We start from the raw sequence: 72,089 nt of genomic DNA, 5'->3' as shown, positions 1-72,089 counted from the left end.
GCTGGATTCTGGTGCTCAAAAATAGCGCAACAGCAGTTTGCTTAGAAACAATGAGAGAGTATGGGTAGCTACACGGTCGATATATCATTTCTCAGTTGTTGTATCTGTAATGAGAATCTGTAGTAAACATGTTAGGCTGTTTTTGTTGCATTTAAGTTGACAATTGTGCGTTTTTTTTCTGTGCTGCATCTTATCTGTGATGATAAATTATGCATACACTCTTCTTTCACTCACATTAACTTGTCCTGCTGCATTCACTCAGTGAATAATTGAAAAAAATGATACGAGCTCTCCTATATGTAATAGCTCTGCTGCTGTAAATAAGTACAATGACTAATTGCTACACTTGTATCTAAACACTTATGTCTTCTACCAATTACAGTAGATTCATTTGAAGCTATTATGCATTACCAATCTTGTTTTGGAAGTGACTTGGGGGAACATAATTAATAATGCAAAGTTAGTGCATATGAATGTCATTTCCTAGAAATTATAATATGCCGCGAATGGATTCCTTTTTAGCAACAAGAAAATACCACGTTATTAATGAAGCTGTATTTAGCTGAAGTGTACTTTTGTCTTAGCCAAGGTCACAGGTTCAGTTTTGTCTCACTCCTAATATGCCATCTAAGATTTAGTTTCATGGCTCCAGTGTTGAATATGTGCAACATATGGACTGCTTGGTTTTAACACTGTGATACACACACATACAGTACAAATATGTCAAACACATGTGGGGCTACTGGCCTTCTGATTATCTGCTCTGGTGCCTGATAGATACAGAAAGCTATCCTTCCAAGTCATGACAATGGCAAGACCAATCTCATTCACCCTGTCACGGGGATTCCTATTCAGGACACCTTGGCATCACATTTCATCACAGTGGGCAGCTTTAAGCTTGGTTTTACAATATTTGGTAGCTAAACCTTTCCACACAGCGAGTAACAAAAAGTTCATTCAAAAGAAAAGAATCTGCAAGTGAAAAGAAATCACGAACTATAAAGCCTTAAAAAAGGATTAGACCTGGCATGCCTCTTTTGTTGTGTATGTATGCCTTCTTGCCCTGTGTCTTAAGGTCTATTAAGATACATTATGAAGCATAAAATTAGAAGCATACAATCAAAGGGACTATAATTACAACATAAGGCTTCCCTATTGTTTGAAATATCACATACAAAGTTCAATCAAGGTATACTGAACTATTATTCTCCACCATGTGATTACATATCTTTTTTGTATCCAAGCCCCCAGACCTTTGGAACATTACTAGGTACTGTATAAGGTTCAAAATTTTCCATTTGGCTAAATCTGTTGTTCAGATAACAGTAATCACCGTGGAGTCAGTATGCACATTTATTAGAAATCTCAAGATTTAATGAGCAGATGCTAAAATAAACAGTGAACCCATTCAGTCCTCAGAGGATGTAAATCTTTCTTCTATGTAATGCCTCCAGAATTTTAATGCTTGAGGAAATGTATTTCTGCATGATACGTTAGTTACTTGAACTATACAACATTTCCTTTTTGTAAGTTATTGCATCGTGTTATTTAATGAGTTTCTGCTTTGAGCTTTCCTTGCTCTTAGAGACCATCAAATCTGGCTCGAACAGTCCGGCAAACATGGTCTGTGTTGCCAGGCAATAGACAAATGTATTAATGGATTTAAGCATACCCAGACAGGCTGTAATAAATGGAAGGGCTTGCCTGGCATGACATCAGCTCAGTCTCTATGGTTCTCAGTGCTATATTCTTAAGTTCTTTCCTTAAGCCAGGCACACAGACCCAAAACGTATTGCAAATAGGGCGTTATGTAGTGTGCTCACATCTCTGTTTACACCTCAGGCAACACAACAAAAATGTTCAGCAGCTCAAGTTTTACAATCTGGTACACTTTAATAGATGTGCAAGGTAACATGAACACAACTGAAGGTGTGCTGAAAATATTTAAATGTGTTATAAATAGGTCTAGCAGCTTGGTGATCTCAGTCGAGGAATGGTGAGAGAGTGGTTTTGTCCTCTAAAGTAATGCACTGTGCTCTCATTAACTGCTTTTGTTCCTTTCTTAACTTGTCCTTGTAAATCTAATTTGACCAACTGTGACTGTTAGAGAGATGCGTTATTTATACTGGCATTTCCAACTCCAGAGACGTTCTGAATAACCAATTTCATTCAGAGGCTGTAAAATACTGGCTCTCCGTGACAGCTGTTGGCTATATGACAATAGATAGACAGGTCTATCACTCCCAGCTTGTCACATATGATGAAGACCTCTTAACATCACATTTAAATGCTCTCCTTTAAAGGTCAGTTTTCAATGTACAATTTTAATATTACGACGGTTTCTAAAATGTAACCATTTTTTTTTGTTCCATAACCTAATGAAAGAGTAAAAGTGGCAAGTGAACAAAAGATGCAACAAAATGTAAGACACAAAGCTCCAAAATACTGGAAAATTTATGACCGACTGTGCTGCCACCCCTCTGGACTCCTAATCTGGACTTTTAACACCTTAAAAGATGACAATTATTTCTTAGTGTTCAATCTTTCTTCAATACTGCTTCAGCTGGTGACAAAGTAGTGATGCTAAAGGACAAAGGATCTCTGAAAAGCCAGTAACATAAGACAGAATGACTGTATTTGACCTCCTGGGATGAGAATGGAATAACACAGTGATCCTCTTTGAGAAAAAGATTTAAAAAGCAGTGTCTTTTCCAAGATGTCCAGAGTCAAAGTATGACCGAGAAGGTGGAAACATGGTGCAGTGACTTTAAGCTGCTTATCCAGTTTAACAGCGCTGCAGAAAGCCAGTGAGGGCAACAATCAGAGAGATGCTCCTCATATAAATAAAAATGGCCACAATTTAGCTTTGTGATAGGAACATAAGATTGGACTGCTTGAGAAATAACACAAATTTTATCTGGAATGATGAATATCCACAAATAATCCAGTAATAAATGCTTTTTTGTGTAAATTTTGTACTTCTGTTGTCAGATTGAAATAACAATTTGACACAATCTAGCTGAAAATGGATTTCCAGGCAAGACAAATATCCTGTCTCCTGTGTAATTTAGTCACATTGTTCCACAAAAAAGGAAGTGGATAGAAAATAAAGTGCTATAATCTATATATTGTTACCACACGGTGTGGACAACAAATAGCAAGTACAGGAAGCTAAATAATTACAATATGGATGAAAACATGGAGGCATTTATGCTTCTAATCACAGAGGGAAATAATATATTACCAAGAATAGATGTGATGTGTGAAGCGTCTCGCTGTGCCAAAAGAAAATGTGCAGTGCGGAAAGTCATTTTTAGGAGTCAAAATGGTAAAACCAGTTTTCTTCCTAGCATATTTCACTTTATTTTGCTTTTCTTAAACACTCTGCTGACTACAGTTGTTCTGTGCTGACTAAGCTTGGACATTAAAGCTTAGTTTTAATACACAGTTTTAAAAAATCTAGCAAGATGTTCAAAGGTAATAATTTCTTGAAATTTTCCCCTTCTACTTGGTTTATATATCTTTTTTGTAAAAGCATCTGTATATTTATAGTGCAATAAGGGGAAACACTGGGACCAATAAAGCCAAAACTACTGATATCACGATGAGAGCAGAAGATACAACTCTTCGATATTTGGAATACACGCTCAATTAAAACATGAAAGGAGCAGATAATTACTTAGAGGAAGAAAAAAACCCAATGATGTCCCTTAGTGAGGCACGAATGCCTCAGGTCAGTTTTATATTTTTATAATAGGTCTAATTCTTCTCAAAATATGCTAATAAATTACAAATTCACTGAATGTTAACTCCACATATAAATAAACATGGTGTTGTAATCACACAGCAGCAGCGTAGCATCTCTTCATCTCCTCAGACTCCAAAAGCCAGTGTTTATAATCACATCAGATCCATAAATAAAAAAGGAGTTAAAGATCGTGTATTAACAAGTTTTCTCAAAAAGTAAGCTGCGAGCCACTTTATTCAACTTTAGAGGGGCCATCATTTTCTTACAGTGTCTATAGAAGAGATGTAAATGATAGCTTAAAAAGATGTATGATGTTTTGAATGTGCCCAAAGATCTGTCTATGTATATGACCAGAACACATGGGAGCTATAAAAGTCCAGTAGGATGCACCCCCAAAACAAAAGACATAAAAGTAGTCTGATTACACAAAGGATTTACTTTATTTGAACTTAAAAAGTTTGTCTTTACATATCTATCTCGCAGTTAACATCATCAAATGTTAACCAATAAGAGCACTTGGTTGTACAAGTGACTCTAAAGCATCCTGCACCCAGCTTCTTGAAAGCTATAATAACCTGTGCTTTCTGCAAAGTTCTGCCATTTCCCTACAGCAGATGGACAGTGAGCCCACAGAAAGCCAGTGAAGCATGCAGAAAGCAGGTCTCATGATACAATAGAACATGCAGCAGAGAAAAGGGGCAGCAGTGAGGGCTCAGGTTCAGCATGTGTTCAGCTATTCTCTGCTCCAGATGTGCAATCTTGCCCTTTCAGCATTTTACCTAAACCCCCTGTGTTAGAATAACAGAGCTTTCAGACCAGTGCTTGTTTATCGATACAGTCCAACACATAATAAAAATTCCCTTATAGGGGACTCTTTATCTTGTCTTTTTGCCTGTCTTTATTTTGCTAGGTTTGTCAGTGTAGTCTTGCACTGTGCAGGACAGGCTTTGTAGCGGTGCCTATTTTTGCTGGTTATTACATTTCAAAAGGACAGTTCCACCACTATGATAAATCTAAGCCTATACATTATAGTGCAATTTTTCAAGATGCATAAAATAGCAGGAAATTTGATTTAATGCTGCATGGCAAGCATTCAAGGTAATGCACCCATTTTAATACAGATAAATAGCAGTTTAAAATTATATTTTGTTGTTCTTTCTTAATTGAATGTATCTCTAAAAGCCCGCAGAGCTGCTCTCAGACGGAATCAAACTAGCCAGATCACAACAGAAAATTCTTACAAAGGATCAAGTGAGTGATGTAACATGACAGTAAAGACGTTGCCCATCCTTTGTTCTTCTAGCTGCCCTACTTTTGTCAAATGATACCAAGAGAGACTTCAGGTACTGCTGCAGTAATTCAAGCTTTTATCCACACATAAGAAGAGGAAAGGAAACACTTTGAACTCTGCATGAACAGCAAACAGATGCTAATGAACATGATGTTCTAGTACAGGCCTCTGGCAACAGGATTAAAACAATTTAAAGGGGAGTGGGGAAGAGAAGATATTCACACAAGCAAGGATGAACATTAAAAAACACTATTCTGATGATGATTCATACATGGCGTGGTTAGCAGAACCAAGAAAATGCTTTTCCTTATGAACTGTTCTCATGATAATTTGAGTTATTTTTATGTAAAAATGATTTATTTCAAATGTTACATTAGAGTTCTTTCTAAAATTGAGTTTGCAGAAAGCGTGGCACAGTTTTCCTGCAAGCAATTATTTTATGCTTTTGAGATAAATTATTGAATACATCAAAATTAAGGTTTAAGGTCTTTCCAACTTTAAAGTGCTTTGTCAGTTTCCTTTTGTCAACATTTTCCCATCAAGAGCATAATATGAGCTTTCAAATGTACCCCTGAGAATTAAATAGAAAACTCAAATTTGTTGCATCATCATGCTAGCTGTGGATGAGAACAGAATGTCCTTTAAATCTAAGCCCACCGCAAGGAGAGTTTCGTATTTATCCACCTTTTTTGCCGACATAATGTGAAGTGTCAGAGTTTTGTCTATTATTATAGCGAACTGAACATCACTGCCTCCCACCCTAGTCCCTGCATCAACAGATCCAACTGTAATTGGTTATTTAACTGGTGTAGTTTATGTGAGATGATGGATGCAATAGTGAAGGATGAGGCATAAAATTGCATATAGTGAGACAGCCAGCCAGCTAGTTCTGGTACGAAAGGTTGGAAAATGTCATAAGCTGCATCGTGGTGTAGCAATAACAAGCAGAAGCATAGTAACAAACAGACACATGAATAATGTATTTACATGTGCACACGTATGCCTCATGCACACACAAACACACACATACACTACAGTACACGCGTGCTTGTGCATGCACACAAAACAAATCTCGTCAAATAAATGCTTGATTATAATGTATGAAATGTTTCTGATCAGTCAGCTGAAAAACTAATTTCATTTTCTCATTAGGAGTTGCTGCCTGAGGCTCGTTCTCATGTCAATGTTTATTATTCTGAAAACAGAAAATTAAAATCATCAGCTTGGTCAGAATCAGAGCTGTGAATCACTATTTACGACTTAGGGAGAGAAAAAGAGGGAGAGAGTGAGAGGTGGGGGGGGGGGGGGGGGGGGGGGGGGGACGACATATGAAAGACTGGACAACAATTGAAGGAAGTCATTTCATTTTACTGAGCCAGTGGATTTATAGCCAACGTGACCTTTAGTTCTGCAGAAATTTGTTGCTTTTCAGACACTCATCATGTTTCTTATTTAACACAAGGTGCAGTGGGTTAGTGAATAGTTTCCATTTGATTAGTCAGTCGATCTTAACCAGTTAATGAATTGGTTTTAGAGCTAAAGTGATAACAGAGTAATTTTCAGTGGAGCTTTTTTTTTTCCTGTTTTCTTGAACAGCAAAAATATTCTAATTTTCAGAAAAGGCTAAAAGCATTATTTTTGTACACAATTTAACTCCAGAGAATATAGAAACAAACATGCAAGCACACATACCAAAGCAGTATGTTCAAGATACCTTATTAAACTAAACCATGAACTGTCAAGACTACAATGATAAATTAACTGCAAAGATTTTGCAGCGAAATACTGATATAATCACACATTTTCTAACTTGTTTGTAAGATTTTAATATTGATTACATCTAGATTGCAATAGACTGAATTAGGGATACAATGAGATAATGGTTGAGGCTGATATTGACTAGTTTACTAGTTTACTGCCATTAGCCTGTTTGCAAATAAAGCCTCCTTTATGCGTGCACTGCAGCCCTTAACTTTTCTAGACATTGCTTCCCTACAAAAAGCAAAAGGCAATCTGTCTTAGAGTTTATGGGAGATAAACAAGTGCAGGTATGTGGAGGAGGGTCACTGGCAAATGGGAAACAAATGAGACAAATATAACAAAGATGAAACTGATCAGAGTGGGGCCGACAATTACAAAACACAGGGACACGGAGACAAGAAATAAGACTGAAAACAGTGTAAGAGACTAATATATTAATCTGTGTGATGTCCAATATTGCAGTTTTGCACCAATGTGAGAACTGATGCAATACACAGCTGGCTTGTTGTCAGCTAACTTTGGACAACCTGATTGTTGTTGATTATGCTCGAAAACAGCTGCAAAGCACATTTATTCACACCAATGATAAACAGCTGTATCACATCAAGTTTTCATTAGCTAAATGGAAGCTAGAATAAAGCTGGACGATTTTAAAACTTTATTTTAAATGATGAAAAGTTTTTTGTTTACCTGCCACAAAAAGGGAAATGTATGTCAACAAAAATCACATAAATAAATAAAAACACAAACTTTGCTGCAGGATTTTTAAACATTTTTTTAATGAGACATGTATATCTTATGTAGAGGCTTCCTCATAGTGGGAAGATGATCACTTCCTGATAGCCTATTCAGCTTATTGCGGTGTTTTGTATCTTTTAGCGCATTGTTTTGGTTTTAGGGCTAACAGCGTCACTGTTTTGATTCATTCTCATACTTCTCATTGGATCCATATGCAGGAAGCAGCCTTTTCAGGCCTTGAAAAGCTTCTAAAAATCCACGCGCTCCTTGCCAAACAACAAATGCCAGAAAAATAAAGCTAGTGAGTAGCAAGTAGGTCTTTTAGCAGCTAAAATGACAGATATTCCCTTTAATTATATACCTAAAAAGCATAATTGGATTTAAACTCTATGTGAAAATAGTTACCATGTTAAAAATATATAAGTGCAGTTTTGGACCTCTAACATTTTGAAACTGCATATTTATAACTCCATGTTGGAGCCGTACTTCATGGATTCATACCTTCTAACCTTGGCTGGTATTTTGATCCCTTTCTTTGGATCGTCTGTACATGAAACAGGTTCCAATTTCCATTTGTGCCTAAAAGTCTGCCACAGTGATGTAAACTACTGCAATAGTTACAACATGGACCCACATTTGAAAGGCATATGGCCTCTTCTTTTCTGGATTTCAAGGTTATTTTGTCTGGGTAGAGTTAATGTGAGTGTAGGGTTATACTCCAGACACATCAAGCCTCCCAAATCCTTCTAAGTGTGAAAACATTTTGATATAATTAAAAAAAAGATCAAACAAGGTGTTTCCCCTATAGAGTTTGATTTATTTTTTATTTTTATGATTAATATGATCAAAGCACACAAACTCTATGTGCATTTTAAGCACTTTGATTACTGTTTAATTGTATAACTATGACTATGACTATTTACATGGGTGAACTGAAGGTTGTATGGCTGATACCAATTTCTACAACTATATCAGTGATATAATTGATATAGCTGACCAATTTCTAGTGTGTGGTGATTCAGGCCTGGTTGCTTAACCAATTAACCAATTCTAAATTGACTTCTTGCTGCCATTAAAAGAATCAGGCTTCTCTGCACTGTACTATCCTGCTCTGAATCTAGGTCTAGGGCCTTGTAGACTTCTTATTGATGCAAGCTCACGTCAGTCCATTACTGTGGCGTTCAGTTGTGCTTCAGGTAATAGTACATTACAATCTTACTGTAAAGATCTAGCCTTGAATAAATAATGGCATACTTGCTGTTATATTGGTTTGCTTGAAAATTGCAATATACTGTATGTACATAAAGTTTAAATATTGAATATAGTTATATAGTAATATTTTAACACCTAATTAATCAAAAAGGGCCAAAATGACTCAAATGATTCTCAAGAATTTAAAGGTTATAAGCTCTTGGCCAAATAATATTTCAAAAATAACTCTATATACCTTTGAACATCTTGCTAGATTTTTTATATAGGTTACAACAAACCTCAGATGTGAGAATGAATAATGAATAAATAAGAAATACTTTATTGATCTTGAGCAGATTTCTCTCTGCTACACAGACTCTTGTATTATATAGACTGATGGATGTCATATGAAAATTTTCTATATCTACCCTTTTCGCAATGGAGCTGAATCAGTTAGTTTGAGCTCCTCTGCCTACCCAGTAAGTGATGGTCAGGATTATTCACGGTGGATAACAGTTTGTTCGGTGACTTTGTCTACACTACAGCTTCAGAAATATTCAGTTCGCAGCCAGTCATAGACCCCAGTCTTCCTAATCAGTTTATTCAGTGTGTTGGTGTCACTAGAGCCAGTGCTGCTCCCCCGGGAGACCACAGTAAAGTTGTTACAGAATCTCAGCCTGGTCATCATTTTTGTTGGTCAAACAGTTGTTCAGTCTTTCAGCATTGTCACATGCTGCCATGTGAACACCCAGGAACTTATACTCCTCCACCCCACCAACATCCTGTCCCAAGACAGAGAGTCCTCTTTCTTCTGAAGTTGATTACCATCTCTCTGGCCTTATTCATATTCAGAACTCCACAAAATCATCCACTAGTGCTCTGTCCTCCTCTTGCCTATCACTAATATTACAGATTCAATCAGAGTTTTCCTGAAGGTGGCCTGACCTGGAGTTGTACCAGACTCCAATATGTACGGGGTGAACAGGAATAGAGATAGCATGGTCCCCTTTAGAGCTCCTGTACTGCACATTAACAAATTCAAAGGAGCGCTATCCAATTTCACATACTGTGGCATGTTTGGTATTTGGTAATCTATGAGATGGTGGAAGGGTTTACTGACATTTCCTGTGGCTTCTCTCTCCGTAACAGCAGCCGAATTGTGTTAAATACACCTGGGAAATCAAAGAAGGTAATATGTGTATTTTATCAGTAAAAAGAGAAATCTGACTCACAAGACCTCAGTTCAGATGTATCAACTGTTCTGACAATGTACCTGAGATCAGCCCAGAGACTAAAGTGCAAATCATCAGATATCTCTTTAATGTGTCTGGGTGGCAAGTGAAGAAAATTTGAAAGGGCTAGCAAAAAGCTTTGGATGTTTATGAGAGAGCAGGGTTGGGCACCACATAGGACAGTTGCTTGAGAGGACAGCTTGCTGGTTTGAAAGTCTAAGGCCAGCCTATTGTCAGAAGAACTGGACATCAGCAACACCTGTTTCAACGAGAATTCTTCAGCACATATTTGTCCACATATTTGTAAATATGGTCTTACTGCTGCCCAGAAACTAGTCCCAAACAAAGACAGCTTAAAAATGAGCTGAAAATACCAGACCACAAAAAATACCACATGTTTGCAACCATGTGGCACAGCAGAAAAACTGAGATGAACTGTTTTTTCCAATTAATAAAAAAATCTTAAGCATTGCCGGTATTGTTGATGAAGTACTGGAGCTCATCTGGATCCTCAGTTTACCCAAAAGGTAAAGATTATGGTTAAGTAACATTCGGTAAGGGGGTTTCAGAGGATTTATAAGGTAGATGGGAACATTATCTGTGCTTAATATAAAGAAATTCCCTCAAAAAAGCCAGTAAAGTCCTCCATAGCTGTCTCCTGATGTGACTGTTACGCAGCATATCAGATGCATATCAGATGAATGAAGGAGGAAGCTTGAAACCTGGAGCACCTTTGGGATGCCCTCAAGGCAGCCTTCTATTCCATATCTGATAACTCCATAAGCAAATTCTATGACTGTTTGCCAACTATTCTCCAGAGTAAAGGAAGCCATATTAACTTTTTATTTAAACTCTAATGAAAACAAATGGACAGATTTTTCATTTGTTAGTGTTTTTCTTGACTATATTTCTTGACTATAATTGTATTAATCATAATAAGTAACAAAACCTAGAAATTTAATTGTTAATGACTGGCAAAAATATATATAAATAATGAAAACATTTCAAAATCAATTCATATATTTCAGAAGCAGTTAGGTGAATGGCAGACCCTCATTGTTACCATGAGATTTTGTTGTTATAAATGTGAGGACTTTCCAACTTCATCACTTGATTCTGCCAGAGTAGCTTTACATGGTTTGCAGTTTAAAATAACCGTTAATCTTTGTTTGCATATATTTCTTATCTTTGTGCAGCTTCTCAGTGATTTTAGTTCCTTCCCCTTTTCATTTAAACTTACTTTTGTGTGATTGGCTGCCCTCTGCAAACAAAAGACTTAAAAGGTAGTTGAGTGAGGTCTGTATCTGTGTGCCTCGGATTATATTAAAAATCTTCATTCTCAATTCATTTCACTTCAGGGCAGCACGGTAGCACAGTGGTTAGCAGTGTTGCCTCACAACAAGAAGATCCTGAGTTTGATTCCACCATCTGAATGGGGCCGTTCTGTGTTAGCATGGATTCTCTCCGGGGACTCTGACTTCCTTCCACAGTCCAAAGACATGCAATTAGTGGGGTTGGGTTAATTGATGTATTCTAAATGGGCCAAAGGTGTCAGTGTGAGTGCTTTCTGTATTTGCCCTGCGTCAGATTGGCATGTTTTCCAGGGTATATACAGCACCTATGGTAGCTAATCAAATTGTATGTACACTGACTTATTATTTGAAACTTTAGCTATGTTTAACCTGAGCAACTACACTGTAACAGTATATAGCCGATAAAAAATAATGTATTTTAGATTCTCAGCCTGAACTTTTACCAATTCCTAAAATGTGGTTATATACTATGGTATATGCAGAGGGTATTTCACTAAAATTTGATTTGTAGAGGATTCTTTGTATTGAGGTGCAGCCAGCCATACCTTGCTATAAACAGACCTTATTCCATATCACAAAAACATGTGTCCTGACCTTTCCACCAGAACCTTTCATTTATTTTCTAATATAGTTCCCCCTGTGACTTACTCTGTTCTATAGTCATAGAAAAGGTCAAAGCAAGCACTCATGTCTGATGTCTCCCTGCAGAATTAGCTGTGTCACCTTTAATTTCTTCAAACTTTTTCATATAATAGTATATGTTCAATATTCACGGCGTATTAAGCATGGTGAATGTTCCATATTCTTTCTGTGAATGTGAAAATATGAAGCAAATAATAACTAAGCATCTTAATTTCGATGTTTCTCCCATCTGCTGAATCCAGCTGCTCAGTATAAAAGGAATTTCTTGAGGTTTAACTGCTATGCTGCTGTAAGATAATTGAAAAGCTTTAGCCTACAAATATGTAAAAACATACAAATATTGAGATCTGTAGCATTGTAGACTTTGAATGCAGCAAAGAAAAATCATTCTCTATTCCTAAAAACAGACACGAAAGAAGTCGAGAAGGGTGTATCTTTTATCCCAACCCCATTCATCCAAAACACAGACGTTTCTTTAATAACCAAAAAAAAAGGATGAAGGGATGTGATTTTCCATTAATCAACAATGGCAGAGCAAGCTCATTTGTATTGTTCCGGGGTGCAATTCTGAATTTAGGACATTGTGAAGAAATGACCCCCTTACGCCTGTGAACAGCTTTGAGAGGAAAGGAGGGGGAGGGGCTTGTCAAACCAATGTTGATTGATGATGCTGCCTGAGATTATGAACACAGAATTAGCACATTAGGACTTCTATGATAAATAGACGACCAAGACCAGCTAGTCCCCAAATCACCTCAAAGAGCAGTTTGACTAACTGACTGCACCACCAGTTTAAGCTGATTTCATTGGTCACTTTTGCGTTTGCACTGAAGCTCCTACTCAGCTGTCTGTCAACAATATGATCTGAATTACAAAATTACAAAATGTAGAGACACAATTTATCTGTTTCAGCTGAAGTAAAAATTTTGTTAGGAAGACGGTTCAGATTAGCGTCCAACTTAGCTGGTTACTAAGCTGGATGCAAAGACAGTAGATAGACAGCCACTGTAAAGTCACCCATTCATTTGTGAAGTACCACTACAAACACCTTGCATTGTGTGTTTTTGTCAACACCATCTTGGTGTATCAAAATCCGATGTGGTGAGCTTATCTGACACTATGTTCACTAGCTAAAGACTCGTGATTAACAAGTCATTTTTCAATGAGCATATCTGAAATAATCGTCTTTTCTGACTCTTGAAATGACCGTGATTTACAAAATGGACTTAACAAATTGGTTTTACCCAATAACCTGAAACCAGATAATTGTTTATTGAAGTTATAAAGCAAGGGTTTATGTTGCACTGATAGGCCCCTGCTGGCCACTAAAAGGAACCTATTTCTTGCCTTCATTTATCAGACCTGAAAGCTATGTCTACCATTTATAATTGTAATCTAATAGTATCAAGCATTAGCCAGTGAAGTGGTGAAACTCTTCTGGCTAGAAATGATCATAGGTCAAGGTTGGAGCCAAAACTAGGAACTACATTAAAAGGTCATTCAGTTCATGAGTGGGGTGGCTGTGACACAGGAGGTAGATCAGGTCATCTACTAACCAGAAGGTAGGTGGTCTGCATGCAAAGTATACTTTGGCAAGATACTTAACACTGAGTTGCTCCCGATGCATTCATCACAGAGTGTGTGGGTGTGTGTGTGTGTGAATGTTAAGAAATAGAAAGCACTCAGATGTAGAAAAATAGTATATGTAAAGTGCTTTGAGTGCTATAAGAATCAGCCCATTTACAATGAAGGGAGCTTTGGTGGATTTTAGCGATCAAAACCAATCATGATGTCTTTTCTCTCGCTAATCTTCGCTTGCCTCCGAACAAAAACCAATTGTTAGCCATTTTACAATGGGTCATATTGCATAGCTATGTTGGATGGCTTATCTTACATTTAACTTTATATTTATTTATTTTTACCTTTTCTTTTATAACTGTAACCCCTGATATCTGCTCATTTTCTCATCCACCTTCATGTCAGCTAAACTCCCAACTGCTATCTTTACTCTGATTATGATATGTACAAACATCTCTTTCTCTAATTCTATCGTCTGACAGGTTCTCATTTTCTCAATACTCAAGTATTTTTCTTCTTTAATGAGGCTACCGCAAAAACTGATGAATGTCTCCAGCTCCTCTGATGATGGTATTGGCGGTGAATGCATTAAACAACAGTAATGCTGTCTATACTACAGCGTGTACAATCACTGTGTACTATACAATCTACTGCTGTTTTCATACATATGGAGTGATGATCAACATTTTATTCACATCAAGTGGACTTTCTGACAGTAAAATTAGCTGAATTCTGTGTTTTTTCTGTGCTGTATTTTGTAATCTAACAGTTTCCACCTCGTGTTAGTTTGTTGTTGTGTTAGTATGCAGTCAAGCTTTTCAGCATTTCTACTGTCCCTTGGATTTTCTGTTTCTTTGTATCTTTGTGTTTCTTTGTTTCCTCATATGTCTAATTCTTTCCTTGTGCATGACCTAAAGCACACGTAAAGCTCTATAATAATAAACTGGTAGTAATAACATTTAGTTATGAGTATGATTGCACTTATTATTGATTATTTCAGCGATGTGTGGTTGGCTGCGAATATGAACTTTTTAAAGCATTTTTTGAGTGTGTTGGAATATTGGTTAAGATGGTTTTCTCTCCATCAGCTATATGATGAATATGGCTTTGTTTCTGTCTACTCTGCTGTCATCAATAGGCCTGCTGTAAACTTACCTGAAACACAGTCCAAAGCAAACACAGAAAAGGCTTTATGAGGGGAGAAGGAGCTATTTCAGTGTGCATAACTGGCTGCACACCTACACCTGATACCGCAGATATTAGGGTGGAAACCTTTCAAAGCATGAACTGGGTGTTTTTCAGCAGTTTCTTTTCGTCTGTGTTCAGCTGTAGATATGAATTTATTTGAAAATCTAAACAACCTACGACTTTCTTTTTGTAAATGTATAATCATAATCTCCTATTGACAGTATGTGAATAAAACCTTTGTCTAAACTAGAGGGTCTCTTTGTAAAATGAAGCTTAAAGTATTTCCATGGTAGATCTGCTTTCTTTGGCTGACTGCACTGTTGAATCACACAATACTAACCACACTGACTTCTATTACCATTCTCCAGCTTGCTTCTCTTTACTAATTTTGCCCTTTGTTGACAGCTTGAGTGCAGAAAAACCACAATGTTATACATTCACAAAAGGTGTGAAATCTGATATCAATAAAATTTCGACTACATGGATTTATCCGCCTTTTGATGTTTTCATAGGAGCTGATTCTGACATGGCAGAGGCGTAGAGGAAGAAGACTGAGGAGAGTTATTTAGTGCATGATGTGTTGAATCAGATAGAGAAACTTGTATGAAAAAGCCACTTAGACACCACTGAGCAAACACGCAGTGATCCAGTGTTTGAGCTTGTGGACTAAACGAGCAAACAAATACCATGTTAGCTGAAAACTTTCCAAAGCTACACAACATCACACAATTTTTCTTCATAGCAACAAAAATGCAACTCTTCATTTAGGCTCGCTGAAGATCCATGCAAACTGCTGCTCTTTTAAGACAGGGCAGCATTTTGGCCATAACTAAAAAAAGCCAAACAACTAAAATATTCATCGGTATCATCGTTCATGCATTCATTTATTCATAGAACTTTATTAATCCCGAAGGAAATTCATGCATTATGTAATATAATACATATCAAAACAACGACTCGCCTTGAATTTTAGTACAAGTGCCAATGTTTTCATAATAATTATTTTGATGAAATTTCCTTTACTTTGTATTCAGGTGGCTAATATTGTTGTTTCATGTAAAATATATGGATTGTCACAAGATTTGAGGGAGTTATTCATTAAACTGGTTTAGTCACTTTTAGATGTTATAAGAGTAGATTTTGATCTGAGGGATTTTCTTTCCTTTACTCCTCCACTCTGCCATATTACTGCCCATAGAATTTACTTGCAGGCTATGCTGGCATTAACATTAATATAATTTCCTTAAATAGAGAAAACAGCAATTCATATTGCCAGCCTGACACTAATAAAATATTTAGAAATTTTTTGAAAACATATTGAAAATCTAGAAAATGATCACCTGTAGTGTAAATCTGAAGCGCAGTGAGTTTTGCTGCATGTATGTGCAGCAAAACTCACGCTCATAATAAACAATAGGCAGCATGGCCTTTTAGGACTAAAATGACTGTAGGTAATAATGTGTTGAGGGTAAGTGAAGACCTCTGGCACCCAGCGAGACCCCCAGCTCTGCTTCTTCCCTCTCCTTTAGCTGGCCCCTTCTCTCTCTGCAGGCACTGAACAAAGAGAGGACCCAAACAATGGATCACTCTAAGAGTTGAATGGCTTTGCGGGTCAAGCACTAACCCCCTCCCTCTCCCTGTTTGACAGAAACACAACCCACACTTGTTCTGCTGAAGAGAGGCTGACCCTCCCGGCAAAGAAATAATGAACACTGTCTGGGCATTAAACTGATAAAACTACGGGGACTGGAATCAGTTTGGCAGACAAATCACCTCTAATGGCGTGAGGCTGGAGCCTGTCTTCTGTCCTGTCTCTCTCCTCTTCATTACAAGTCTACTGTACACTGTCCAGGCATCCATATAGTCATGTTAAGCTGCTCAACAGAGTTCATAGCTCAGGACGTGACCTTAAAGAGCAGCTGTCCACTCTTTTTCTTCAGGCATCACTCGTTTTTTACATTTACTTCATTTTCTGTTTTCAATCTTGGTTGCTTGTAATGGTGTTGCAAACAAAGAGGCCATCATATGCAGTCAACTGGAAATGTGTTTGGGGAGTTATTTGCTAGGCAAATTGACTGATCAACTGCCACAGAAGCCTCTGTTGATAAATAAAAGCTCCGCCTATCACATCTCTCGCAGCATCAGGGTTCAACCCAGACATTTGCATGTTTCATAGTCAAATTTGTTAAAAATACGTTTGCAAATCATTTCTAGAATTTATTGTGCACCTTCTTCCTGGAGTTTCACAGCAGCTGGCAGGTTGTAAATCACATCACAGAAAGATGAAGAATTTCTTTTCAACTGCCTTCCTGTGCATGTCTGAACCATCATGTTCAGTTGTTGTATGGATTCAAAAACACAGTCAGGCATCTGGTGCTGTAAGGTTAAGGAATTGTTTTAATGTTATAAATTATGTGCAAATGCAATTAGATCCAGGTCTGTTCATAGCCCCGGCAAGGTACGATAAGATAAAACTTAATTATCCCCATAGGGACGATGGGTAAGATCATCATCATTTACTGATGCCTCCCTCCTCCGCTTCTTCTTCCTACACTTTAACTTTGCTCCTTCTTAGCTCTAACGCCTGTATGGTGTATCAACTGCATTTGAGCTCCTGTCATATTTGTATATGGCAGCCATGACACTTCTGCGGAGCTCAAACGGTGGTTTTAAAGCTCCCTGTCTGCATGGGCAGCTGAGGTCTGGAGGCATCCAAGCTGTTCAGTCTTTCACCTTCGCTCGCGGCCCCTCCCCCAGGTCAGCGGCCATACATTAGATCAAGCTAGGCCTCAAAGGGTCAAGCAACCAGTGCCAATCATTCCACAGTGCACGATACGCAGGAGGGCAAAAAAAACTATAAGCCTTTATAAAAAATATTATCTCTTTATCATTTGGTAGTCAGTATGTTTTCCCTGATATAGTATTTATCCCTTATTTGCAATAATGTCACGAGTTGAGATGCCAAATTTAATCTGCCTTCAAAATCTACTACTAGTAAAGAACTGTGTTAGAATTTTAATGTTATATGTGCAATTTCCTGAAAAATCTCCCATATAAAAATAGAACTGTTTTTACATGCTGTACAGGTATTTCTGTTTAATGTAAGCAGTTTAAATAATTCATAATGGCTATTTTATACTATTTCCCAATTTAATGTAAATTAGCAGTCATTTAAAAGTGTTCAATAAAAATAAAAATAGTAATAGTAATATTAAAATGGCAACAACAGTGTGACAGACATGTATACACCCTTTTCTTTTTTAACCCTGTTCTTTCCAAGCTCCTTACAATAATAACAACATGGTGTTTCTGACTGCTCTCTGTGTATCTATGCCTGCATATACTCCAGACTGCACTGTAAGGAAACTCTATGGCTCATTTGCCTCTGCTCCTGCACCCTGAGAATTGACTGTGTAAAAGAATCATCCTCAGCTTGAATCTATTATCACCTGATCCTGTACTGTTGCAAGTCTGCCAGGTCCACGGATAGAACAGTCTCACGTTTAACCCTTTCCTCTCTGCTGGATGGCATTCTCTTTCCCTGACTATTACCAAGAGTAAATGTTTTTCTTCACCCTCTCCAATGAGTAATTTTTGGTGTCGAACTTGTCTCTAACCTTTTCCTACCCCCTTTTGTTTGGCTTTTGTTTGGCAACAGCTGTTATCATGGATTTCTTTTTCTTTTTTTTTTTTGGTCAGCTGTGATTGCTTCGGGCAAAACAGGAGCAGATGGTGTTTTGCTATGCATGAATGGAGCGTTAGAGGAGTTGGACTGAATAGGCCAAGTTTTGAATGGTGTCTACACAGCACCTGCCTCTTGTAGCAGCAGGGACATCCTAGTGGCATGATCTGTCTTGGCTTTGCTGCCATCGTAAGGGATGAAAGAAAGAAACAGAGGGGGAACCTTGTTGGGTACCGTCCATATTTATTGATTTTCCTGCAAGTCGTGGCATAATGTGGTGTACAGTCAGTTTGAGTTAATTGGATGTGACACAGCATGCACGTGTAATCTATCACTCTAGTCTCCTGGTACACTTTATCAGTTTTGTTGCCATAGAAACATGTTGGCTCTGTAATAGCCTATATTAACAGGCTAAGTAAGTTGCAATAAAAGGCAATTTCAGAGTTGGGATCCTCTGCTGAACACAAAGCCTATAAAATACTGATGAAATAAATCGGAAAGTGGCAGCAGGGGGAGAGCGAGCTGGATTTTTATATTCTTAAACTAAACAAAGTCCAAATAAAAAGAAACTGCTATCATTTCCATGCAATGCAGGGACATCTGTCAACCTCTGGGGCATGATGATCTGTCACAATAAAAAAAAAGAAGCTTTTTCAAATCACTGACAGCTTGCTGAGCTTTTTTTTTTAGAGCAACTGTATAATTCAACTGAGGATAAATGCTCCAGATGCATTTGGTCTGCAAAACACTGACAATGCACAATAACAAACTGAGCTAACCATAATAATCTGAAACAAACCAGTCCCTAACTCATATTTTCACTGATGTTACTGTTATAAACAGTTTTTCTTTGGACTTTCGATGTTTATTCCATGACCTTTATTACGTTGACTGTAAGGTAGTAGTGGCTTTCTTATCTGCTTTCCATTTCTGCTTAAGCTACACTCAAATACATGGTGTTTAAACATTGTTTAAACATTAGATAACAGCAGATTGTGATCTGTTTCAATATTCTATTTATTATGATCACATACAGTTAATCATTTACTGTTGTGGGGAAAGAGGATTATTCATTACTAGCACCAAGTCACCAGAGTACAGACCAGTGATGTGCGTTTTTCTTTTGGTGCATGCTAACATGGAGGTATCAGATCTGTGACAGCGTACCAGTGCACAAGCTGACAGAGGTCACAAGACTGGCAGATCAGACTTACCTTAACAGAATTCAACAAAAGCAGGGGATAAGCCTAATGGCTGAATCACTCGGTCTCCAAGGCAACATCATTGTGCTGAATTCCGTGGATGGAAAATGTGTGTACACATGCATGTTTCTTGTGCAAACGTGTTTGCGAAAGATCAGAAAGATGGAAAGGGAGCAAAAGAGTATAAATCTAAATATTTATGCATGGATCAAGTTTTCTGCAGCCTGATAAATTTATAATTGTTATATTTGTTATATTATATTTCCCCTAAAATTCATAAAAATAATATTTTAAAATTAAATCAAAGTGCTAAATTAACTGACTAAATCAGAAAGGTTGCAAAGGGTATCATAATATTTACACTAAGCCTATTGAATATTCTATTAACTTTGCTAAGAGTCTTTGTCTGTGGTGCTCCTTCAGTCTGGCAGGTCAAAAGTTCTCTAAACAAGCGTTACCATTGGTCAGGGATGTCAGCAGTCCGGCAGACTAACAGAGCAGCCAGCAGCCCCTTCCAAACAAAGTTCACTATTCATCTCAAAGGTCAATAGTTCTCTCTGTGAAGCTCATCAACGCAAGGTCAAGAATTCTTTAAATGTAGTCAGCCATTTCACTGGAGGTCTGATTCCTCCTAGTAAACAAAGCTTGACATTGGACTTGTAGAGGCAGATGTCTCTGCACTCTACTGGATCAGGTCTTATTAGGGAAAAAAAGGGTTGTTTTTCCTCCTTTTTCTTTAGGAGACAATGTTTAGGTTGCCGTATCATAGTGGCAGGTTCTGCATCTGCGACCAGACTGTGCGAGTGACTGCAGCGTGGGTCTTATGGTCAGATGGTCAGTGTCAGCAGGGCTTTTGTTAAGCTCATATTGTATCTGTGCAGTGAACGGGAAAATAACAAAAGAGCAAAATAAATCATTAAAATACAGAATCCCTTAGCTTCCACATCTGACTCCTTAGTCATCCTTGGCACTCTGCCCACCAACTGACCTCAGTGGGGAAGAAGGGGACAATTAGGTCACTTCATGACTGCATTACTCAAATGACATATTAATGTCATACTGCCCTTCATGCATTTCATCAGCCTTAGTTAATGATGAGGACAGGAAGAAAGAACTGCATAAGTTATTGACTGCTTCATTCTGTGATCATATCATATTGCACCGAGGAAACAAATGATCTTATGGATACAAGGCTGATGCATAAGGCAGGTGAATACATTTATTTATTCACCTATTCAGATGAAGCCAGCCTTCATGATCCGGGGATGTATAGCAGTGTATTATTCTTCTAAATTATGTGTGTGTGTATAATGGTGTTTTGAAAATATCTGTAACCTTTTTATTGCACAGTCCCATAACTCCAACCCTGGCTATGAGATATTTGTACACACAGTGACCGCAGTACTGAGGGGTTATGGAATAACAAGAAGCTCCATGCATTATTAATGGGCTCTGCTGTGAATCTGTTCAGAATAATAACAGCGATTTCCCAGAGCCTCATTACTGTGTGTTTTTAAAGCATGTGTTTGGTATCCATGGACACCCGCTCTCACATTCTCTTCTTCCCCCTGTATTGAGATTCAGGTCATGCACGGCACTTGCTGTTTTTAATTTTCATTTCATCATAAGCACTTTAAGACTGTTGCCAGTGCTTATTTGCAGTTTTCCTGCAGACCTCTTCACTCAGGCTTCTGACAGGACAGATGCTGCAATTAATCACGGCAGAGAAATGGGCATCACTTCCACACCGAGCTGAAGAACCAATCACCGCAGCAGCAGAGGCAGCAGAGGCAGGCCTCCGCTCCAAATTACAAATGCCTTCCTAAAACTAACTAATTGAAAACAAACCAAAATGTGAAAATTCTATCAAGCCGCTATCACAGAAGCGCAGGAGCGAATTCACTTTCCTAATTTGTAACTAACATTAACCCGTGTTTAAAATGTCTCAGCTGCCATTGGAAGAAATAAAGGCCCCTTCTCTGGGCCAGTGGATTCACAGCCTATTGTGAAGATATGATAATTATTGTTTGCCTGCCTTCCCTCCCCCGCTCACCATATTATTCAAGGGAGCACAGCAAACCCCTGGGGATGTCTTGGAAATGAAGTGATTTTAAAAGGGAGTAAGAAAGAGGCAGAATCCAGTGCACTGGTGTGTGAGAAGGGGACTGTTATTGAGACAAGTACCAGTTACATGCTGACCTCGTCCAGTATCAACACTGTTTTTACACACAGTAACAATGGACTTCCATTCAAATCACTGAGAAACAGCACACAGTATAATAAAGCCAACATGAATGCTCATATAACCTTGTAAAGTATTGTTCTCATAGATTTACTTCATAGAAAACATACAAATTTATCTTTTTATATCTGGTGAGCGCTATGAATATCTATAACTGCGGTTCTCTTCAATAACTAATAAGGAAATAAAGGAGTTACGAATAGAAATTATGATTAATATAAATTTTGAAAGAAAACAGTTCCTTCAAATAAATATTTGTGATTGAGAGTTTAATTTTCAACAGAGACACAAAGAAATATATAATACTTCATACAAAATTATGGCTACTATCATATTAGTGGTGGAATGTCTCTGGATTCGTCTTCATGGCTGAGCAAAAACTCCAACATTAATTTACTTTTTCTATCTTGAGCAGAAAACAACCTTTTCAGAACTCCATACGGATATGCATCGACTCTATGGACAGTTTTCAAATGCAGTTGGTTTTTAAGCAAAATACAAACAAAATTAATTGCTGCTATTGTAACTCATAAAAAAGTATAAAAGAGCAGAAATGCACTATGTGATATAGCAATCCACAGGTCGTTTAACAATGTTTTAATTAAAGCCTCACATATTAAAACTTTACAACAGGTGATATGAAAAATGTACAACATTTTCTTGTTTCTTTTTTTCCCCCGGGACTTCTGTACAGCTGGCAAAAATACCTCCGATGCCTTTTCAGTTGGCTTTGGCAGTGCAACAAACTGGCTCTGCTAGTTTTCTTTTTTCCATTTTTTTTTTTTAAACAATGACAGTATCAAGGAGCAGAGTAAAAATACATCAATCCCCAAACCATCTGCCTTGATCCAGAAATTTGTATTTACCATAAAATATCCCCTTTCTTACACAAAATAAAAACATAATTTAATTGTTAAACATCTGAAGTAAAAACAAATAGATTAAAGAAGACTTTTTTTGGGAGGGTGCCAGTTACACACTTTTCGGCAAATCATCTGGAGGGTAAATTACTGGATAAAGGAGGTCTCGTCTCTTCCCACTCTACGAAACATGTACAGCAGATTACAGCTAGAGTGATGATGGGATGAAATAAATGATTTATGGCAGTTTCTCTCTCTGTCTGTTCAGTCGTTCATCCACAAATCTGGATCCCAAGACAGTCTGCATTTGTGAAATGTTTTACATTTGTGTTCCAACACCACTGGGCCTCCAACATCCGATGATCTGTAGAGTTACGTCTGCAAGAATGATGGGTGAAAGAGAAAGGTTGGACTAAAGAAAGTTTGCTATATACCGGCCAGTGTGGGAGCAAAGACGGATGGTTACTGGTTTCCAGCAAGGATCCTGTGAGTCATTCAGTCCAGGCAAGAGCTGATAAAAATCCTTTTGATGAAACGCATTCAGAGCGTCCTCACACTGCGCTGAACTGACAACTCTGGCCTCATAAATAAAGCTTTATTGTTAAATAAAACAATGAAAGATTTGCTTCTTTCAACATACTGTGTGTCCAGTCAGTTCAAATTGAAAACTGAAAGACCTCACAAACAAATAAACAATCACTGGGTGCTCGCCCTAAAAGGCTTCTGTCATAGCTTAGCCTATTTTATAGACAAAAACCCAGTTAACATATTAATCCCCTGTACACGCATGTGCATATCTGTCTATAACAATGGACAAGTTCTTTGTATAACATTCTAAATCTTACACACACTTCTTAAGTGCAACTTAGAAAAGCAACATGTTTGATGCTTTTTATTCTATTCCTGTTCTTTTAGATAGGACTTCCATTTGGCTCAGTAAATGCTGACCTGGGATAGGACCTGGGCATGGGCCTGAATTTGGGAAGGATGCGGTTGCTGCTGTGAGGCTGGCTGCGGGCTGCCAAGTGATGCAGAGCCTCCCACTGAATGGGGTGTACCAGGAGAGTGTTGAGGTGGAGAACACTGGGCCTGGTGCTGCTGCTGCTGATGATGATGATGATGTTGCTGCTGTTGCTGTTGTTGCTGCTGCTGCTGTTGCTGCTGCTGCTGCTGGAGTTGTTGAATCTGCTGCTGATGCAGCTGATGCTGCATCTGCATGTGCTGCAGCTGCATCTGCTGCTGCTGTTGTTGCTGCTGTTGCTGCTGCATGTGGTGCTGCTGCAGCTGTTGCTGGAGATGATGTTGGAAATGCTGATGCTGCATCTGCTGCTGGATTTGCTGGTGATGCATCTGCTGCTGCTGCATCTGATGATGCTGGAGGTGCTGCTGCATCTGCTGCTGCTGTTGCTGCTGCTGGAGCTGCTGCATTGCATGCTGTTGCACCGGTTGCATGGGTGGGCTCATCTGAGAGACTGCTGTGGACTGGGCACCTGCCACCATGGACCCTCCAGCACCCATCTGGCCGAGCAGCTGCGGAGGCATCCCAGATGACATGTTCTGGTGGGAAACTGTAACAGAGGTCACGATTTGACTGCCCCCTAGTCTCATCTGCAGAGGCTTTGGGGCAATGGCCCGTGGCAGGGCTTGTTGGAGAGCCTGGGAAGCTGATGGCATGGAGGGGTGCTGGTTGAGGGGTGACGGCAGCACCAGGCCAGGGGACAGGCTTGTGGAGGCCAGGGTCTGCTGCACTGAGCGAATTGTCTGGGCTTCAGCTGATTCTGCTGCAGCCTGGATAAGTGAAAAACATAAAAACTTATTACGATTACAGATTTCACCCATTTAAAATCCCACTACCTCCCTTTAAATGACTAGCATATAGTATCTAGTAACTACTTCAGTCATTATAAGTCCTCTACAACTTCACAGTGCATAATATGACACAATGAACTCAATAATTCACATCACCTTTCGGATAAATTCACACATTTTAAAGGTGAGAAGAAGAAATGGTTTCTCACCTTGGAAACCAGGCTCGCACGGTATGCTGCTAGAGCTTTTAAATATTCTTTCTTGGCAGCTTCTGTTTTGCTTTTGTAAACCTGTGATGACACAAAAATGTGTGTGAACAGAAAATTACAGCTTTTAAAATGGCAAATAATAATAATTTAAGGTAGACTGCATACTACTTTAGAGTGGCGCTAAACTCTGTAGTACCTGCTTCTGTTCCTCTCCAAGACCATCCCACATAGATGCCACAATCTTTGACACTTCTCCAAAGGTGGCATTAGGATTCTGACCCTTGATAGCAGCCTGAGTGTCTCTAAAGAAAAGGGCATAAGCTGACACCGGCTTCTGGGGCTCATTGGGATCCTTCTTCTTCTTCTTTTTCGGGGTCTTAGATTTCTTTGTGGGATCAATGGGGGCTGGTCGTTTCTCCCCAATGACCTGAAATGATGGCAGAGTTGACATAAGGACAATAACAAAATTGCTCTTTAACAGAGTCTACTTTTTACTGCTACCTTTTAATACAGTAATCCAAATCATTAAAAGTTTGCTCACCCTGTTGGCTTCATCCTGCTCATCCTCATTGATGGAGCTGGAGGGTGAGGGTGTTGCAGACTTGCTGGCAGGAGGTGAGGGGGAAGTGTGGGTGATGTTGGGTCCTGCCATGTTTAAGGTTAGCTGTGTGTTGAGCTGGGATTGGTTGATGGTGGTCAGCTGATTTTGTGACATCATACCATTGGGGCTGTTCATGCTGATGATGGACTTCATCACCATGGCTGGGTTGGATGGATATTGACGTAGATGACCCGGGCCAATGTTCTGCAAACAAATTCACATAATGGCAAACACCACTGGTTAAAATAATTCAATAAAACTGTACTTTTTAAAAATTCATGTTTTTGTTGACTGAGGCCTTTTCTGTTTTTTTTTTTCCCTGTACAGACTTCATGCTGCACCTAATTTATTTCTGCTATCCAGCTTGAATAGCTGTACTCGCTGTGACACCATGCTGCCCAAAGCTTGAGAACCTGTATTCCTTTACCACAGCAGAAATGGGGTCATTGGATTCTGTGGGTTGTTATGTAGCAGATTACATGTCATGATGTCCTGGGTCTTAAATGTCTCTGTTACAAGACATGATAAATTATCTCAACACCCAAGGCGCCATCTTTATACGTCAGTAATAGATGACTACACAGCTTGGTTGATTCATTTCAAAACTCTATTGTATGGAAATCTGTGACACAGCTTTAGACTGCCCAGTCCCTGTAGGGGAACAGTGGACTTCAAATGCCACAGTAATATTACATGTGTGTGTGTGTGTCAGTTTGTATGCACTACTTTATTTAAGGTTATACAACTCCGAAGTAGGCACCTTTCAAAGATCATGCTTCACTGTTAAAGAGTGGGAAAAAAAATACTTGTACAGATCAACTCCATAAATCAGCCAGTTGAAGGAATGAAGCTTAAGAGGTTTGGACAGGTCCCATCCATTCTGCCATCCAGGGTATAATGTAATAACATTTTCTCTTTCACCTTTTCCTAGTAAAACATTCAGTTCTTGAAAGAGTCTTAAAGAAGGTACAGGCGAAGTGTTTGCATTGATTGTGGTGAGGAGGAAATTACGAAGCCTGCCAGCTCTCCAGAGGGAAGACTGATCAGACAGCCAACAGAGCTGACATGGAACAGAGAGGGGATGTGAACACAACAGAAAAGGTGATTTGTTCTCCCTGGGTACATCCATCTGGTATTCAGCAGCACAAACTCAATCTCTCCCAACATCAACACATCATAAACCCACGCACCTGGCTTTATTGAAAGAACCTTATGAATGCCCGTCTTCGAAAACAATATTGTAACACCATTCCAGACAGAAACATATTGGATCTACAATCCATTTCTTTCTCATATGCCATGTCTACTGCTTATCATAAATACAATCTATGAAATGAAAATGGATTTATATTTACATGAAAGAGCGGGTTTCAACAAAGAGATGAGGAAAAGTTGGGGAAAAAAATTTAAAAACATATTGTTATTGTTCTTCAAATATGGAAATCCTCACAAATAAAAGCTGCAATAAACAAGCCTGCAACCAAATGACTGTGATTTACATATCAGCAACCCACTATGTTCCAAGTGCTATTGTCATCTTCATTACTGGGAACACGATGGCTCACCGTTTGCTCTTTGCTCGCTACGAACATCAAAGATGCACACACTGAGCTCATTAGTCGTGGCCATCTGTATAATAACACTTTTGCCCAATCCTTATGGTGCAGTTTTGACTTAGAGCAGTGGCTCATTTTGCTGTTTGGGATGTGGTGAATCCTTTGAAATGGCTTCAAATTAAATATAGTGCATTAAAGAAACAAAGAAAAAAAAATGTTTTAGTGATCACCTTTAGACACATCATTATATCACATTCAACACCCTGCTAAATATCTGGTTTTACAACATATTTCTACAATAACCAGAGTACCAGCAATTTAGCACCTCACTCTACAAAAAAGCAACGGCAGTTGCGTCACTGAAATGCCAGCATTAGAACATCTGATTTGAATAAAAACATAACAGCTAATAAGTTAGTTGAAGAAATCATCTTAAGTAACAGTTGTCTTGATTGCGAATATGAATCTGATACTAGGGAGGTTTATTTATGTCCCTCTGGCTCCTCATTTGCATTTTGATTGCAGCATTGTCTGGAGTCACAGCAGACATCCAACCAGATAGTTTGATAGTCATCGTAAATCTGCAAATAATTCTTTATCTTGGGTACACAGTGGCCAGATGTGCCCTCCTCAATCAGATTTGTGCGTTTCTAGGTGTGCTCCTATCTGTGTGTTTGCACATCAAACACTAACAAGCTGAAATGTACTCTCTAATCAATAAAAGGTTTTTTGAATGTAAATTCAGTTTGTGCGATACCCCATTGTGTTGCTTTAAAATTGCAAAGCTGAAATGACTAACAACAAAATAATGATTTTTAGAATATTTCTTCTTTTTTTGCAGCATAGATTGTTTTGTTTTGTACATTATCACCAACTTTAACCACTCTGAACACAGCAGCAGCATAAAGTGTTCTGAAAGCTAGCACATGAGTGTAAAAAAATGTTTATTAAATTCATTTATTTATTTTTTGACAATGCATGAAACCCTTTCCACAATAAACGCAGGTCAATAAAACCAGCAGCGGAGCTGAAAAAACAACATTATGCATTCACCAAGTGATAGAAATCTCAACACCGATGTCAATGAAAACAGACTCTAGTCTGTTCTTAAAGATATTGAAAATCAGAATTTGGGAAGAATTTATGAACAGTGGCACCAAGCTGTAACAGGCTGAAAAGAATGTTAACAAGTTCAATTTCCATTCAATCAATGCCAGAGCTCTTGGAAATGTTCCGTGGCAGGAGAGGAGTAAAATCATCTATATGTTAATTATAAGGATGAATCCCCCAGTAACTTTCGCCAGCATGAAAGGTCAGTCCTATTAAAGATAGTTTATCAGTGCTCTGCACATATTCCTTTACTCTGCTTCTAAACGGGAACATCATTTTATTTTTTTTTCCCTTCCATTTTCTGCAACCTGCTGAAGTCTGTGCTTAAGCCAAATGAGAAAAATGGAATTTTGAATGCCGGTAAAGGCTATAATAGCACGAAGATAAATTGTTTTTCTTTCCTCTGCCCTGTCTCAGTCAAACACACTTCGCTCTCTTTCCCTCTCTGTGGTGTGCAAACTCACTCCATCCATCTCGCCAACCTCTAACCCCCACTTAAAAACAAATCTCTCTCCTTCTCTCCTCCCCCTTCAAACTGCAAGGCCAGCAGGTCCCCTCCCCCCTTTGTCTGGTGCAGCCACTGACCCATACCCCTTTCCACCATTTCTCCTAGTGCATTATGGGTATTTAAAACTTGTCCAACATGACATCATTTCAGTTTGTGAGCTGCCTGAGAAAAGTAAATTACAGAATCAATCATGCAGAAGGTCAAGCTGAGACTTCATTACAAGTATTGCATGCCTGCATGAATATCTTTCATTTCTGACTGACCCAATATGTCACAATAGCTGTCTGTCGGGAGAGGAAAGAAAAAAGAAGAAGAAGAAGAAAAAATCTCTTAAATTGATGTACAACTCATGTCAGTGCTTCTTGGCTTGGAAAGGAGATAAGAGGACCGTGTAGAAAAACATGCTTTCTGCAACACTGCTCACATTTTCCATTTGATTCAGGATATAGTGGTTTTTGACCAGTCAGAATTGTGGGTATTATACTCACTCACAATCTACACAGTATCGTGGCATATCAAATCATGTGAACGGCAAACTACAAACGGCTTTTTCAGACTTACTTTTATCTTGCATGATGGATGCCGTTCAAACGCTACCATCGCTTATTAGCATATCTTTGCGGCTGCAAAGCTAATGACATGTGAAACAGCTAGTTGGTAATGAAAAATATATAATGCATTACCACATAGTGGTAAATGTAATAAGACAGCAGGGCTCATATCTTCTAAATATTGATTTTAACATCTAATACAACCGGTTGACTAGTGTAGGTATCAAATCCAATCAGAGAGGACACAGAGCCCATTTCACTACATGCTTACACGTGTCAAGAAAACCCTCAAATGTGGTGAAGGCACCAGGTGTTTTTTGAAATAGAACCCAGAGACCCTTGCTGTGCAGCAGGGAGAAAATCGAGAAGAAATTGTGAATAAAGCAATACTGGCAGCTCTAACTCCAGTACTATTTGGCACTATTGAGACTCAATCACAAATCAGGAGGACACATGCTGGGAGACAAAAATGAGAGTCAGAAGCTTGTTAGGAGAGCAGATTAAATAAATAATGACTTCAGATTCAGGGCTTGCCAGGCACATTGCAGCTGAGAAAATGTATTTCTCTTTGTAGAAGCCCAGCATCTGTGGCCAATTTGCAAGACATACGCTGAACATTAAGGGGAGAGGAATTAGCAGAACACTTGGCAATGCAATGACATGGAAGAAGCTTTTTGAAAATAGCCCAGGTATATTTGCTGGTTGGGTTTCTCATTAAGTTCTGATAAGAGACAGGCTTTCACACAGGCTAAGTATTCTACATGAGTAAGCTAGCACAGAGGAAGGAAACCAAGACAAGAGTTTGGGAAATATGAGCATGGTGGCTTGATGAAAAATGTAATTGCAATAGTGCACGGTTTATTTGTTTGCCCCTGAAGCCATAACAAATAACACAGAATGTAATCATGTATATAAGGTTGTCATTCCTTTATCAGTGTGCTGACAAAATGACAAAATACCCCTGTTAGGGCCTTCGTAAATCATTGTCTCTATATATGGAATACAGTGAAAACAGTGCTGTTACTTATCTCATTTAGTTGCATTCTCTTCTCAAAGCAAAGATAAAACCACAGATGAATAGAATTTCTAAAGGCATTGTCACAAGACTTTTGGGGATCAATCCCATTTACAGGAAAAATGAGGGGCCACCACAAGTCTTCCTGCGGTACAATGTGCGATGACTGATAACGAGTGAGTAGTGTGCCGACGACAATGCCACGAGGCAAAGAGTAAAAACCCACATTCTCCCCTCAGTTTTTAATGGAGTCTCTGCACAATCAGAGACATGAGCCATGCAAATGGTGTTAAAGAGGAATAATGTTTGAGAATCAAATCTAATCCTCCAGCAAGTCATGAGAACAGTCAGGAATGTAATTGTGTCAAGGTTCCGTTTCTTCCAGATGCAGAAAGCTTAACTGACCATGAAATGAAAATTCTTTAGGCAAAAAGCCTTCAGGGGCTCACTTACTGTATGCAGCCGAGATATTTTAAAAGCTGCAATTATTTCACATGCCAGAAGCATGGGAGCAGGAAAAAGAGCTGTAAAAATGTTACAGTCCTTTCCCATATGGAATGTAAATAAATATACCTAATATCACTGTGATTCAACAAATGTGTTAGGGAGAAATGGGGACAGAGGGTCTAAAACACATTACATTTATTCACACACACTTCTAATAATAATAATGGCGCCTCATCTCAATGCAATCTGATTTGTGACTCACAAAGCAAATGCACCATCAATACCATCATCTTTTTGCTGATGCCTTTGTCCTTTCAATTCTTCTCTCCTAAATGAATCTTCCATTTTTGTAATGGCTCTGTAAGACAACTAGGCAGCCAGTGACATTTCCATTTTTCCTCCTCAGTGCTTCCATGATTGTGGCATTTGAAAATGCCTGTCCAACCTCAGACAACGATCTCACAATCTGTAGCACACAACAGTATCAACATAAAGAAAGTGATTATTTCACTCTACAGTTCTATGTTTAATCAAGTGCAATAATATTAACCAATTAAAATTATACGTGTCAACATTTTACTAGTGGGATAATTCTCCCCAGTCCTAAACTCTAAAAATAGCATGTGTCGTTACTGAAGACCTCATGTGACACTTTGCTGAAGCGCAGATCAGCATTTACAGCAGGAAAAAAAAGGTTTCAGGAGGTAACATGAATTAAATATGAGCATGTGAAACTGTGGCACGTTTGGGTCCCATTTTCACCGTCCTCCTGGGGATGAATGAGCATTGTACTCTAACACCTGTGATCTATTCACATCTGTTCACCTCATATAGAGAGGGATCATTCACATTCCTGTTTTGTTTTTTTGTTGTTTTTTTTAACAGATAAAAAATGCTCACAGTAAGTAACATAATATCATGACATTTACTCAATGTGATCATATACCTCCTGTGTTGTAAACAAGGCCAGATGCTGTGCCAGATGCACCGACAATAGGAGGCATGCAAAACTCTGAAGGTGACATTACGGTATGGTTCAGTAAAAGGGCCTTCTTATAAAGGTGGATTAGTGCAGCTCTCCAAATTCTGTCTTAAAGTCTTTCAGTTTGGATACATCATCAAAAAATAAATCTGGAGAGTAGGACACTTGCTGGAGAAGCACTGGTGCAAGATTTCTTATTCTAGATAAATGAGAGCAAGATAATGGTTTTTTTTCTTCACTTAGTTGTGAGATGGCAGTGCTCACCACAGACTGGCCGTTGTTGACAGACACCCCTTCTTGGTCCATCATGTTGCGTGAGATGGTAATCGAGGGCAGATCCAGACTCTGTGGGGGAAACTGGGGGATTAAGGGACCCCTGTGTGGAGCTGGGGGCTCAGGCATTGCTGGGAATGGCGAGTCCACTTCTGACAGACCCAGACCGGACTCCGTCTCAGGTGGAGGTGTAATGGGAGGAATCTCAAACTCCTCATCTCCCAAGCTGGGTGTATGAAAAGTCTGCAAGAAAGAGGAACAAAGAAGAAAATTATGAAATCCACCAACACAAAAGAGGCAGGAAGCATTTGTTGAGGTGGGCCTTATCTAACAGGCTGGAAGGAAACCTTCAGGGATTAAATCAGATGACTTTGTTTAAGAGATGGAGTGTTTTAGTGGAGTGGTAACACACGTTTCTGTAAGTGCACTAAGATGTAACATTTCCTAAACCTATTAAAGTCCACTTTAAGGAAAAAGAAGGAAGAAGGCGAGTGTGGAGAAAGACGTCAAAAGCAAAAATATCAAGCAGCAATCATGGGAGAGAGAGGATACATGATAAAAGCCCTTAATCTTGGGGATGTTGGGTTGAAGTGCAGTGAAAATACACGTCACAGGGAGATGGGTTTAAAGAACATTTTCAAAGATTATAACGCTTGGCCAGAAGTGTTTCTTTTTGTTCCCCTTGCCTGCACCCTTAAATCTGCTCATCAAACAGCCTAATCCTTCTGCCTTTCGAATTAAAGCTTTTGGTCACACTTAATTTGCTTATGTGCCTTCTTGGAGATGGAACTGTTCACCTACTTGGGTCTTGTTTTCATCTATGCATTGCATTAAGCTACTCTCTGCAAAGCCAAAATATTCATACCCTCACAATGACCACACTGTTGGTTACTTGGAAGCACAGCAAGCCTAGCACCTAAGATAGCAGGCCCTGCATTTATGTGAACCTGCAACCTCTTTAAAGCACAGTTCACTTACTGAAAGTAACATGGTTTAAAATGCTCACACTGAGTAAAACAAAACTCATGTTAAACTCCAAGAATTCTTGGAAATGTTAGGGTATGTGGACAAAGAGAAGCTACCGGTAGTTCTGCATCAAGAATCTGCTTGAGGTTGATCACAAACACCACTTTCTTGGCCCTGCGTCACTTTTATAGCAGCGGTTGCTTGTTAAGCCTCCTCCCAAATCCTCATCTAGTTCCTGAAATTTCTCAGACAATCATGGCATGAAAATAATTGGCAAAAAAACAGAAGGAAGCAGGCACTTATGCCAATTCGAACAGCCACAGATGAGTTTCCCCCATGCCGATTCACCTTTTCACACACCTGCCTGTAATTCTCAGAGGGATTGAGAGTCCTAGAGATGTTCATGCATTGCTTTTTGAGATAAGCTCCTTTGAAAAGGGTCCCGTTTTTCCCCTTACTCTTACCACTTACTCACATGTAAAGCATCATTCAACACCCTGTAGTTCTGGCATGGTGTAAAAACAGGAATGGGGACCTTAACCTCAGCAGAGGTGAAGATGTGTTATCTAAAACACCTATAAACCTGATATTAACAACCCTGTCTTCCTCTGCTCTGCCTCTGGTAGGTAGGGGATAGAATAACAGAATAGAGACAAGGGAGGGAATATGCCAACACAGACCTTGATTAGGGAGTATTAATGTTCCCCTTGCTTGCTTTAGCACACAGACACTTGAAACTAATTCATTGCCTACTCAGGGCAGCTGTCTTGACAAGCACTGATGAATTCCAGTGGCGGGAGAAGCTAATAGAGTTTTTATTCTCCCATTTTCTTTCTCTCTTCCTGCTCCCTACCACTGCTTCACTTTTCAGTGCTTGTTTCATAGCTAGAGAATCCGTTCTCCTTTCGGAAGGAGCTAAGGTCATATTCAGGGCCTCTGGCTCTCAAAGTGTGAAATAAATCACAAGCACCTTAGGAACATTTACTAACAGTCCACTGCTGTCATATTATGCTCCAGTCCACTCAAAAAACCACTGAAAGTTAGTTCACAATAATGCCTGTTCAGCAGCATGTGAATGAAAACCCAGTGTACGTTTATAAGGTTAATAAAACAAAACTGTCATGAGTCATGGACAAAATGTTCCAGTAGCACATGGAAAAGATCAGAGATCGTCTATCATCACAGCCGTCATTCAACTTTTTCAACTTCCCCCGTGGAGCAGGGTCAATCCCCATACCAGCCTTCAGATCTATTGCCCCAGTCTCACCTGGATCACATCATGCAACAATCTGAAGACATTGGCACTCTATCATAATCTCTCTAACAGGAGAGTTTCATCCTGTCTTGTCCACTACAGCCAGATACACTGCTTAGGCTGTGATTCTATGGCCACATTCATCCACGTAAGCCCTGCGGGGATGTTTTTGAGGGGGGAAAAAAAAACAAAAACAAAAAAAAAAACATCACTAGCATTTTTTTGCTCTACTCGACTATGAATACTATTTGCTGATCTAAGTAGGTTTCCTGTGGCGTTACTCTGTGTAAGGTAAATCAGGGCAGAACTATATAGGGCACTGGCTCCTATATTCTGGTGCATTGTGGCCTGAATTACAAAGCCAACCTAGAGATTTGAGACAAATGTCAAAGAGGAAGGTTGGCTGAGGTCAGCTACACTTTTGTAAGGGAGCAGTACAAGCATGACTGTGACCTTTAAGTGAAACACAGACATGTACTTGGTGGAAAGGAATGCTGGTGTTTAGTATCTGCTAAACAGCATGGAAGTGGAGGATAGCGAAAGCAAAAATCACAGTGGATGTGGGAAGATGGAGCAAGATCAGTATCACAGTCTGCGCCTGTATGCTTTGCCTCACTCTGTTAATGATGATACAAATTAACATCAACACCAGGGGCACTGATAATGGAGACATGGAGTTTTTGCCTCATATAGGGGGGAGGTTATGGAAGATGTCAGCTGTCTGTGTAGAAAAGGCCCTCTCCCTAGGGAAGAGGTGCCAGATTTTACTGGATCCCACAGAGTGTTACAGTGTTGCGCACTGTCTGGTGTCATTTCACATAAAGCCAGTTTAATTCTTCACCAGGAGCAGCTTAGGGGGCTCTGATCGGAGATTAAGAGATGCACAATCCACTTTCTTCGCATCACCAGCCTGATTATCCATTTAAATTGTTCTGAAAGGCTCAGCAGAGCCAAGTGCCAAGCCAGATGCTGGCTTGGGAAGTGCAGGCATGTACATGTTAAGGGGTGGGCAAAGCAGAACACAACAGACAGAAAGAGAGAAGGTTTGTGTGTGTATGTGTGTGTGTGTGTGTGTGTGTGTGTGTGTTTTTCCATTGGCAGACACATGGTTCAGTGGTCTGAGGACAGACAAGGGCTTGTAACAGAGAGGCCTGATGTACCCAGCATGAGCATCCTAAGCAGGTGTGTGGGAAATCCCCCAGTTCTTAGAACCCATTGGAGGTGGATCAGCCCAAATTGTACCAAGAGAAATTCTCAACAGTTGTTATATTGTGCTGGGTCAATTTTCAGTGTAGGATCTATGTGATTTTAGATAATCAATCAATCACAGGAAAATTTACAAAAATGTCAAGCTTAACTCAAAGTCTTGTTGAACAGCATCCTAAATGCTTGCACTGACAATGCAAATGATTTAAATATCCCTTTTGCCATTTTTACTTGTGTCATAGTAAAAACACAAGTAAAAATGGTGCCATAGATAAACTTGTTTCATAGATAAACTTCAAAAAGTTAAGAGAAATGACAAATGTAACTTCAGTTTGTTAACTCGAATTATGTTTCATTTCGTTGCACTTGACTTTAACAACAAATGTTTAGCTTATGTTGCTACAAGAGGAGCTCTGAGCAGAGCAAAAAGTAGAATGATACTAGAAAGTTGTGCATATCTAGGAACTATGACTTGATTCTCTTCGCATGTGTTTTTTATAGTTAGTTTATTTTTGTCTAAATTACTTTGTCTAGTAAAGATATTCCATAGTTTAGGCAGAACCTGCTTGAACATCTTTTCTGAAATATGTGGAACTGAATGTTTCAGCGTCAGTCCCCTTAGTTTCACAATAAATATATGTACCAAATCTCTTGGCAGCCCATGCTTTCCTTTTCATTTTCAAGATGTCACTGAAAGCCAAAAGTGTCAACCTTATTATGGTGCTCAAGGACAAGTTATCCCCAAGAGTCCTGTTGCTAGCATGCAGTGGAAAAGAATGAAAGCACAAGACTTTAGTGCAAACACAAAATGTTGTCATAAACAGTATAACATTGGTTTATAGAGAATGTATGAACTACAGAAATATAAAAGGGATGTGACTGGGATGGGAATCACTGAATTTTCCCTTCCAGTGGATTATCCCTGCGGTGCCTTGGAGCTCTTTCAATATCAGAACAAGAGGAAGAAAAAGCTTTTCAGGCAATATTTCCAGTCGTTCAATAAATGTAGTAATGCAATTCACAGATGTAATAACCAAGAGTTATTAAAGGCAGCAGCATGCAATTACTGCATATAATAGGCCTCAGAATCAATAGAGGCTGGACTGAGGATCCAGTTTCAAATATCTAGACAGGCAGAGTGCAGCTACTCAAATGACAACATCAACCATGGCACCCCTAATCGGCACTATTTCAAATTTGGATCATTTGTAGTCCATTTCTACATATTTATAGTTCATTACATGATGCTAATTTGATTGGGAAAGTAAAGTGATACATCTGAGTGGAACACAATCTCAGTGTACAGTATCCTTTTCACTTAGGAAAGCAGTCAACCTTTCTCTCCTAGGATGTATGCTTTACCAGGCACACCAAGGTCATCTTATCTCATTCTCTAAGTGCATAAGGTAAATGATACAACAGCCATCCAAACAGCAATGCGAGTCTGTCGCTCTGAAGCAGAAGCAATCTCACACACTGTGTGCAGTTTTAAATATACAGTATCCACTGTGTAAATAAAGAGTAGCTGGATGTAAACAGGTTTGCATTTTTTTGCTTTAAGTCATTTGTGGTAAAGCAAAACATCTGTATATATAGTAACTTTGAAGCAAGGAATAACCCATGCTTATTCTTACACATGAAAGAGTAGGCAAAGTATCCCTATGGCTCGATTTGAAAACAATAACTAACCAAACGTGGGGGCATAAATTTAACTTTGCCATGTTTATCATGGAGCCTTCATAAAGGAGACTTCCTTTCTTCTCCTGTAGCCACAACACAAACCAGACACAATCGGTACATTTAACCAGTGCTATTGTACATATGGTGTGAAACCTCGCAACTCAAAGTGGAAATCACTTTAATCTCACTTTAGCTCAGATTGCAACAAACAATACTTTGGACACTCCAAATCTTGACAAGAAAACCCTATGCTTAAGGCTTCTTCTTGCTCTTTCTTTCCTTCAAAGCACAATACCATCTGTGCCCTAACACTGGAAACAGTTGTTCCTTTTGATAAAATGCAAATGAGCTGGGCTGTTTTTATTAAGGAGTGCACCCCCAGCCCATTCCCCCCGCTTTCACTTACTGCCACAGTGGGCCCTCACAGCTGGGGGCTGAACGCTCTCCAAGCAGCCTGTGTCGGCATGGTCCCTGCTGCAGTGGGCCTCAGCAGCCCGTGGATACAGAGGATGCGCCCACTCAGCGTAAATGTGGGGGAAACTTAGACTTCTTCCATAATACTCTGCGGCTTTGTGAAGCAGCCACTTTATGAACATGAGGTCATGCGCTCCAGACACTTCTGTGTAGCTGCCCGAGTTTGAATGTCACAGTTGCATCCCTGCTGCCCAACTGACATGAATGAAAACAATACGGTTAACAATGACATCTATTTCAGTATTTTGGAGCTACTATGTAATGATGCTTTGCTTTGGGTTTTGAAGCCAGATCAATCTCCCCTGCTAAACTGGATGAGATTAGACAGTTTGAACCACAGAGGATGATGGGTATTTTTGGTGCACTTGTCTCTAATGACAGGGCAGCCGAGTGGGTGGAGGGGGAATAAAATGGATAAATTTAGCACACTGTTAGGACTGCTATGGCTCACAGAGTCCGTTATATACCTCCAGAAGAACAACTGCTCCCTTATTCTTTTCAATGTGACAGTATAGTACACAGTTTTTGCAGCAGCTCCTCAGCCAAAGATTGCTGGTGACATTTCACTTTCTGTAAGTGCCAGGAGATAGCACAGCTCAAAGAGTGACACAGCTATGGAGTTTGTTTATGCTTCTTTATTACATCTTTGAAAAGAGAAGGAAAACAGGTGTTTTTATCCTCAGCTTTCTGAGATATCACTTCATCTTACAAAGCATAGTTGAAGCAGTCACATCACATTAGCGTCCGCTCTCACAAGTTACAACCAAGCCTGAAGAGGTTTTAAGGAGAGGAGGAACAAATTGGATGGTAAAAATTTATTTCCTGATTGAGATGGCAAAACAGTCATTTATTTCCAGGAATATTTCCTATCAGATATGCAGCTTATTCTGACAGTTATTCATGGCACTTCTACTGCATCCCATTATTTTCAAAGAATTATTCAAACGCCAAAACCAGAGACTGCTTTATTCCATAACATGTATAAAAAGGTGTAAATTATCATTTTATTTAGTCATGTTTAAAAAACAAAAAACAAAAAAAAAAGACAAACAAAGACTCATTTTCACACCCAAATTTGTTTACATTCATGGAAAACAGAGTATACTTACATCCCCAGCAGCGAGCAGGGCACCATTCGCCTCAGCCATGTTCATGTAGTTGTTATTATTCTGGAACTGGAAATGAAAACAAAGAGAAAAAAAAACCACAATCAGCCGAGTGGTGTCCAGATAACATCCAGTGTAAATCAACTCACTTCCCTCTCATAACCAACACCTGTCACTCAAACAGATTGTCATACATGGCTCTGAATATTTGCACACTGGGTTAACCCCTGTCTCTACATGCATAAGCACATTCTGCCACTCTGCCATTATTGTGACATGATGAGAGGCATTTGAGAGGCCCTGGCCAATTCAAACCAGGGTAATGAGAATCTGGTCCAGCTATTCAGCTCTTATGGGATAGCAATTAAGGATATGTTTGCATCACAAAGCCAAGTATCAAGATGCAGTGGCAGGTTATTAACTTAAAATAACCTATGGGAGAGGAGTGATACTGGGGGGAAATAAGGAGGTAGAGGGTGTTTTTATTATGGCTGCTGTACGTTTTAGGTCAACGGGAACATTTGACTAAGTCCATGTTCATGAAGAAACTAATTTCCCCCTGATCCGTTACAAAAATATGTTTCTACTTCAGCATTTACATATTAATAGATACAGTCTTTAGTGGTGAGTTGGAGCCATACTGTAAAGACACATTAGTGATTAAGGGAGTTGATAAGCTATCAAAACCCTGTACTTTGGAAAGAAATAACATGTTTTTACAACATCCCCCCCGCCCCTACCAACCCACACATGGCCTGTTGGCAAAATGGCAGCCACTTCCTTTCTTCATAGACACAACCATGCTGACAGGTAGGAACAATGGGACATAGAATGAAGAATTATGGGCTAGCAGCTGGGCCCACGAGCACAATGCACCTCTCTGTGAGTGAGGAGAGCAAACCCCAGCCTACACAGCTCAGAGGAGAAAGAAACGCAGCACGTTTGCGTCTTCATGAGAACATTTTACCTGTTTTTAACAAAGCTCTGAAGTCATCTCTTTTGTATGTTTATTACAAAGTCACTCTCTTAAAACATCATGAGTGAAAAAACTAATAGACGGGGGGGAGGGGGGGAGAGGGAACAGAAAGAGAGCGAGGCAGAGAGCAAAATGCTTCTTATCAGAGCAGAAGCCAAACAATAGTGGAAACAAATTAAGATCAGAGCAAACTGAGAAGTGCATTAATATATTTTCGAGCCCTTTGTGGTTTTCTTTCTATACTCTTTTTCTTCTGAGTGGTTAGTATGCGAATGTAATTACCGAAAGAACTGCTGCTAATCAACTGCGAATGGTATCCATTAATTAGGCTATGCCCTGGAGAGAGAGTTGAGAGTCAGCAGCAATGTTAACAGTGTTGCGCACCAATGAGAACAGGGAGCCACAAGCTCCACTAGCAGTTGCTGAAGCAGGTGGTATGAGCCACCTAGGCTTCCAGTGCCATCTTACCTGGAGCTGTCCTACTAAACTATATCCGACTCAATTGAGTTTACATATTTGAACAAACGTATAAAGACACACACACACACACACACACACACACACACGAGCCTCTGCTGGAAAAGTAACTGTCAATTGCTGGCACTGCTTCGCTTCCCAGCTGTGTGGAACTTTGAGTCATGACATGGCTAGGTTACGTCAGCTACTCAGCTTGTAATTAACCTTATGCTGGGCTTATCTTGGAAGTGTTACTCCGTTCCCCGTCTTCTTTTAGATAATAAATTGAAGTCTCAAAGATATCCTTCTCTATTCAAGCACTAGAACATTGTTCTGATTGTGGGGGAGATACGGCTTCATGCAGGGCTGCTTCCGCCTCTTCTTGCCCTGTGCCTGAACGAAAGATTTTTTTTATTTATTTATTTTAAATCCGGGGGGGGGGGGGGGGGGGGAGCACCAGTTGCTCTCAAATGCAAATAGTTGCCTGAGAATTTAGAGGGAAAAATGTACAGTGAAAAAGAAGGAACTTTTGATTTTTACTTTGTTGCCTTGAAATAAAGAAAAAAAATTTGCCCTAGATTCCAAGGAAACTTCCTGCTCTTATTAATAGCCATTTTCAACTCAATTACTTGAAATGTTACACCATTTTGTAATGCAGAAAACACAAGAAAAGTGAAAAAAGTGTGAGTGTTTGTGTCTGTCTGTGTGTTTGTCTGTGTTTGTCCAATAAAACAAATATCACACAAAGGCATCCCTGAATTGTAAACTGTAAAACAAAGATATTGATCCAAATCACTTCAGCTTCATTACAGAAAACATGATCAAGTCAAGTCCATGTGCCAATTAGCAGTGTTAAACTCCCTGGGCTCTGTCTCTCTGACTCATGTTTTTACTGTGTTTCCAGGCCCCTTTAAGAGCAGTTCAGAATCTCCTCAGAGAACTGTGCCTAACATCCCAAGAAATGTCCCCAGTTACCAGTATCAATCTTCACCATTAAAAGCTGTACCATGTCGGGCCGGAGGCCTCGGCGGACAAGCAGAGCAGGGAGTGGAGATTGTTATTTTTATTCCCAATTCATTTCTGGGGTAGGGGCCATTTTGGGCCCATGTTTGCGGCATTGCCGATTGAGTCAAATGCCAGATTAAATTAAGTGTGATTGGAGGGACCGCGCAGTTGACGGTAAGGGACCGTGCTAAAATGGGTCAGCGTAGACAATGAAGGCCCTGTAATTAAAATGATGTGATGAGCTAGAGGAGAGCTGTGGCTGCCATGTGAAGAGTCAAACAACTGTGTGCCTGCCCATATGCAGACCTAAATGAAAAGTTTGGGAAATCTGAAGGATGGGATCACTTGATTTTTGGAAGATAAAGGCTCCTAAAATACAACAAAATGACTGTAAATGTCTAGCACTGCAGTCACAGCCCAGACAGGTTTGCTATTTGCAAGAAACCAGGCTCCTCAGTCTTCCCAGTTCCAAAAAAAGTCAGTTATGTACTTGGGCTTTGCTTCTTTCAGCGGTGGGGAATCATGAGGAAGCCATAGAAAATGGTGCTTTAAAATAGCTTTGGGGTAGAAGGCTTTTACTAACAGAGTGAATTCACAGATAAAGGTGCTCTGTAATATGAACTGTGCTAAGAGTCAGACATGGCTACATGGCAGCATAAAATGCTGGGTTCCCAGTGTTTTTATTTCGCCTTCTGCACCACCAGCACATTTCTTCAATAACTGTTTAACAGGAGAGAATTAAGAGCTTACATGGACCCTGATCCTGAAGTGAAAAGACTCCAATGTCTGAATAATCACAGGCATTTAGAAAAGCCAAGCAACCTTGCAGCAAATAGGATACGTGTGAATTTCTAGATTTTTCTACAAATGCAAAGTATTGCTTTTCTTATTAGTCTTCTGACTAGATTTCAGAGATTTTTTTTATTTTTATTTTTTTTTAAATCGCAGTGAATGTTTCAGTTATTCATTATCAGAGACAGTAGTACTAATCACAATTTAAACATGTTTTTTTTCCTGACTAAAGCCAGTGTAATTTTGCTTGATTTTTTTCCAGCTATCTTTTAAATCCCACTGCAAGAACATTTGTATGAAAGAATGTCCAGTGGGAAATAAGGTGTTTTACAGCTATTACAGCAAACAAAATTATTTCAACCTCAGGGTGAACACAATATTGCACCAACATGACCCCCTCTCACTCCCAATATGATGGAGTAACCACACAGATCCTATCAGTAAACATGAACTGGACAACGAAGAATCCACAGAATACAAGCCTGAAGAGCCTTTGATAGCACAGCTGCCTTCTCTTCATGCATACAAATGAAATGTGCATATGTTTTAGTGCAAACATCAAATATTGCTTTATCAATGGCAATTAAATGATAAAGCATGACTGGGAAAATCCAAGGTGACAGTTTTCACCAGAAAAGGGAGAAACATAAAAGAGTGTTTTCTTTTATTTTCAAATCAGCTTCAAAAGACTGCTACTTGGTTTTACTGTACAATCATAAAGTTATAATATCATAGCTGTCTGTCAGCAGGTAACCAAATTGGACACATTCTTGCTCCGTACTGAAAACCGCCAAACTAATTCAATCAAGAGCCTGGGCTTTTCCAGAAGCAAATCAACTGCTGACAAACGATTTTACAGTTCAGCTTGAGCTCAGTAATCACAGCCTAGCATGTGTTCTCTGGAACATGACACTTGCGCTAATATGTTCTCCAGTGGTCTCCATAAAAGACAGTGAAAACACCACAGTTAAAACGCAATCTTCGATCCCAAGTAGCCCACTGTAATTTTCGATCTATTATTTTATGCAATTTCCTTTAAGGCCCTGCCCATAACCAGGTTTAGCTAACTCTCACACTGAGTGCAGGAGGCTGGAGATTCAAAAGAGCAGCACTGTTTCCTTCCCTGCAATACTGGTCGGACTGTGTTGTAGCCTCTGGGAAAGTTATCTTCCAGAGGTACTGCTCACCAAATACATGCTCATTTACAACCCAATTCAGCATAAACACTCTGCAGCTGCGTCTCTGGTGATCACAAGGCCTATTCATGCACAGCAGGCCACTGTGCATGCAGAGGCAAGCTGACATATATAGATATATTTCCTCCTATGTGTGCAGCAGTCAATTTGTAAAGCAACTCCACAACACAGCATGTCCACACAGTCAGCTAGCAAGCTGTGTTCTGATCTGCGGGCCGAATCGATTGGTAATTCAGTTTAAAGCTAAAATCATTACTCCCCCCAGCCCAGCACTGTCTTCCACTATTAAGACTGCTAGTCCTTAACTACATAAGGTAGCATTGAGGGGAAGTTCATTGAAAGCATCTCAGTCTTCCTTTGCCTCTCAGTGGTAGTACCCCTACAACAGTGCAGAGAAGCTGGTGTGAGAAAAAGTGGGATCTGAACTAAGCTGATGACAGTGTTGTTCAGGCTGTGTGGTGATTACCCTCCCTTCACACCACACAGACCACTATAGTCTCAGCTAGAGGTATCACAGCTTGCTTTAGTTTAGTAAACACTGACCTGGAGGAACAGTTTTCAACCCCTGCACAGATATCAAACCTCTCACAAAAAGACTGTTTCCTGGCCACAGAATGGTAGGGATTCTGCTCCGACGGGGAGACACGTTTATTTAACATTCGATCAGAGAAGGTTAAACAAGGATCTTTAACTTTTGGACCGTGTAATCATTAAAGTCTCTAAAATAAGAAACTTTAGGGCATCACAGATGGGGTTGTTATAAGCAAACCCAAAAGCAGAGCCTCTGTTCTTTACATTACTCCAAACGGCAAAGGAACACTATAATTCCGTCACAGCGCATAAAAACAAGTTTGCATGTCCAACCAAAATGACAAGCTTAACTATCAAAATAAAGGAAAAAGTTACAAGTGATTTCACAGCTCAGCAAATATATATTATATTTTTTCAAGCTTCCCAGTCATTATGGCTGTGTTAAAAGACAGTAAAAGGAGAACTATAGTTTGTGTATTCAGCATGTTCCTTTGGGCAAAATTTATATTCAGCGCAGACACGGTGTATGAGAGCGATAACACGGAGACACAAAAAGACCAGAGTGAAACAGCATTTGTAAAGTCAGGCAGAAAAGTTGTCAATGACTAAAAGTAAACATCTGGCATATACTGCATCTGTTTATTTTTATTTTTTTTATTTTTTTTAAGAACACATTTGACCTCAACCACATTTTTATAATGGCTAACAGATCAAGTGACAATGTGAATTACCGATTTCATATTGAAATTTACATTTTTCCAAATAAAATAACTGCTACTAAATACAGATTCCACAAAAAGACTTTACAGTGTGTTTGTCGTTCACCTATGCTCTCTCTCCCTCTCTCAGACACACGAACAACAAATCAAAGGCAGTGCAGCTGCCATGCATACCTACTATTAGAAGGAACTGGGTGCTCAGTGTCCTGCACTTGGTCATGTAAGGAGACCAAGGATCAAATCTCCAACCCTGCAATTAGTGGACAATCCACTCTACCTTGAATTATGGGCTCACTAAATTAATAGGATTTGGTAACCGCTATGCTAAGAGTACAGTGCTTTATTAGATAGTAGATCTGTCAGGTTGTATTTATGCACAGTTGCTTTGAGATGTCAGGCATCAACACATCTTTAGCAGGTAATGTAAAATAATTATAGAAAATGTCATCTCAGTTTAGTGTGTTAGGATGCTAACATTTGCTAATGAGTACTATACACATAGTTGTCACGGCTAATAGAAATGGGATCAGAAATGGGTCATAAAACAAAGGAAAATCTGGTGCAAAACTGTTGTTACTATTGGGAATCATGAATCTATGGATGTATGTAGGATACAAAATTTAACAGTACTCCGTCCCGCATCCTGTTGAGCTAATCTAGTCTGGACTAAAGGGTAGACTGACTGAAATGGCCTATGTTAGAGCAGCAATGCCTACATGACTAAAATTAGTCCTTGTTACTCTTATTTTATATTATAAACGTAGCCAGTCGCTTTAAAATATAAACTTCTAAGACTTCTGCTTTCTTGTGTAAATGTGGACTTTTAAGTGTAATTTACAGCAAATGTAGCTGGACTAATTTTATAGCATAGTCGCTGCTAATATCACTGCACTAGTTACACAGTAGACCTAAAAGCACACAGAGGTTCTCCATGGCTACTGTTTTCTCTGAGGCCTAAGACTTGCAAATGTTGCCAAAACAAAGATGGTCTCAGGATTTGTCATAATGGACCAATAGCCTGAGCTCAGCAGCCTCAATAGTATGCAGGTCAACATCCAACATCCCATTTTTTCCCTGGCTGTTGAGTCTGCTATGTACTCTCAAGAGCAAATCCTAAAAGAAAGCGCGAGCTAAATGGGGTTCCATCTTTGATTTGGCGGGGTGCAAAGCCATTGGCCCACAGCCACAAAGGAGCTTAGGCAATGGAGAGGGCCTCAGAAACATGGTGTAGCTTTCTCACAATTGCTGCTGTTGCATGGACACACCGCTCTTGAGGAAGTAACATGAGAGAGGCTTGTCTTGTTGGTGTTGTCTTGCTTTTACTCCTAAGCCATGTCTCAAGGCTGTTTACTTTCAGCAGCTTTGATGCAACTCCAACTCAAGATGGTATCAGGGTGTGGATTTTAACCTAAGCTTGTCCTGTTCTGCTTGCCATTCTTCTACTTCAGAGCACAAGAGTGCTATCAGGTTAAAGAAGCTAATAGTATTTTTTTTTTTTTTTTTTTTTTTAAATGGTCAAATGTCAAAAAGTAGAAGAACAGTTTTGTGCCAGTGGAAACAGGTTTGCTTCTGATGGCACTAATGGTTGTACTTTTTGTCAAATGGCTTTGTCACTAGGACTTCACATAAAGATCCACTGAAAGCTGCAGGGAGTGGAGCACAGACACTTTTTTCCCTTTCTTTTTTTTTTTTTTAAATTCCCTGTGTGCTGTTACTGACTAATACAATCATTATGAATGGCTCTGGGAATGTGCACAGTCAAGAGCTTTTAGTGCTGGACTCAAAACAATCCTCTATTTCTTATCTGCTAATGTTGGATATAAAATGATGTAAAAGCCTAAAGTGGTGAGAGCATTAACATCAAACTATTCAGTCCATTAAAAGCCTAATGTATTCTATAGCGTGTTTTTGAGCAATGTTATCAAGTAATTAGCCCAGTTTAACAGTATTTAAAGCTATCAAATATAAAATCTATTTCTTTCTTTTGAGAAATGTTTACAAAAAGGCATTAACAGCAAATAGTAAACTGGAGGGTTAGTCCCATTTTTCATCATAATTCTCAAGCCCATTAAAATCTTCATGTATGCAACCTGTGTCTTTTCTGTTATTCTTAGCAGAAGACCAGTATGCACAAACCAGCCAGTTGTTCAATCTCTATAAATCTGAAAAGCACAAACTGCTGAGCAGTGACTCGTATATCAGTCTATTATATACTACAGGGCTGACTGTATTAAACAAATGGCTAGGCCTGCAGCTGGAAAAGAGAGGCAATATAGAGAGAGCAGAGGTTATTGTCTAATTTAAATCTTGGCTGCTTTCCCAGAACTATACCACATTCCAATTTGTGGCTGTGTTGCTTGGCGCTACTGACAGAGGTCCGGCTGCAAATACTCTCGGGCTCCTCTCCAGAAATGCGTCTCCAAACTGACAATCAACAAGTTGGCAGAGATTAACGGAATGATGGGAGCAAATTAGGTAAAATAATGAAAATGCACTAATATAGATGCCGTGCTCTGTTATTTTCTTCCACCTGTGGTTGCAATAATGTATCTATAATCATTAAGACTTGATGTGCAACAACACAGGCTCATAAAGAAAGCCAGTACATTGCTTCTGTAATGTCTTTGAGTTCCATAATGAAATAGCAGCTGGAAAAGACATCTGTGAACACATAGTAGTTACAGAATGGTTGAGTGAGCTCTTAGAAGCAATTAGCTGTTTCAAGCATTTTCTCCTTGGCATACTATTGTCCGTTCATCTGCTAGATTGACAGCACACCAGGACATCATTAGCAAACCTGACAGCTGTTGAGTCGCAGACATTGTTTTTCTTGTGACAGCCACCATCAGGCTAAGTGCTTCACTAGTGTTTTTAACAGTATTTAAACTCAAAATGTCACTTTAACATTTCCTACTTCAAAAGCAGCGTGAGATTAAGATACCAGCTTTGAATAATTACAAACACTAAGCCTCAACTTTGATTCCGTATCATTGCACTGACATTTAAAAAGATTCGGAACAAAGACACATTACACATCTTTTAGTCATAATGCAAAAGTTATTCCTCTCCTCGGTGTAAAAAGACAGGTTGGAGATCAAAGGCGTATGAAAAACCTAGAGGTCTGCTTTGTGTGGAAGTGGCATTTTTTTATTTTTTATTTTTAAATGGAGAAGATAAGTTAGGAAAGTGTTTACACATTTTTTTTTAAACAAAAACTAATGCAAAAGCATTTGTTTAATAAGACTTGTCAGTCTGTGGCCAATCAAAAGCAACCATATCTGGACTTAATTTCCCTAACGATGGTATCACACAAGAGAAAATAATCATATACATTATACCTGTAAAAATCCTCCCTGTACAGGTATGCTTATTTTCTGCTTTGACAACAACTCCCTTTGAGCTATTTTTATCTAATTTCAGTGCAGGCGGCTAAGGGGGGGAAAAAAAAAAAAAAAAAAAAAGGGGGGGGGGGTTACTGACATTTTCTGTATTTGAGCCTTGCCCTCTATTTTAGGACCATGCTGAGTTCTTCCACTAAAATAAATGACAGCACGACAATCTACTCTGAACTCGCACCTTTCCGCGCACATGTTCTCCCATCACTCTTCATTTATCTTCATTAGGTTTGTTTGACCCATCACCAATCCTCTGCCAGTGTAAATGTAAACACTACAGTCCATAGAGATCATCTCTATATGTGATATCTTGCAGAGGTGAAGAGCAGCTAAATGTAAATGGCCGACATGTATATGAAAACCCACTCTGGAGTAGTCGTGTAACAAACCTAGAAAGATAAATTCCACCGATCCAATTAATCAATATATAAACAAAGCCTGTGATGAGAAAAATCAGTGATTTCAACAGGGGGCGCCATGCTGTAAACTACCGACTACAGGTTTAAGCAGGAGTGCGGAACAGAAATCCCACTGTCAACTTGTCATCGGCTAATTTACCTGGAGCCAGAGGGGGAGATTCACTGGACACATAGGGAGAGTTAATCTCTTCATTCATCTTTCGCTAAAGAGATCGACCCAATTAGCTTGCCACATTGACTGACAGCCCTTGTGTCTGCTTTTCTCCCTTGACTTTTCCCTTGCTTTTTAAAAAAAAGAAAAGAAAAAATCAGGAGTTATGCAGTTTATGCTGGCCCCAGCTGAAGGCTGTGAAAATTATTCGAGAGTACTGTACAACAGTGAAATAATCATGATGGCTTTATTCAAATATGTCGAGTCTGAAATATTCACCACTACAATTTGCTGTGACTGATTAGCCAATGGAAGGGCTGCTTGGGGATAGCTCTCCAGAGCTCTGTAATTGAGCGGATTTGACTTGGGAGAGTTTTTCTTCTCCTGATAACTACACATTCCCTTTTGAAATGTACTTTTCCTTTTTTAGCCTTTCCTGGGAGCCAGTGAACATCAGAGTTATAACGCTTGCAGAAACAGCATGTATGTAGGACAGTTTATATTCTGATCGTCATCTGTTTAAAATGTGACTCCACATTGTGTGGATTTAATCATTTCCCACTGTATCACTGGTTGAAGGGCAGAGAGTGCAGAAACATCAGATCTGTAACCTCAAAGATCAGGGACAACAATAGCCTGAAGGTCTGCCACTGTGACCATCCATTTGACATAAATCTCTATGTTCCAATACAGATATTGTAGTGACAATTTCCCAAGTGCACCTTTATATTCTGCAGTTGGTTTATACATGTGAGGACTCGCAAACCAAAATCAGGAATAGGAAACAGTGCGCAGAAAGAAAGAACATCAAATGTGTAACAATGAGCCGTTTCATTTTAATTCTGTATGCTTAATTATAACATTAATATGTCAATCCTGATTTTGTCCGGTTCTGGAGACAAGGCTACATTTACAAATATCCGTGTGCCAAAACGTACTGAAAACAGCTTTCTTCTTTCACATTAAATCTCATTTATTTTCTACAGGGGGAAAAAAGAAAAAGATGTTGTTATTCTTTTTCAAAAACACACCACTAATGCTCTGGGGCATGGTTTGTCATTGTTATTCAGTGCTCGCTCACCTACACTTAAAACATGATCCTTCTGGATTTTAATTAAGCACCAAGGTACCTCCCAGGGGGTTCTGGCTTGGCAAAGGAAACTACTTTGATTTATGTACTACTTTGTTGTTCCTGCTTGAAGCTTGCATGTTATGAGAGACTGTGGTGATGAATGAAAGAACTGGGCAATTATTCTTATTTGTTAATTAGTTCCTGTTGGGAATGCATTATTGTGGATTCCAACACTTTACCTGTCAACAGCTATGTTAGGACTGACTAAACCGAGTATCATGCTACAAGCTGGGTGCATGTTCGTACATGTTTGATTGAAATTGAATGTTAAATCAACTAAAGCTGTTAGGAATTTGCCTGATTGTCAAGCATGCCAGCAGAATAATGCAGCAATTTACATGCATCCCACTCTACCCACCCCACCCACACAGCAGAAAATGGTACAAATCAGCAAAAATACTTATTTGCAGAACCCGATGCAATGCTATTTCAACAGCAACACTATTCAAACAGAATTTACTGGCTGTTAAACAAGCAATTAACAACAGCTCGAGAACATTTAGTAGAAGTGCCAATTACTGATAAACCTCTCAGACTTGGGGATATAGGAGAATTTGACACCATAGTCTTATGCATTAATGCACAAGGCAAAACAATAAACCCATAAAATATTAACAGCCGCATTCAAATCAAAGTGGGAGCTGACGACAAATCTCTCGGTGTCACTTGAAAGGGAAGTTGGCCAGGCACCTCAGTGACACAAGGATGGTTTAAGAGGAAGACCTTGTGCAAGCTCTGCTCTCCTGGATGCATATCAGAAGCTAATGGACTCTCAAAACTACAGGGGTGCTGCGGGATTGCCACGATTAGCTCGTGGAACTGCTGAAGGTCACCACTGCTGAGCTGAGCAGCCACAAGCCTTCATAAAACCATGCAGCGTATCATTATTTTCAAAGTGTTTCATTATGGACGGTTAACCTTGGCTAACTCCAACCTAACACTTTAATCAGATGCCTGTAATGCTTTGGAAACATTGTAATCATTCAGTTTCTCTTCTTGTTTATCAGCGGGGGAGAAAAATAATATTGGAACTCCTTAAAAAAATGTTTTCCAAGGTTGTGCAGGTATTTGAAAAGTTACACTATTGAGTCAGAACCACCACAGATTAGAAACTCGATCAGTTTCCTTGGAAGGAATGTCATTTAAATGAATTGTCAGTGGCTGTCCGCAGAAGGAAAGCCCTGGCCAATGTAAAGGCCTCACAGACCTTGATCTTGTTTCTACTTCTGCCATCCCACACTACGACCACATGCAAGAGCTCACAAGCCAGCAGAAACATACATGCACATGACAGTAAACAAGGACATACTGTGAATGAGCCTCAATTTCACCTCAGAAATATCAGAAGTTGACTCAAGAATTTCATGGCCTCCATTCATAATCCCGCAATTGAGGTTTCTGGAGAATGGACCTTTATTATGTGGTTGGAGCTTTTACTGAGGCTGTGTCCATTGTTCCTTTTTATTGTGGAACTGAATAAAAACTAGATAGATTCATGAATACTGCATGATTTTCATCAAATAGAAAATCTCTTGGAAGAATTCTCAAAGCAGTGTTATTTCAGTAACATGTTGAGAGCTGTTTATTCAAATGAGGACAGCTGATGGGCAATTATAACCAAAAGAATAATGTCAGACGGAAGACAAGAGGTTTTTTTTCCTATTTTGTTTTTTATTTTTAAATGCTGAATATTTTTAATTTGAGTTCCCCACAGGATTTACTCCTGACAAATAGAGATTAAAATCTTTCTGGATTTATGGGAGCCATAAAAAAAGCTGTTGGTTGAGGGCGAGGAAAAGATTATCATCTTAGATCAATATTGAAAAAGTTCAGTGTGCCGTGTCTCATTCTTCAGGTCGGGTCTGCGCAGAAATAAAGAGAGTGATGGCAAAACAGACAGCTGAAATACAAGTTATTGTTGTTGAATTCCTGTGGCCTTGTTAAAGAAATGGATACAAAGACATTTCTGACAAACCAAGGTATGAAAGAGATATTAAAGGGCAAACATTTAAGAAGAGCTGTTTCACTCCCCTTAGGGACTAAAAAGAAAAAGACAATCCTCGAGCAATCAGCGCTGTGTAACAAGAGCTTGATTCACTGCAACTGAATAACGATGACAAAAAAAACCCCCACAGTAGTCATATCAGAGGACTCCTATCAGTCTTAAGTATGTTTATAGAAGATTGAATCAAGGTGCTGCAGGTTGAGATAGCAGATTTTTTTTTAACTCTGGGGACTATTAAAACTCTTGTTCAAGGGGTAACGCAGGTCTGTAGGCAGCAGTATTCCTGCTATGGTAGTTATTATATGAAAAGAAAATATCATCTAACTGACTCACACTTTGTTTGAGACATCGTGTAAACAGGGGACAAAACGGTAATCAAGGTTATAAATTTTACCAGAAAGTGTCAAATACATCTAATTTTTTATTTTTAAAGGAGTGCTTTCATCGTTTCCTGCATGATAAACAGGTTTTCTTTCAAGTTAGTCTTCCTTGAACTCTGATGCAGTTCTGCTTGAAAACATGCCATCCATTTCGCCATTCAAACAAAAGTTTTATTTACCTACATTATTTAAGCTCTTTGTCCAACGGGTCTAAGGGATATTTGCACACCTGCTACTATTGTCAGTCCTTTTAGTGCAACCTGGTAACAAGCTGCATTATGGGAATGTGTGATGTAGGAGGGGGGCAGCAGAAAAAAGGGAGGATTAATCACACTGTGTAACAAGTAATACTACACACCTGCAGCTCATAGCCCTGTAATGAGAGAGAAATTCACACTCAACCTGATATATGAGCAAAGGTTGGGATCATGAATAATAATACCTATGACGAGGCTGGTTTCGGTTTAACGGTTAAAGCAAACTGAAGCATATAACAAATTCAACCCCCAACCAGCGTTTATGCCTTTCAGTAAAATATCTCAATTTTGAATAGTTTTCAGTATTTATCTAACTCAAAGGTCATTTAGATGCAGAAATTAGGAAAAGCTGAAAGAATAAAGTCTAAATGTGAAAACAGAAGCGATAAATTCAACCTGCACTGCTAAGAAAATATTACCCATAACTGTATGAGACATCCATCAGTGGCCTGTGCACTTGACAAAGAGCCAAAGGCTTAAGTCAAGCAAGTCAAGTTAAAAGGAAAACTGCAGAATGTTTTGATACAGTCTGTGAGCCCATTAAGAGAATTGGACATTAGATCTATGAAACATGGAATGGCTGCCTCTCTGGAAAGCTTTAAAAATGAATGCGTCTTAACAGCGAGGCTAACCACTAAAGGGACACAACACTTATTGAATCAGCCAACCAGAAGTGATTGACTGGTCCTTTTGAAACTGCTTAATTCATGGTTAGAAACTGTTTTCTGGAGCACAGGGGGTTCTTCTTCCTCCTTTTAATAAGTCAACAAGGTTGAAGCTGTCAAAAATGTAGTGAGCCAAAACCAGATTAAAACAGTTGATCATAGTGGAAAAATCTCTCTTAAGGGGCTCTGTCTTGAACAAAAATGGGCACAGCATTGACTCATTCAATAGAACTTCTGAAGGTTAATGATATCTTTGGCCTTACATAACTTAAAGGTGCATTACACTAGAAGAGGTTGGTGTCGTTTAAGAATTGTACACAACAACATGTGTGCAAGGAACCATGCTATTGGTAACATATGCTAACACAAAACCTCTTAGTTAATCCTTCTTTTCAAAAACCATTTACCATTTCATTAATTTCCTGTCATATGATCAACAAGAATCATAGACACCATTCAATAAAAAATATGATCTTGTAGTGCTGTACCTCGGGATTACAGACTACAATCCCATGAGGATTTGGGTGAGTGCTACTTTGCGCTTCAGACAACCTCTGCAATGACACAGACACCTTTGACATAACCTCACAACCATTAATTTTTCCACACTGTCAATCATTTAACTTATTGTTTTAAAACTAAAAAAAAATCGTACATATTGCGTACCTCCTCATGTCACAGCTTAACAAACCTCTTGTACGCCAACTCTGTTTGGTATTTGAGTAAACTCTCAGTCTTATCTTAAGACATCAAACCCTAAAGCTAAATCTCAACCCCCTCGCTGACCTGGACAATGTCATCTTCTCCACTTTTATAGGGAACTCTGTGGTCTAGATGAGTTCCATCTTTTGGTGTATCTCTTGAGTTATGGGTGCTTTTTAAGTGAGCTCAGCTCATGCTAATGCTTTGCCATACAATTTCAACATATGTTTTAATGAAGTCAGCAGTGAAATTATTACTGTCATTTTTTCATTTGAACTTTAATGATGCATTAACTAATTAGATATTTGAGAAAAGTCATAACACGGCTCCACATGTAACTAAGAACTTAAAGATCTAAATGATGTTAATTTACTTTTTTTAAAGCTATCCAAATGAGAACAAGTGTTGATTTATCCAGAAAGTCCTTAAAACACTGAAAAGAAAAACAACAACTCTTCTGTAATAACTTACCATAATCTTTTGTTATGATTCATGATTTGAACGGTGTAGTGATGTTGTTTACATGACAACACTGTGCATCTGTTCTCTTTATACCACTGGAAGAGATGTTTTTGAAACAGCCACATAGCTACACATAGTCAAAAGGGAGAATTTGTCATTTTATTAAGCAGGGCGAGGACAGACAACAGTGGAGTGGATCCTTGAGGTGAAACTATACGCACAAGGAAAGCCTACAGCACTAAGACACTCCATATCCAAGCATGATTTCTTTTTTGCTTTTAATGTGGTTTCCCCTATTTTTCATTGGACATGAGATTACATCAAGACCAAATCAGCACAGCAAGATGGTTCTTGTCTATAGAATGGTGCCTTATGGTTTGCAAATCGACCAGTTGGGAAATAACTTCATGGTGTGAGGTCTGCCTAAATGAACCACACTGAGTAATGCACAAGGAGATGTAATGAAGTGGATTTATGAGCAGTGATGGCAAGATTACAGAAGGTCTTTACGAGTGCTGATCTGGGTAATGGTCTATGTCTGTTGAAGATTTCAGAGCTGGAGGATTTGTCACATCCACCTCATAAACAAAGTGGACAACCTGATGTTATGTTTTCCACTCTGTTGGATCAGATTGTCATACGGTTGCAGAATGCTTGTGGGATCAAAGCAACAACCATTAATGTTGCTCAGAAGAAATGGCATGCAGAAAATGGAGCTGGGCATTTACAAAATACGTGTAGTGCCGTCTGCCACATATAGCAGTCATTCTTACAGACAGGAGCTCCAAGTGCACAGTGCGTCTTCGTGTAGAACAAACTAAAAATAACACTCTCTTGTCTCACTGGGAAAATTAGGTGTTTAATAAATCTGCTGAACTACATCTCCTGACAAGCTACAATTAAAGGACTCAGCAAAACACATCAGCTATTCACTTCTTGGACATTTAAACATTTAACATGCACCTTGGAGTCATATCCATCAAGTGTTGAGTTTGACAAAGCAGACAGCCTCCCTGCCCCTCCCCAAGACACGCACACACGGCATTACCGCACACACACATTTAAAGTTGTGTTTGGATATGTTTAGAATGTGTGTGATGAAATGGCACCAGCTGTGTACACTGGAGAGATGCACAAGGCCCCCTGGTTAAGAGAGTTAACCCCTTCCCTCCCGCTGGAGCTTAAGTGACAGCAGAGACAAAAGAAACCTGACGTACTATGCTTTGGACAAAAGAGGTTATTGCCCAGGGGTTAGCTAATGTGAAGCTACATTAATTCACTTCCTCCAGACCTTAAAATCTGTGTTGTTCCTGGTTTCCTTACATATGCATGTGTCAGTAGAGCTCATATAAACTAAGTAGTTCATGGCCTACGGCCCATTTCCCCCGCTCAGTAAAATCCTTTAAGAAGTCCATCATTTTGGGTCTTGAAGAACTTTCTAATCAGGGAATAACAGCAGAGCTAGTCTGTCATATTATAGCTTATGGATGATAAAATACAAAGCCGACAATAAACAAATTATCCAGAGTCCTTTATCAATATGTGGTCGAAAAACAACAAAATAAAGCATGTGTAGCTAAAGAGGATTTGTCATCAAGATCATTTCTCAGAAAAGACTTATTATGCTGCACATAAGGCTGTAATCCTTAACAACTGAGTCCAAGTTGATTTGGCACTACCTGTTGTTAATAGTCTGTGGTTTCATGCAACAGCAAACACAGCATGTGCATCTAAAAATCAGTGTACAGTGCAACCGCCAAACTATTAACCCTGCCTTAATCAGTAATCAGTTTGTTACCTTTGCAAGTTAATTGGTTGATGAAACATGTCTACAGTTTGGATTTTTTTTTTCCCAGACACAGTCAGCAAATATGATTTTTGAATATATAAATTGTTAAAATGCTGACAACATTATTAAAAAAAAGCCTAGTCACAAATTTCTAAGATGTTTAATTATAGTTTGCCCTTTCCTTTTAAAATGCTTCATTAAGCACAAACTGTTGTATGTCTCTTAACAGCACTACACAGCAACACAGCAGAGATCCTGCAAGACTTCCCCCCCTTCTGTAGCTTTTGTCATGTACAAAGGCTACAGAATCTCATAGCAATGTGTTTATCTACATCCCTCTGCTATACTGCCATTAAAATACTCCAATGTATGGTCAATTCTCAACTGCAATGAATTATAATGTCTCAGTGGTGCTGGTATTAGTTTTCCAAATAAACCTTCAATTTTAGCACCAGTGCAGGTGAGGAGTTTGTATTAACATCTGTTGGTGATTTCTTGGCGCCTGGAGGTAATGAAAGCCCACACTAAATGGATACTGTATCTGAAACATTATTAAACCTTTAGGAAAAAAAGACCAGATGGCAATAAATATGGCTATAACAGAGGGTCTCTTTCAAGAAACCATTAAACTCAATCACATTTGACTTTTACAAATACCAAAACTAGTTAAATCCAAACAGCTCTTTGTCTTTGGTTTATGTTGTGCCTGACTGAGGAGCTTGCCTAGAGAAAACAAGCAGCCTTAACCATGTTGCATCACTGAAATCTCTTTGAATAATAAATAAGTGCATATATATGTACGAGCTCATACACAGATTTAAAAAGTTTATCAAACTTCAAAAGGGAACTTTTATAAAATTTTACCGACTACAACCTGGTGTTGTTAGAAGAATCCAAAGAGCCAGGAAAACCAATAGTCATTATCAGATAAATTGAAAACAACGCTACCTGAAGTAACAACCAATCAGTAAAAGTAGGAGCCTTGGTGTTTTTGCCCTTGAGCATACCTGTTCCGTGTTCACCCTCAAGTCAAGGTAGTTTAAGAGAAATAGACCCCACTGTGACAGCCTCGTCACTCACCCTGCACACGCTGTAGTCAATGTTTATAACCCACAGAAATAAGCCTTTACAATTTCAGTTTCAATAGAGAAACCGTGTTTAATTTCTCCAAACTGCAACAAGGGAATTTTTCTCACAAAATAGATTTTATATGAGAATTATTCAGCTTTGTGAAGTTGTGGCATGTTTCTCCTCAGCACCTTCATCTCTGTGCCAAAAAAAGGGAAAGAAATGGCAGCTTCATTAGTCATGACTGCAGCACCTAATTAAGTTTGTGCCACTCGTTTGGATTTTTCTGTAAATTTAAAAGAATCTCTGATGTTTGAAAGTGCCTCTGGGCCCTTCTGTCTCTCTTGTCATTAAAATTGAACATTTCCTGCACCAGCATTTTGAGTGGGTATTGCCTGTTTTCAAATCAAAACTGTAAATCTAGTGAAAGTTTGGCTGCTCGCAAAAGGTGCTGTGACAGCTTATAAATAGATTAAAGAAGTAATGCTTCAGCTCTGTGACTTGTAAGCATGCCACATCTTTTAGATGACTAACCGCTCTGCATTGTGCTACCTTTCAGCAAGCCGATTCAAATAAATTGGAGGCTTATTTGAAAGATGCATGCAAAAGAGCTTATTTGTTCACAGTGGAAAGGCATTGTAATTAGCATGAAATGCATGCTTTGTACTCTCTCTCTCTCTTCCTCTTTCCAACGTAACTGGTAGAGATACTGGATAAGCACCTTCTCACCACCCTCTCTCTCACTCTATGCCTCCTTTTGCATTGTGGCCAATTACTGTTACAGATGGAAAATTTCACTTGACCCGGGGATTTTATGAGCAGGAATAAAATCGCACTTCAACTTTTACACCAATTCAAAGCAATGTGGTTAAAGTTTCTTGAGGCTGATGAAGACATGATGAAATTGGGCACATATGACAACTTGGCCAAATGACAAAGAGCTGATGAAACACTGAGACAAACCTGGTAACTGTTTTAAGCAGCATCAGATTGCAAATAGAGCTGCATTACGGGGCTGAATAATTTGAGAGGGGGGTAGTGTGTCGTGTCTAAGTGTGCATGTGTGTCTGTGTGTGTTTGGGGGTGGGGGGGGGGGGGGTATCATTGTTTAAACTTCATAAAAAACTGTTCTTTTTGACTGCCACAATGATGTTCTCTCCTGCTGTTATACAAGAGAGTCAAGTTAGTGACTGATCACAGGCCTAACAGTGCGCGTGTTACATCACTGACAAAACATTACAAATCATCAACTGTGTTTTACATAACCTCATAAGCTCCAGTTGCAAGAGTTATTAAACTTCAGCTTTGTTCTTATTCACAGCTCGGACACGGTGGCGTTTGTATACAAATGCGAGGAAGCGAACAGATCAACATGTAAACAATGCAAATACATCATGCAACCTGGCAGTGGGCAGATAAAACTGTAGTGCACAGTATGACAGTCAAGAGTTTAACTGATGCCATGGGTAAGATAAGTGCACAACACGGCGCAACGCTGACAATGAATAGATTCATACGGAACAGATAGTGAGCTGTCCATTCCTCTTTCTGCTTGTGCATGCTTTTTTCCCCCTGAAATGTTAATGAGGAACATGATACTTGGAGCTCATTCTAAGAACTGCTTGCAAATGCAGTGAACAACATGAACTGAAGGCGGTTTGAAAATGAGGTTAAATACACAGCAGTTAACCAAACGACCAACAACCATTTCTTTATCGTGTTGTCATTTTATTTAACTGCATGACGTGGCCGGTCATGAAGAAGAGCAGGTACCTGACAGCCTACATCTTTTTTTGTTTAAATCACATTTGAACTGTAATGACAGGATGTTGAGAAACACGGAACCCTAAAGGCAACAGCGCCCATGACTGTGGAGCACGTCAGTCTGTGAGAGTTTAGCAGTGCGACGAGGCAGGTTTGAGCTGGACAAAAAGTAACACTGTGCCGCTACACTTGTCCTGTGCTCCCGTTTCCTTTCCTAATGAACAACAACAAAGTTTGCGGCAAGAGAGGAAAGTACTGATTAGGCGGAAAGAGAACTCTGATTCAAGGAAGGAGGAAGTGAGTAAGGGGAATTCTAATTAAATCAACGGTCAGAGTTTCAATAATTAAGCTAAAAACTGTGTACTAGTGGTTCCAGTCCCAACGTGATCGCACAACACAAAACAACACTACGGCGCGAAACGGGAAGGATTTCTCACCTTATTGAAGTTGTAGTAGCCCAAACAGTGGGCAAAATCCAGGTTTGGTGGATCTCCCGGAATAGAATTTCCACCGGCAGTCGGATAAAATCTTACATCCATGGTGTGTGAGGGAGCCGCGCAGCTGTAGTTGTAGCCTGCTCTGCACGGAGCTCAATTTGTTTCTGCCGTTTACAATCCAAGCGCACAGATAGATGGAGAAAGAAAGGCGGCGAAACTGACCCAAGCTTTGTTGGGTTAAACGAGATATTACGGTAAGAGAAAGGGGGACAGGTAAAGTTAGGATATTCCTCTTTTTACACCTTACACCAGTCGCTTCATTTCTGTGGAAATCCACATGAACGCTGGACTGAGCCCAGGAAGCTGTCCCTCAAAGAGCAGCAGACGCTGTGTGCCCATGCATTTACACACAGCTGCTGCTGTATACAAAGAAGCCACGAGACCGGCGAGTGAGCGTGGGTCCACCTCCTTTTTCCTCCTTCAGACGCAGAGAGGGGGAAGGAAAGGGGAAAATGAAAACTCTAGGAAAGTGGTAATAAATACCACGAAGTAAAGTCCGCGCGTCAGGATAGCGCTCAAAAACGTGCCCGCGTCCTCCGCCGTGTTTCGCAGAAGTTTATTTTTCCAACTTGTAAAACTAGTTGGTGAAGCAGTTTGAGGAAGGAGCAACTAGCTGGCCGCTCGAGCCCATCTGCTAAACACAGGTTTTGTACAACAAGCTGAACAACACTCCACAGATGGTGCAATTAGTGAATGTGATGTACTACACTGAGTATCTCCGTTCAGCCTTCGGCTCTGCCTGTCGTAGTGATGAACAAGGCAAAATGTGTGAACAAGCCAGCCACTCCCCAAACACACTAAGCCACTCCCATGAAAACACTGCATTTAAGTCCATGTGACATGTTGGCATATGATAATTGATCATAATTATGAGTCTGTATGTGTATATTTTCTTAGCATACCTTTTTATGCCCTTTTAAACGGTGACTTTCATAATGAATGGCAGGTTACATCCAAATGTAATTTTACATCTTACTCTGTTTTTACTCTGCATTACTCTGCCAAAGCCAACAGGTACGATAGCTCCTGCAGTTTTTCTCCCGTTTGTTTTTCCTTGATTCTGCGAATTTTAACCTTCAGTTTAGTTTTTCACTATGAAGCTTTTCCTCCCACTGCTACTGTATTTCATGTTAATGCATATTTTATACACGTTTCTGTCTGTGGCAGTTTGTCACATATGTTTTCAGAACTGACAAGTGTTTTTGATTTTCAAGTCATATTGGTACTGGTCACAGGGCACCGAACAATATACATAAGTAGACAAAAATGATACACCAGGTCGACATTAATCCACAGTTCAATGATTGAAGAAAACTTTACCTTTCCTAAGCTGGAAGCTTGCAAAAAGAGATGAAAAAATATAATCAAAATATACTTTTTTCTGGTTGGTAACTTCTACACAAAATATTATAGCAATAGCAGAAGGTTCTGTGGATTCAAAACATTTAACAAGGTTTTAAATAGGGCTAAACTGTTCAACACCATATATGAACTTCGATAGCTTTACTTTAGACAAGTAAAGCTCTTAAAACTGGTTAGTATTATGGTATAAACAACTTGAAAAAGAAAAAGGCAAAACAACTACAGATTTATCCCAAACAATCAGAAAACTGCTTTTTGCTGTCAGTAGTGAAGTGTCTTTTCAACTGGTTAAATTCCCATGGTAAGATAAGTTGAACTAGTTGGAAGTTTTGGTTTAAAATTGGCTGGAAGCACCATATTTTCACTAATCTTTTATTTACAGCATGTTTTAAGTGCAGTACAGAGTCTCCGCTGGGCAAATATGTTTTAAAAGTGCAGGTTGTGAAATGACAACTTACTAGCATTACAAATGAAGCACAGCTGTAAAGTTACAACAGTGCAAACTGTCCATTGCATTGTCCATGGAATGTGCATGTTTTCAGCTGGTAATGCAGAAAATGTATACATTTTTAAATTTTGTTCGTTTGTTCGTTTGTTTTGTTTTACTTGATTCTAATCTTCTGCTCATTCTCTTTTACATTGCTGAATACACAGCAGAGAGCAGAGAACACACAGCAATACAATTTAATCTGTAAAATGAATTTCACTCTAATCTGCTGACAAACTAAAGAGATTTCCACATCTCCTTTATTATGTTATGTGACAGCAACCTTTTAATGTTTAAATGGCTCCAGTTTGGATGGATCCACACAGAGCTCTAATGTGTAGTCATCATGTTAGAAACAAACAGCAGTACAAAGCGCTGTCTCGGGGTTCAAATAATTAATTTGAAACAATCTCTTATGTTATTTTCAACAGCATTACATTTTATTGTTCGACATATTTATGCTCTTTATAGATTTTTATGGCTATTTTCATCATCTCTGGTAACATTTGTCTGATAACTTGAAGTAGGCTATGCTCATAGGGATCGTTTGTGCATGCAATGCCCCTTTTTATGTGAGTGTATACAGAGCCTGAAGCAGAAAGCTTTGCTTAACAGAGAATGTTGATAACCACCATCAGTTTTGTCAAGTCAGCTAACGCAAAGAATTCCTGGCTGTGTTGAACTTCCCACCCAATATACCATCTGGTGTGGGCTAGCCCACCCACAAAGCTTTTTGCTCACTCAATACACACCAAATCAAAACTTACAAAAAGTATTTTTGTTGTTCACCTAGTGTAAATAATAATAATAACAATAATAATACACAAAACAGGAGTACCATTTCTAACTTCTTACTGAGTGGGAAGCCCACAGGCCAGCTCCAAAATCTCCTGCTGTACACCCTTTTAACGTCGTCATAGGTACATATGCACAGAGGTTTAATAAGCCCGCTTGTAAAAACTGATGACTCAACATGTTGTTTATGTTATATTTTTATTTTTCTGTCTCAATTTAAGCATAGGTCTGGTTTACAAGTAGCTTTTGCAATGCTAAGATGTGTTGTGACACTCTCTCTTGCTCTCCCTTGGTTAAGCTAACACTTTTAACATAGCGTAGATCTTTACTGACATGCTTTGGTGGGAGAAAAAGAGCTTCTGTGTCTTTATTTGCATTTCTGATTTGGTGCAGGGCACTATAAGAGATTTACAGATTTTGGAGAGTCTGTCTTTGCAATATAATTTTCAGTGTTCTTCAGCCTGTAGAAACTATACAGCTGCTACATATGGACTAGAACAAAGTAGTTTTCTAAATATTACTTTAACATCGTGTAAGATTTTTTATTATGTTTATTTTTTCCCATGCAGAAAGACACTATTCCCAGACAGAGAACCCAGTATTTGAACAGGGACTCAAACCAGCAACTTGAAGGTTACTAGTTGGCTGCTCTGACCTCTTCAAGTTGCCCATCTATTATTTCTAACACAGGATGCAAAAAATCCACCTGAACGTAAGTTACCAAATTTTCTTGCCAGTGATTTCTTAAAGTCTACACAGTTACAAAAAAGTAAATTTTTCAATAAAAATAAAGATTTACGGTTAGGGTTTTTGATTTGAGGAAGGGTTTTCTTGGTTCTGGCTTCTGTCAAGCTTCACTTAACCATACTGGCATAATGAATGAGTCTACACATGAATAAATGCACAGCCTGAAACTCATTATGTCCATTGTATTCACAAATTAATAAAAAAGACAAAATCATTTGTCTGATTTGAGATTGATAAACTAACCAGTAGCTGAAACTAATTATCACACACAGCTTCTGTCAGTGAGATTAAAGAGGGGACTGCCATTCTTCCAATGTCACCTTCAAACATAAAGACTAATATATAATTAACAACTAATCACTGATAAGAAGAAATACTAAGGAGCAAAAAAATAACTATTATTCTACCAAACATCCTCCTGAATTTGTGTGTACACATACGTGCACCTTTACTCTTTTGTTTTTGTTTTAATCAAATAAAACAACATTTTTATTGAAGTTGATTATTGCAGTGATGATTCAACCAGACACATACTGTATGTATCCCTGGCCACTTTACACTATCTTGTCCACTTCACCGCTTTGTTGCGTTGCTCTACTCGAAACACTTACTCTGTCCTTGCAGTCTGTGCTACCAGCACACACTTCTCAGTTTCTAAGTAAGAAGACAAGACTGTGCAAGTGTTACTTTTAGGATGGTGCAGGAAGCTGTTATTTCCAGCTAGAAAATCAAAGACATTTTTGAGCAGTACCCCATAGCAGTGGGAGGGAGTATGTGTATGTAAGGAATCCATAGTTTACACCTATGAAAAATTCTTTGGAGAAGAAGACCATGCTTTATACATTAGTAAAACAAAAATGTTATAGGAATCTGAATTTACAACTAAAGAGAGGGTTAAAGTGAAACTTTAGGGACTTACTGCTCACTAGAACTCTAGTTGTGCACTCTTAATTCTTATTCTCATGTATATATCTCATGTATATCTCATGCACATATCTTTCCACGTAGCACTTTTAATTCTTATCCCTACTTTTATTTTTTTCCATGTCTATTTAAGTGCTATTTATGACAGCATGTTTGCACTGAAGCACCGCAGCAATTTCCTAATGTTGTAAACCTGCTCAACATTTGGCAATAAACCCCATTCTGATTCTGATTCTGATTCTGATTCTCTGATTCTGATAAGGACATAAAAAGTTATTCAGCTGTCACAGTCATCTCTGTACTGACAAAAGAAGACATCAGAATCAAGCAGAGAATTAATCCTCCATGTGAATACATAAGCCAGATTTTGTCGTTATGTCATATTTGTCTGCAAGTGTCAGGTTAGCTTTATTTCCCATTAAATCTCTGCTTTTTCTTGGATTCTCTAAATGAACACAGTCTACTTAATCACTGTCTCGTTAAAAGTGTAGATTACAATAACACAACTTTTTGTTTTATACATTTTCTTTCGGTGCTTTTTCAGTTATGTTCAGTTGTTCGTTGATGTAAAATAGAATATTACATGAAACATGTTAAACTCTGAAGCTTGCTACGGCACATTATTAATAATTATTCCTGCACGTCACACGCTAGTTAAGAAAATAGTGAACGCACCAATGTCCTATACAGTACATCACTGTAACACAAAAATAGCTTTTTTCCACTTTCTGTCATCTATATTATACTGCATTTCTTTACATATTCCGATAACATTATATAATTATATATAATTTGTCTTTCCTAGATAGGATGCATTTGAGGAGCTGTTATGAAACAGAGAAAAACCCTATGCAAGTGGGATGCGTGTTGGCATGTACTATATGCAAGCTTAATCAATGACATACAGTGCTAAACTCTGCTGTGCTGCATTGGAGGAGATAATCCTCATTTGAACGCTCTCCAATGCTTGCTTAGAGATGGTCAACAATCCATGATAGTCGCCAGGAAATCTACTTTGTAATTATGGACACATTGATGCATATGCACACCATTTTTTCGTCATGTTCTCGTTTGATAGTGGCTCTTGCATGCATAACGAAGCAATGCCTTCACATACAACACACACTGATACGCCCACCAATCAAATCTCATTCACTCATGCACATACAGGCACATAAGAAAAACCCACGCAGTCTCCCACACACCACATATCAGATAAGCAAGCTCCCAATTCAGCCTGGTTGCTGTTGTTATTTATTCCTGTTTTTAATGTTGTTTGGCTGTGCAGCCAGGCAGTGGAATTAATTTCCTTTCTGATGGTTGAGTATCAGTGTCTCAGCCAGATGAATTATGCTTTTCTACTATATGCGATTTCCTCTCAGCCTGGCAACACTGGAACCATTTGGTAACGTGAAAACAAATTATCTTCTGCTGGCTCCTGCTCAGATTCAATTAAAGCGGTGCAGAGTAATTATATGGAGATACAAAAGAGTAATAAATGCAAAATAATTAATTAACCTAATAATCTTTATTTATTGCAACCCCCCCTTCATATTAAGTGCTGAATTCTGTCAGTGAGTGACACCTTCACAAATAACTGCTGTCTGATGTTAGTCATTGGAGCCCCACTGAAGTCTGTTTTTGTGTAAGTGTCACAATATCTCACTTTCATCTGGCTCGGGTACCTGTCATCCTCAGAGCTATTATGGTTACTATCACCTTAATTCACAGTGTAAATATACACCCTAATGCTGAAATTTGTGTTTAATTGTCGGTCCCTTTAAATGGTAGGTCTGTACATTAGAAATCTGAATCTTTAAATTCTTCCTAATATTGATAATCAGTCAACTGAGGTTAATTACTTTTTATTTTTTATTTTTAGTATGACAGAGATAGGGCACAAAAAACCTTTGGTAAAATTCAGAGTGTTTTCATCTCGGGCAAACATGATACACGTCATTAGAGGAGTGAAATGGCTGAACAACTACACAGCCATTTCTGTGAAGTGTCACTGAGCAGTCACTCCACTAAGACTTAATAAAACACACACTCACACACTCATCACTGGCAAATTTAAGTCTGACACCCTCTCAGAGATATACAGTGACCCCGAGCCACACACTGAAAACATGAGGGGGTAACACACTACACACCTCACAGCAAATCGCAAGTTTCATTACTGTTCTGAATGGCATGTCCCATATAAAATATGATAATAATTATGCTCTTCAGTTACCATTCACATTTTATTAAAAACCTTAACAGGCTGTGAGGCCAAAAGAGGAGACGGCAATAAAACCTAATCAATGATGTTACAGCAGTGATAATCTGTTTATTAGGTCAGAGAATAGGTTTTAGGTCTTAAGTCATTATGCGTCACCTTTATCCTTCTATTGCCTTCTGGACAGACTATTTCCTTGATCATAATCATTACACCATGAACGTGGAAAAGAGGTCTGCTTTTTATAAAGAGATATAAGATCTGACTTTAGTATACCAAGTAGTTCAGACTATTTTATCTACAGTGGGGCAAAAAAGTATTTAGTCAGCCACCGATTGTGCAAGTTCCCCCACCTAAAATGATGACAGAGGTCAGTAATTTGCACCAGAGGTACACTTCAACTGTGAGAGACAGAATGTGAAAGAAAAATCCATGAATCCACATGGTAGGATTTGTAAAGAATTTATTCGTAAATCAGGGTGGAAAATAAGTATTTGGTCAATAACAAAAATACAACTCAATACTTTGTAACATAACCTTTGTTGGCAATAACAGAGGTCAAACGTTTACTATAGGTCTTTACCAGGTTTGCACACACAGTAGCTGGTATTTTGGCCCATTCCTCCATGCAGATCTTCTCGAGAGCAGTGATGTTTTGGGGCTGTCGCCGAGCAACACAGACTTTCAACTCCCGCCACAGATTTTCTATGGGGTTGAGGTCTGGAGACTGGCTAGGCCACTCCAGGACTTTCAAATGCTTCTTACGGAGCCACTCCTTTGTTGCCCGGGCGGTGTGTTTTGGATCATTGTCATGTTGGAAGACCCAGCCTCGTTTCATCTTCAAAGTTCTCACTGATGGAAGGAGGTTTTGGCTCAAAATCTCACGATACATGGCCCCATTCATTCTGTCCTTAACACGGATCAGTCGTCCTGTCCCCTTGGCAGAAAAACAGCCCCATAGCATGATGTTTCCACCCCCATGCTTCACAGTAGGTATGGTGTTCTTGGGATGCAACTCAGTATTCTTCTTCCTCCAAACATGACGAGTTGAGTTTATACCAAAAAGTTCTACTTTGGTTTCATCTGACCACATGACATTCTCCCAATCCTCTGCTGTATCATCCATGTGCTCTCTGGCAAACTTCAGACGGGCCTGGACATGCACTGGCTTCAGCAGCGGAACACGTCTGGCACTGCGGGATTTGATTCCCTGCCGTTGTAGTGTGTTACTGATGGTGACCTTTGTTACTTTGGTCCCAGCTCTCTGCAGGTCATTCACCAGGTCCCCCCGTGTGGTTCTGGGATCTTTGCTCACCGTTCTCATGATCATTTTGACCCCACGGGATGAGATCTTGCGTGGAGCCCCAGATCGAGGGAGATTATCAGTGGTCTTGTATGTCTTCCATTTTCTGATGATTGCCCCCACAGTTGATTTTTTCACACCAAGCTGCTTGCCTATTGTAGATTCACTCTTCCCAGTCTGGTGCAGGTCTACAATACTTTTCCTGGTGTCCTTCGAAAGCTCTTTGGTCTTGGCCATGGCGGCGTTTGGAGTCTGACTGTTTGAGGCTGTGGACAGGTGTCTTTTATACAGATGATGAGTTCAAACAGGTGCCATTCATACAGGTAACGAGTGGGGGACAGAAAAGCTTCTTACAGAAGACGTTACAGGTCTGTGAGAGCCAGAGATTTTCCTTGTTTGAGGTGACCAAATACTTATTTTCCACCCTAATTTACGAATAAATTCTTTACAAATCCTACCATGTGAATTCATGGATTTTTTTTTCACATTCTGTCTCTCACAGTTGAAGTGTACCTCTGGTGCAAATTACTGACCTCTGTCATCATTTTAAGTGGGGGAACTTGCACAATCGGTGGCTGACTAAATACTTTTTTGCCCCACTGTAGTTCAGGTGCATTCTATAGGTCAATTTATCTCGCGAGTATACTGTATATGTCGCTGGATATTGTATGAGTGAAGTATTTAAAGCTTGATTAATACAACAAGTTACATTAATTTATGAAATGATTTGGATGATCTACAACTTTTAATAGAGCGTTTTGGCTTATTTCAGCTTATTGTTTTAGATTAGAGCTATGCGACTGGCTACCCACAACCAACTAATATGTGATAACTATATGGATCTGTTATTTTCTTAATACTGTTTAATGAAGCGACCAGGAAGGAGGAAAAGGGGGAAATCAGCAAGAAGATTTATGTATGAATTGAAGGATGACATGCAGAGAGTTGACGTGACAGATGCTATAGGGATACGGTGGAATGCAGACAGATGATCTGCTGTGGTAACCCCTAAAGGGACTAGCCTTTAGTTTACATTAGTAACACCCTGGTAGGTATAGCTTTAAAATGATCAGTAGAGAAACACAAACACAATTTTTCCATGTTTAATCTATTTTCATTTCTAATCTACTAAATAAGTGTTTTCAACAAACTTGGCTTTCCCATTTTGTTTTTTCGCACTTCTGTCATGAAGCTTCTCATTTATTTGTGTCCATCCTTCAAATAGCATCTTGTGGCCACAGTTGGCTGTTGTCTGTGGATGCAGTGTTAACTCTGTTTAACTCAGAGTCATGGGAATCTTTAGTCTCTGTTGTCTTCATAAGTGTGTCCATGCCCCATTGACAAAGGTTGGTAGTGTGCAAGACAAACTGCCACTGGCTTTAACTTGGCTGTTCTGAGATCAGTTACAATTAGTTTATTCTGTGAAAACAGCTTTATTGCTAAATTTACTAAAGGAAATGTTATTAAAAATGTGCTTGGCATTGTCAGCTAATGGTAAGTGTTTTTGATAACTGTAGAAGTAATAATATTTTACAATTTTTCAGTGAGAAAAGAGTGTAGAAATAAAAATATCCTTGCAGAGTGCAGCATGTTGCAGGAGGATGTCAGCATCCAGAAAAAAAAGTAAAAGTCAAGCGTGACAAAATCTTGAAACGGTATGTTTTAATCTGGCCAATCTGTCTCGTTAAACAACGGAGGAAGATTTGTATTCTGTGTTTGAGGGTGGTGTTTTGTTTAGATTTTATTTATCTCTGCTTGCCTTGCTGTAAAACTCATCGCACACCACTGCATAATATCCCACCCAAAACCCCATGTGCGCCCTTTAACCACAAGGTTTGCTTTTCATGTTGAGCTGTTGGGACCAGTATAGGCTATTACCCTTAACAGAAATGATCGTCCATTAAAGCACACAACATTACTGGTAGATGTGCTTATTGATTTTTTTTTGTTCCTCCCCTTCTACTTAATGTTCTTATTGTGTTGTACCAAAACATGCATACATAAAATACATAATTTAATCAGTTGCACACAAAATGAAATGATGTGCTCCACATCCCAAATAAACTAATAATGAATTAGTTCTGCAGAAGAAAAAAAAACACTTTTTGTTGCTGGACCTACTGCTGGCTATTTTATTGCACTTCTTAGGCCTGTGTGGACCAATAAGGAACAAGGACTACATACTGACAAATCTACAGGACACTTAATTACATTATTCTCAATTAAAACCTGTACTCAGCAACATTAGTCATCTTAGCTCTCGTCATTCATACTAATTAGCACTTGCCTTCCTTGCCACATGCTGAAAGAGGATATTTCAATATCCCATTAAGCGATTCCAAGATATGCCCTTGATTGACGTTCCCTTAAACCCGGGAAGTAATTACATTATACACTTTGGTTTTCTTTTAATAATTTTAGATTTCCCCAGGTTTTTTGAGTTTCATATTTAATTTGTGTTAGATTTATCCATATCTACACTGCGTAAAAAGAAACAGAGAAACATAAATACAAGACATCCTGGGACACTCATTCAGTTAATGAGTAAAGCTCTTAAGCATTACTGCATTACATGACTTGCAAAGTATTACTTAATTAGAATAAATCCAAAACTACACAGTGACCACATTTACACAAAGCCATTTACTGAATTATAATATAATCATTTAGCTAAATTCACTTCCCTATCTGTTTAACTATATTTAAGTGCCACATTTCTACAGTATAAAGTCTTTGCTTCACTCAGTTTACTCACTTGCTTAGATGCACAGAGGCCTAAATGGGTCCTCATGCTGAGCTGATACAGCACATACCTAGATGAGCTTCCTGAATTTGCATCTACCTCACAGTCAGCAGATTTCATTAGAACCCATTCGCTTGGAAAAGAAAAAAAGGAGACTGAAAAATGCATACAGTAAAGACTAATAAGGAAAAAAGGAAATTCTTGTGTAAAATGTGTTGCTGGTGAATTTTAATAATGCACTTTAAAGAGTTTTGCACCTCTGTTGAACTGTGGGTGAAGGTGACGTCTCAGAGGTATAAAAACATATATTAAAATTAAGTAAGGAAGTGGGAAACTATAATTATATAAATATATTGTGATTCATCAAACTGAATCTTTTTGTCATTATACCAGCGTGGATTGCAGATATTATCCATTTAACGACTGCTTTGTTTGGTTTTTATTTGCCTTATATAGCAAAGTAATTAGAACCCAAACTTCATAGCTTAATTGAAAACATGTGCATGTAAACCTCCATGCATTGTTGATGTCTTTTAAAATATTTACTTCAATGCAACGATTACTCCACAAAAATGTTAATTACTGGGTGTTTTGACAGAACATCTGTTACTCCAGAAAGGTTTCCTCATGACATTTTTTTATAAATGTGTCCCATGGCGCTGCACATATTCTAAATGGTCTAATGTAATGAGTTTTTTGTAATGAATGTCCAAAGCATGATGATGAATAGTTCTGAGCTCTTATTTGCAGAATGCAATCTGTTATTCTGTAACACGTCAGGGCTAACCTTTTTTTTCTGTCTCATAGTCTTAACATAGATTTCTTTGGAAAGCTTTACATGTAAATTACAGTGTCCACAGGGTAATTGTCTCCTTATAATACAGTGAAGAAGGAAACTGTCACCAGACACAAAGATCTCACCACAGTATGAGTGTCAAGATACAATGAAGCTAGGGGGGCATAAGAACAATTACAAGAATATTAATACATGCAGGGATTTTAATACATCGTAATTTGTGATCTGGATTTTGCTCGCCATATTGCAAGTCCAAGCATTTTTCACTAAATCATATTGTTTAATCAAAATCAGTCCTTCACATAGTAATTGTAGCTATCCCTGACCTTTTCCTGTATCATGACCTAATTCAGGACATTATACATTTTTTTGTTGATTCTAACCCCAAAGTACCATACAGTACAGTACAATACAGATGCTAGTGCTGTAATATCAATGTCAATACAATGCTATTATAATCAGTATTAAAATGTATTCAGTATAAGTCAATCACGCCCTTGGTTGTAGTTAATGTATCTCCTTTGTGTGCCCGCCCACAGCCGTGACCTTTTTAAGTTACAGAATTCACACAATGAACATTTAGTTCCTGTCTCTTGTATAATGGTGCCTAAATGGGTTTCTTTTAACAGTACAAAAAGTGTTGATATTAGTAATGTAAACCTGTATTGGAAAACTGTTTACAGACTGTGCTGCAGCCACGCCTTTGTTATATTAACTCCGATAACAGGCAGTAGAGAGCTGAATGTGGGCATATGCAGACATAGGAGGAAATGCAGATATGCTGATATTTTACTGTCTTGTAGTTGGACACTATGATGTGAACTGACCAGTCTTATCATTGTGTATGATTGCTGTTACCTGGCAACTTTGCAATAACTATGCAATAGCTTATGTTAAGTGACAGAGTTTTTAATGTATTTATTTATTTTCTAAAGACACCACCAATGTGGTGCAGTTAATGGTAAATTACACCTATTTAATGCCAATAATTAAATAAATGAATGTTTAATTCCAAGCTCTACACCACACCTACTCTTGTTTCTTTAGTTTATTCAGGTACTTTATAAAGTGGAGGATACTTATTGGGTTGGTTCTGAATATTTGCAGTAGATCGAAGGTTGTGAGCTCCAGAATCATCTTATAAGGATGGAATTCTCAGCACAGGGGCTTGGCATTGACATGTCCCTTGAGAGAAGTGGTGAGAAAGGACATTCAGATTGTTGGTATGACGGCTGTAAATGCAAAGGATACGGTGAAACGGAGGCACGCGATCTTCTGTGGTAATTCCTAAAGGTAGTAGCCAAAAGAAGAACATTCATGTTGTCTAAAGGATGAGGATGAGACATATTTAATCCCTACATGCTCTTCTTGACCATCCTTTTACTCATCCTGTGAATTATGTTATAATCTGCTAGTTGAATTGGCATAACATTTTGTGCAGACACTGATAGCTTCTATGATTAATCCTGATGACTTTAGTGATCATTTAATCTTTCCCTACTAGCACCACGAGATTCAGATTTGTAAATTTTAATAAAACGTCTGGCAAATCAGTTGATGGACTTCCATAAAACATGGCACCAACATTCTTGTCTCCCTCAGAATAAATGTGTTCAGTTTTGGTAATCTCTTCACTTTTCATCCAATACTATGATCATCTATTACCTTTATTTTATTTGACTGAATAAAAAGAATACTGTTTCTAGACTGAACTTCTAATTAGAAAATTAAAAATAGCCATACCTAATCAGCATCAGCATGCTAACAGTCAGTATTGTCAGCATGAACATTTTGACATGGTGCTGTTAGCAAAGCAGCTAACCACAAAGCAGCCCAGTCTAATAGAAATGCTCTGTGGCTATTGACTAATCTCAGTGATAGCTGTTGCATCTGAGGTTTGATTATTTGTTGCCATTAGCTTTAGTTTGGGGCCA

The 72,089-nt window shown here is 38.9% G+C and overlaps 1 protein-coding gene across 1 annotated transcript; it reads right to left on the bottom strand.

The window, feature by feature from the left end:
* Positions 1-22,062: 22,062 nt before the first annotated feature.
* tox3 (TOX high mobility group box family member 3) lies at positions 22,063-59,520 on the bottom strand. The gene is made up of 7 exons (XM_080885321.1): positions 58,718-59,520; positions 38,420-38,485; positions 31,721-31,972; positions 25,228-25,491; positions 24,883-25,113; positions 24,687-24,767; positions 22,063-24,456 (listed from the first exon to the last, which is right to left on the bottom strand). The coding sequence occupies exons 1-7, from the start codon at positions 58,817-58,819 to the stop codon at positions 23,602-23,604; spliced, it is 1,851 nt and encodes a 616-aa protein (XP_080741447.1). The 5' UTR covers positions 58,820-59,520; the 3' UTR covers positions 22,063-23,601.
* Positions 59,521-72,089: the final 12,569 nt, after the last annotated feature.

Source organism: Rhamphochromis sp. 'chilingali', assembly GCF_963969265.1.
Source record: "Rhamphochromis sp. 'chilingali' genome assembly, chromosome: 6".
Classification (NCBI taxonomy): Eukaryota; Metazoa; Chordata; class Actinopteri; order Cichliformes; family Cichlidae; genus Rhamphochromis; species Rhamphochromis sp. 'chilingali'.
This window is presented reverse-complemented; position numbering and strand designations above follow the sequence as displayed.

What these genes read in the sequence shown, in the direction of transcription:
- tox3 (XM_080885321.1), bottom strand. Translation starts at nt 58,819, where the DNA reads ATGGATGTAAGATTTTATCCGACTGCCGGTGGAAATTCTATTCCGGGA. An exon ending in CCCTGCTCGCTGCTGGGGAT is followed by an intron (nt 31,973 to 38,419) that starts GTAAGTATACTC and finishes TCTTTCTTGCAG; the next exon opens with ACTTTTCATACACCCAGCTT. An exon ending in AGCAGGATGAAGCCAACAGG is followed by an intron (nt 25,114 to 25,227) that starts GTGAGCAAACTT and finishes CCATCATTTCAG; the next exon opens with GTCATTGGGGAGAAACGACC.